General features: G+C 45.2%; 1 protein-coding gene across 1 annotated transcript; it reads left to right on the top strand.

Annotated features, from left to right (window-relative positions):
* The first annotated feature begins 23,615 nt into the window (after positions 1 to 23,615).
* LOC132396282 (uncharacterized) lies at positions 23,616 to 54,639 on the top strand. Its single transcript, XM_059973806.1, has 5 exons — positions 23,616 to 23,667; positions 35,862 to 36,245; positions 44,552 to 44,941; positions 48,767 to 48,869; positions 50,630 to 54,639. The coding sequence occupies exons 2-5, from the start codon at positions 35,885 to 35,887 to the stop codon at positions 50,643 to 50,645; spliced, it is 870 nt and encodes a 289-aa protein (XP_059829789.1). The 5' UTR covers positions 23,616 to 23,667; positions 35,862 to 35,884; the 3' UTR covers positions 50,646 to 54,639.
* Positions 54,640 to 72,089: the final 17,450 nt, after the last annotated feature.

Raw genomic sequence — 72,089 nt, 5'->3', positions numbered from 1 at the left:
ATGGATGGTAAAAAAGTAAAGATGGGAGTGGGACAAACAGTCCATAAGGAATGTGTATATATAACTCACGGAAGATCCCGGCGAGAGTGTCTCTGTGATGACTGGAACCGAGGGAGCTTCGGCCATGTTACCCTGTGTGTTCACACGGCCTCGGCAGAACCTCACTGCACACACGGTGACATGGATGAGGAAGAATCCCTACCGACACATCGTCACCTTCAGGCACTGAGGAAATGGATCGTGGGCAGCGGAAAATGGAATGACTCGGTACAAGCTCATCAGGGACCCAGAGGGAGGAAACATCTTGATCAGGATAAAGCAGCTGAGTGAGGGAGACAGTCACAGCCACCTGCGTCTGGCTGAGTTCGGGAAAGGGAAGCATGATTACTCATCCTACGTCAAACCCCCATTTAACCATGTGATCCAGAGTGAGATCCGACTGCAGGTAAGAGACCATAGACACGTTCTGGAGGGGATGGGGTGGGTTTTGGGGGGAGCGAGTGAAGCCTGTTACCATTATCCTTTCTCTAATCAACCCCCACTCCCAGGTTTATCTGTCTGTCTCCGAGTGAGATCTGACTGTAGATCAGACCCGGAAAAGAACCCGTCGCCACATTCAAGTTCAAGTTTAATTGTCAATCAGCCACACATGCATACAGCAAAACAAAACAGCGTTCCTCCAGGGCCTTGCCTGAGCCTGGGAGGAATGAGTGGAGTTCTAACGGAGGATCAGGAAGCTTCCCAGAGAAGACACACACTCAACGTTTCAGGAAGAGCTTCTTCCTTTCTGCTGTTGGATTTCTGAATGGACAATCAGAAAAGTGAGGACCAGCTCACTTTGTTTCCTTTTTACCCCTCTTATTGTGATATTTATTTAATTTAAAATTATACATGTAGGTATAAATTTCTTATTGAAATATACAGTTTTTAATTAATATGTATTGCAATGTATAACAGGGTTGTCAGGGTGAAGATACGTCTTTACCAAAGGAGGTGTAAGACACTCCTTCCCTCCACTAGTCTTCACTTTACCCTTGGGCGAGGTGTAGCCCCTGCTTCGCCCCTGATCAGGGTCACGTGAACCCATGGGATCAGGTGGTGGATGGTCGAATGAGCAGCTGGTGCAGATCACAAATTCTGGTTATGCGACCACTGACACCAGGCAGACAATCTCTGAAGAGTATTGATAATGGCTGGGCTCACCCGTCCTGTACAGACTCTGCTCAGAAGAAGGTGATGGAAACCACTTTTGTAGAAAAATTGCCAAGAACAATCATGGTCATAAACAGGAGAAAATCTGCCGTTGCTGGAAATCCAGAGCAACACACACAAAATACTGGAGGAACTCAGCAGGTCGGGCAGCGTCTATGGGGAAAGGATCAAAGGTTCATTTTATTGTTAAAGTTTGCATGTAGAATACAACTCTGATATTCATCTTCTCCAAATAACCATGGTAACTAGAAAAACCATGGGATTCAATACTCCCACCAGATGTGGGAGGTCCTGGAGACTCCCAGCCTCTTGGACGGCCACATCTGCACCAGGTGTGTCGAGCTGCAGCTTCTTGGTGACTGTGTTAGGGAACTGGATCTGCAGCTCGATGACCTTCGCGTGGTCAGAGAAAGCAAGGAGGTGATAGAGAGGAGCTATAGGCAGGCAGTTACACCGGGGCCTCGGGAGTTAGGTAAATGGGTAACAGTCAGGAAAGGGAAGATCAAAAGCCCCAAGACCCCAACCCCCTCCCTCTCAAAAAATACAGTGCTGACAGCACCAAACCCAACACCCTCTCCCCAAACAGATTTAATGCAACCCAACCTTTTTGTACAGGTCACACCTGCCCCAAAAGAGGTCCCAATGATCCAGAAATCTGAATCCCTGCCCCCTGCTCCAATCCCTCAGCCACGCATTTATCCTCCACCTCACTCTATTCCTGTGCTCAGTGTCACATGGCACAGGCAGTAATCCGGAGATGTGGTCCTGCTTCTCAACTTCCTTCCTAACTCCCTGTAGTCTGCTTTCAGGACCTCCTCCCTTTTCCTACCAGTGTCATTGGTACCAATCTGTACCACAACCTCTGGCTGTTCTCCTTCCCACTTCAGGATAACGTGGACGCGATCAGAAACATCCTGGACCCTGGCACCATCGAGGCAAGCTACCATCCGCATTTCTTTCCTGCGTCCACAGAATCGCCTATCTGACCCCCTAACTATGGAGTCCCCAATCACTGCTGCCATCCTCTTCCTTTCCCTACCCTTCTGAGCCACAGGGCCAGACTCTGTGCCAGAGACGTAAACCACTGTTGTTTCCCCCAGTAGGCTGTTCCTCCCAACAGTACTCAAACAGGAGTACTTACTGTTAAGGGGGACAGCCACAAGGGTACTGCCTGGCATCTGACTCGTCCTTCCCTCTCCTGACTGTTACCCATTTACCTAACTCCCGAGGCCCCGGTGTAACTACCTGCCTATAGCTCCTCTCTATCACCTCCTTGCTCTCCCTGACCACGTGAAGGTCATCAAGCTGCAGATCCAGTTCCCTAACACAGTCACTAAGAAGCTGCAGCTCGACACACCTGGTGCAGATGTGGCCGTCCAAGAGGTTGGGAGACTCCCATACTCCCCACATCTGACACCGAGCACAGAACACCAGCCTCACACACATTCTTCCTGTCTGTATTCTGCACAGATAACCTACCTGGCCGTGACCCGTTACTGCCGAAGCCCTGTTGAGCCAAAGCCTTCCTCGTCTGTTTCCCTCTACTATAGTGCCTGCTGTGTAAAGCTGTCTCCTTTTAAACTCTTCCCACGGTTCTCACTGGCTGACGTCCACGCGCTTGCGCAGTCGTGCCCCGATCAAACTGCTGAAGGAATTGATTTAATACTGGATTTGTTCTGATGGGAGATTGGAGGGACTGGGTCTGTTCTGAGTGTGGATCGCAGACAGTATTTTTTCTGAGGAAAGATTGGTCGGACTGGGTCTGTTCTGATGGGAGATTAGAGTCTGGGTTTATTCTGAGGTGAGATCAGAGACAATTTCTTTTTTTATGGGAGATTAGAGAGACTGGATTTGTTCTGAGGGGAGATTCAAGAGACTGGCTTTGTTCTGATGAGTGGTTGGACAGACTGGGCTTGTCCTGAGGAAAGTGTGTTGGAAACATAGGAAGGTAGAAAATCCACAGTGCATTACAGGCCATTCGGCCCACAATGTTGTGCTGACCATGTAAACTACTTTAGGCACTGCCTAGAAATTCCCTTCCACATAGCGCTCTCTTTTTCTGAAGAAGAAGTGAAGTGAGATGGGAGAATCAGGGTCTGCTCTGTGGACTATTACACGAAGCACCACTTGTAATGATGAGCAACTTCACAACTGAAAAGAATGTGGGTTCTCCAACGAACTACGTATGTGCACCCTACTGGGATCCCTGACCCTCCATGAATAGTGAATGAAGAGGAAAGCGATTATCTGGGAAATGAGTCCACACTGGCTAGGTGTTCCTCATGGTCTCGATCTCCACATGTCCTCCTTATCCCTGATGGTTGTTCTCTGACTGCGGGAGAGTTATGGCTCCTACGTATTTGGAGCTCCTGAATTTTATACTGTTCCTCATCAATTGAACTGGTGGATCTCCATCCCTTTGACTCAAGGTCACCTGACCTACCTGGGTCACCTTCTTACTGCTCATTATACAGGGCAACAACCCACATTGTTTCCTGGTCCTGCCCACCCCAGTCTTGTGTATTTGAGTCTTTCAACTCTGACTGGTCCAAACCCATTAAACTCGGCGACCCAGACAGAGTCTAACGAGATTACAGATTGATTATTTGGTAGGTCTGGCATTTTACGTAATAAGTAGCTCCTCCTCCGAGAATGGGCTCAGGTTTAGCAGGTCCTTCGGGTCCTGAAGTTTCTCATGTCCACTTTCAGTTACTCTGATTAGATTATCCAAGAGCATGAATATAGTTCAGAATCCACAAAATGGGGGGTGAGGGAACAAAGACAACTGGTCTGTCTCCTTCCCCTGACCTTGATTCATCAAATCCACTAATTGTAGACTGTAGATTCTTCTGGCCAACATCTTCCTCCTCTTCATCCAAAGATATTTATCCTGAGATCATTATCCTCCTCTCATTCAGATGACTGCCCATAGGACTGCCTTGTAGGTGTGTAACACTTACATTCTATAAATAATATTAACATTTACTAACTAACTTCACCCACTTTATACCTACAATCATCTCTGCTTTTTCATGAAAACCTTATCCTCAATTTTTTTTCCATTATTGCGTCTTCTCAGTTGATATACCTCAGGGGGCATAAAATTAGTATTGTAGCGGTATGTGATACTATTCTTACCCATGGATGTATTTGAACATTTGACCTCCAATTCCAAAACTTACTCCAAAAGCCTGGTGACTCAATATTTCATTTGCTTCTCCAGCGTGTGTTTTAATTACTTTAGTGTGTTTAGTCCATCGATGGATTATCTCTGTTTCCTCTGCCATAACATGTGTCCAGTCTGCAGTCAAGTGAGGAATTGGTGGCAATTCAGTAACAACACAGTCCCACAGATATTGATCTGTATCTGTGCGTCGAGTCTTGAAGTTCTCCCCCTGGCTGAGGCAAAGTTCATCCTCCAATGGCCAGGTCTGAAGTCACGTTCCCTCTCATGAAACTGTGACTTTCCAAAGGGCATTGTTTCCATCCCTTGGTATAACTTGTGGCCCTTGTTGCTATGCAATATGTCTGTCCCACCAATGCATACTGTAAGAAAGCCTAGTTATTCACAGGCAAAATGGACAATGAATAATTTTCACAAGTACAGGTTTTAAGCTTCTGCTTTGTCATTCCTTCTGGACAAGACCAGTTGTCTCTCTCTTGATGGCATCTTGATAAATTGCTCCCTTTCCCAGTACCATTCATAACAGTAGCATATATCAGTGGGTTACTTAAGGATATCTATGTATTCTAATGATACTATCCAACATTGTGAACATCTTTTCAAAATGTAGGTTGAATTATTTCCATATGGGGAAAATATGGAATACCACTCTGACATAAAAAAACCTTCCTTTACCATCATCATGGGTATCGAGTTCTCTGTTGGTTACCGTAAGGCTTCTGATATGAAACAATGGCACCCTTTCTCCAACCCATTCTTTTAGATGCTCATCTGAGACCCAGTTTGCTCCTTGATGTGCATCAAGTTGCAACAGATTAGTGCCAGTCATGGTGAGCAACCAACTAGCATACGTAGCACGGATCTTCGGTGGTTTTCAAAACACTTTTGAGATCCCTGATACGTATTAAAAATATATACAAACAAGGAAGCTACAAAATCTTCATATTCAGGTCATTAATTAGTGTTCACCAATCTTTAACAATTATACCACCACTGTCATTTAAGTGGCCTCGAGGCTGTTCAAGGGGCTTCCCCACTGGACAGCCCTCCAATCGAGGTACTGAACATCTCGTTTCTTTGGGTGACCAACAAGTTTTGGGCAGATCAAAGTGTCAGGCTCAGTCACATTGACAACCCCAGCCTGCACATTCAGGCACCTCGCATCTCCACCCAGCCAATAGGATTCACCTGCCGATCGTTCCAGAGTCATCACTGGCAGCCTATTTCAACCCAGCTCTCATCCACACTCCTTGTTCACTCATCGAATGAGAGGACCACAAATACTTGCTCCCAGTCCTCACTCTCCCTGCCTAAAGTTGACCTTGTTGCCTGTTGTGTTCAGTTTCAGACTCTCTCATTTTGTGCCCCCACCCCCGTGGCTTGTCATTTTACAATCTATTACTAAAGTTATTGTTTACAGCTCAATCTTCAAGAATTCCCCACAATCATAAACACCCTCTCCATGTCCAATCTATCTAAGCCTCTCTATCTATTGCAGAGGTTTCAATGAGTTTCCCTGCACCCCCCAACATTCTTCTAAACTTCAGTGAGTACAAGAGCAGAGTTATCAAACACCATAAACAGCACCATGTCTGGGTGCATCTCGGCTCGATGTGGTACATCTCTGTCTGTGACACAAGAAACTCTTTATTTCGATGAATATCTGACAGATAAAGCGAATCTGTAACATAATCCTGCCCAAGTCACTGATAGTTCTGTGTTGTTTTTCCTACCGCAATGAAAGAGGAGATATTTCCAGCTACTTCCTCATTTACCACATCCCCAAAAGGCAAGTTCAGTCTTTACAGCTGTGAAACTAATTAGGCATTATCATTATCTTCCCTAAGACCAAACCCAGTCTGTTCAATCTCCCTCAGACAAAACCCAGTCTGTCCGATCACCCTCAGACCAAACCCAGTCTGTCCGATCTCCCTTAGACCAAACCCAGTCTGTCCGGTCTACCCTCAGACCAAACCCAGTCTGTCCGATGTCCCCTCAGACCAAACCCAGTCTGTCCGATGTCCCCTCAGTCCAAACCCAGTCCGTCCGATCTCCCCTCAGACCAAACCCAGTCTGTCTGATGTCCCTCAGACCAAACCCAGTCTGTCCGATGTCCCTCAGACCAAACCCAGTCTGTCCGATCTCTCCTCAGACCAAACCCAGTCCGTCCGATCTCCCCTCAGACCAAACCCAGTCTGTCCGATCTCCCCTCAGACCAAACCCAGTCTGTCCAATCACCCTCAGACCAAACCCAGTCTTTCCGATCTCTCCTCAGACCAAACCCAGTCTGTCCGATCTCCCCACATACCAAACCCTGTCAGTCCAGTCTCCCCACAGACCAAAGTCTACATGTGTGTGGGGTGTTTCTAATGATTATGTTAACCTATTGATCTTCTTTGCAATTCAGGGTTCAGAAGATGCTGTCAACGTTTCCGGTTAGTATCAGAGAATATATCCAACCTGAAACTCTTACTCTACTCAGATATCCACGAAACAGAAGAAAACCCCCAAAGAATGAATGAAAAATGTTAAAACCTCAAAGCTGCCTCTCCCCAGTCCCACACTCAAACAGATGCAAAGCATCAACCCTCCCCCCTCCCCCTCCCCATTTGTTACAGCAGGAATCATCAGATCCTCCATCACTCACCAGGAAAACAATAGCAAATCCCCAAAGAGACCATGATCTGCAGTCCAACAAAAAACACTGTTCACCCAACAATACCACATGCTACAGTCTCTCTCTCTCTCTCTCTCTCTCACTAACAAGGGGAGATCTAGCACTGCAAGAGGGGAGATCAACAGATCGATGTTTCAACATGATTTGAAACTATGCTTATTCGAGCTCACCCAACTCGAGAACCAGCAGACCACAGAGAGAGAGAGAGAGAGAGAGAGAGGGAGAAAGAGAAAGAGAGAGAGAGAGAGAGAGAGGGAGGAAGGGGGAGAGGGAGAGAGAGAGAGAAGGAGGAAGGGAGAGACAGAGAGTGTAATGCAAAGGCCTTCGCCAGCCACACCCCCGACTCAATGTTTCAATCTTTTGCAACGGTTCAGTTGGTGACACTGCCAAGAAACCCAGTCCACAGGAGCTGTGCAAGACCACAGCCCAAAGATACACGTCTTCCAGGCCACTCCTGGAGATATCAAAAATGGGCAGTCAGCAAGCTCTGGGAGCTGGAACCCACTGCCGTGAAGAACTGCAGTTTGAGTGCAGTCGGAGATCATGGACTCCGACAGGACTCCTTCACCCTTGAAAAGTGAAAAAAGAGACTGGAATTTGAGCTCTTTTGCAGACAAGCTCAAAGAAGTCATTCTCTGGCACCATCTAAGTTCCTCTTTCTGGTTGTCACTATTGTAACCAATCTTGTAACATGAACACGTGACCTCTGGTGTGACTAACTTCTGTAATTCACAGTGGAGAGTATGTGGACTGCTCACATCATGACCTGGTATGGAAACCCCAATGCCCAAGAACAAAAAATCCTACAAAGAGAGGTGGGTACGGCCCAGTCCATCACAGGAGGTGCCCTCCCCACCATTGAACACATCTACAAGGAGCGCTGCCACAAGAAAGCAGCTTCCATCATCAAGGACCCCCAACATCCAGGCCATGCTCACCTCTCACTGCTGCCATCAGGCAGGAGGTACAGAAGCCTCTGGACCCACACCACCAGGTTCAGGGACAGTTATGACTTCTCAATGATCAGGCTCCTGAACCAGAGTGGAATGCTTCACTCAGCTCAACTCTGAACTGATTCGACAACCTACGGACTCACTTTCAAACATTCTGTAACTCATGTTCTCAGTATTACTTAACTCATTTTTTTGCCCAGTTTGTCTTTTTTTGCATATTGGTTGTATGTCTGTCTTTGTTTGTGTGTAGTTTTTCATTGATTCTATTGATTTCTTTGTTCTACTGTGAATGCCTGGAAGAAAATAAATCTCAGGGTAGCGTCTGGCCACATATTCGTACTTCGACAATAAATTCACTTTGAACTTTGATCCTCTAAGGAAGAGATCGTTCAGTTAGGACGTGAAAGGACCTGCAGACAAAGTTAAGGAGCAAATGAGTTGTCTGGCTTGTGACTTGCAAATAACAAAAATACCAATAAAAACCAGGCTGATTACAGATAATCAGAAGGGAACTGAAAATCAGAAGAGAGACAGTAAGAGATTACAGTATTCTTACTCTTCACAGACATCCATGAAAAAAACAGAAGAAGGAAATTTTGTAAAATGTTAGCCCCCAAAGCCCCCCACCCCCTCTACTCCGAAGCAGCCACAAAGCATCAACCCTTCCCCCTGTCACTTGTTCCAAAAGGAAGCAGCAGCCCTCAACAGTGAACAATTAACCCACTAAATGTGCGTCTTTGGACTGTGGGAGGAAACTGGAGGAAACCCCCACGGTCACGAGGCCAACGCAGAGTGGGAAGCGTTGCTCTGTTGTAAAAAGTGGAATAAAATCATTAGAAAGAGGTGACAGAGGGTCGGAAGGTGTTGAATTATTGTGGATAGAACTAAGGAACTGCAAGGGTCAAAAAGCCCTGAAGTGAGTTGTATGCAGACACCCAAACAGTGGCCTACAAATTACACTGGGAGTTAGAAAATGAACGCCAAAAGGGCAAAGATACAATAGTTATGATGGAGTTTAATACGCTAATAGAGTGAGAAAATCAGGTTGGTGCTGGATTCCAGGAGGAGGAATTTCCAGGGTGCCTACCAGATGGCTTTTTACAGCACCTTGTGGCTGAGCCCATCACAGGATCATCTATTCTGCATTAGGTATTGTGCAATGAACTAGAATTGATTGAAAGCTTAAGGTAAAAGAACCCTGTGGTGCAAGTGATCATTATATAATCAAATTCACCCTGAAATTTAAGAAGAAGAGGTGGAAGCCAGATGTATTAGAATTCCAGTGGAGCAAAGGGGATTACAGAGGCATGAGTAAGGAGATGGTCGGATTTGATCGGAAAGAACACTGGCAGGGATGATGGCAGAACAGCAATGGCTGCAATTTCTGCAAGCAACACAGAAGACTCAGGATATATCCATCCAAAGAGGAAGAAGTATTCTCCAGGAAAGATGGCACAACCATGGCCAACAAGGGAACTCAAAGCCAACATGAAAGCCAAAGAAAAGGCATATAATAGAGCAATGTCTTTCTTGATAACTTTCGTTGTGACAAGGAAGTTGTGGTAGGGTACAGGACCCGTGGTGTACAAAGGCTGTAATAAATCTAGTCAAGAAGAAAAGAAAAGCTTACAAAGGGTTCAGAGGGCTAAGTAATGTTAGAGATCTAGAAGATTATAAGGCTACTAGGAAGGAGCTTAAGAAGGAAATTAGGAGAGCCAGAAGGGGCCATCAGAAGACCTTCGTGGGCAGGATTAAGGAAAACCCCAAGGCATTCTACAAGTATGTGAAGAGCAAGAGGATGAGACGTGAAAGAAAAGGACCTATCAAGTGTGACAGTGGGGAATTGCATATAGATCCAGAGGAAATAGCAGAAATAATGAATACTTCAGTGTTCACTATGGAAAAGGATCTTAGTGATTGTAGTGATGACTTGCAGCAGACTGAAAAGCTTGAGCATGTAGATATTAAGAAAGAGGATGTGTTGGAGCTTTTGGAAAGCATCAAGTTGGATAAGTCGCTGGGACAAGGCAAAATGTATCCCAGGCTACAATGGGAGGCAAGGGAGGTGATTGCTGAGCCTCTGGCGATGATCTTTGCATCATAAATGAGGATGAGAGAGGTTCTGGAGGAATGGAGCGTTGCGGATGTAGCTCCTTTATTCAAGAAAGCGAACAGAGATAGCACAGGAAATTATAGACCAGTGAGTCTTGGTTCAGTGGTTGGTAATTTGATGGAGAAGATTGTGAGAGGCAGTATTTATGAACATTTGGAAAGGCATAATATGATTAGGAATAGTCAGAAAGGCTTTATCAAAGGAAGGTCATGCGTTACAAGCCTGATTGAATTTTGTCAGGATGAGACTAAACACATCGATGAAGGAAGTGAAGTAGATGTAATGTATATGGATTTCAGCAAGGCATTTGATAAGATACTCCATGCAAGTCTTATTGAGAAAGTAAGGAGGCATGGGATCCAAGAGGACATTGCTTTGTGGATCCAGAACTGGCTTGCCCACGGAAGGCAAAGAGTGGTTGTAGACGGGTCATATTCTGCATAGAGGTCAGTGACCAGTGGAGTGCCTCAGGGACCTGTTCTGCAACCCTTACTCTTCGTGATTTTTATAAATGACCTGGATGAGGAAGTGGAGGGATGGGTTAGTAAGTTTGCTGATGATACAAATGTTGGAGGTGTGGTGGGTAGTGTGGAGGGCTGTCAAAGGATACAATGGAAAATTTATAGGATGCAAAACTGGGTTGAGAAGTGGCAGATAGAGTTCAACCCAGATAAGTGTGAAGTGGTTCATTTTGGGAGGTCAAATATGATGGCGGAATATAGTATTAATGGTAAGACTCTTGGCAGTGTGGAGGATCAGAGGGATCTTGGGGTGTGAGTCCATAGGATGCTCAAAGCAGTTGTGCAGGTTTACTCTGTAGTTCAGAAGGCATATGGTGTATTGGCCTTCATCAATCATGGAATTGAATTTAGGAGCTGAGAGGTAATGTTGCAGCTATATAGGACCCTGGTCAGACCCCACTTGGAGTACTGTGCTCAGTTCTGGTCGCCTCACTGCAGGAAGGATGTGGGTACCATAGAAACGGTGCAGAGGAGATTTACAAGATTCTTGCCTGGATTGGGGAGCATGCCTTATGAGAACAGATTGAGTGAACTCGGCCTTTTCTCCTCGGAGTGAAGGAGGATGAGGGGTGACCTGTACAAGATGATGAGAGGCACTGATCATGGTGGATAGTCAGAGGCTGTTTCCCAGGGCTGAAATGGTCGCCACAAGAGGACACAGGTTTAAAGTGCTGGGGAGTAGGTACAGGGGAGATGTCAGGGTTCAGTTTTTTACTGAGTGAGTGGTGTGTGTGTGGAATGGGTTGCCGGCAACTGTGGTGGAGGCAGATACGATAGGGTCTTTTAAGAGACTTTTGGATAGGTACATGGAGCTTAGTAAAATAGAGGGCTATAGGTAAGCCTAGTAATTTCTAAGGTAGGGACATGTTCGGCACAAATTTGTGGGCTGAAGGGCCTGTATTGTGCTGAAGGTTTTCTATGTTTCTACAATTAGAAAATAAGACCATAAGACATCAGAACAGAATTAGGCCATTCTGCCCATTGTGTCTGCTCCATCATTCAATCATGGTTGATCCTTTTTGTTCCCTCTTCAGCACTACTACCCAGCCTTCTCCCCGTAATCTTTGCTGTCATGGCCAATGAAGAACCCATCAATCACCGCCTTAAATACATCCAACAACCTGGTCACCACAGCTGTCTGTGGCTATAAATAACACAAATTCATGATCCTCTGGCTGAAGAAATTTCTCTGCACATCTGTTTTAGATGGACACCAGTCTATCCTGAGGCTGTGCCCTCTTGTCCTCGACTCCCCCACCATGGGAAACTTCCCTTCCACATCTACTCTGTCAATGGCTTTCAACATTCGAAAGGTTTCAGTGAGATCCCCCTAATCCTTCTATATCCCAGCGAGTACAAGCCCAGTGTCATCAAATGTTCCTCATATGATAACCACTTCATTCCAAGAATCATCCTTGTGAACCTCCTCTGAAGAGTCCCCAATGCCTGCACATCTTTTCTTAGATAGGGAGCCCAGAACTATTCATAATACTCAAGGAGAGGCCTCACCAGTGCCTTATAAAGCCTCAGCATCACATCCTGCTCTTGTATTTTAGACCTTTTGAAATGAATGCTAACATTGCATTTGCCTTCCTCACCACTGTCTCTACCTGCAAGTTAGTCTTTAGGGTGTTCTGCACAATGACTCCCAAGTCTCTTTGCATCTCAGATTTTTGAATTTTCTCCCTGTTTAGAAAATAGTCCACACATTTATTTCTTTTACCATGCCCATACATTTTCCAACATTGTTTATCATTTGCCAATTTCTTGCCAATTCTCCTAATCAGTCTATGTCCTTCTGCAGCCTATCTGCTTCCTCAACACTATCTGTCCCTCCACCAATCTTCGTATCATCTGCAAATTTGGCAACACAACCACTGTTCCATCATCTTAATCATTTATATACAGCATAAAAGGAAGTGGTCCCAAATCCGACCCCTGTGGAACACCACTAGTCACTGGTAGCCAACAAATAAAGAATCTTTAATTTCCACTCTCTTCCTCCTACCAATCAGCCAATGCTCTAAGCATGTCAATAGCTTCCCTGTAATACCATGGCTCTTAACTTGGTAAGCAGTCTCACGTGTGACACCTTGTCAAAGGCCTTCTGAAAATCCAAATATACAACATCCACTGCATCCACTTTATCTATCCTACATCTAATCTTCTCAAAGAATTACAAAAGGTTTGTCAGGCACGATTTTCCCTGAAGGAAACCATGCTGACTTTGTCCTAACTTGTCCTGTGTCACCAAGTACTCCATAAACTCATCCATAACAATTGACTCCAACATCTTCCCAACCACTGAGGTGATGATAAATCATCTGTTGTTTCCTTTCTGCTGACTCCCTCCTTTCTTAAAGAGTGGAGTGACATTTGCAATTTTACAGTCTTCCGGAACCATGCCAGAAATATCATTACAAATGCCTCTGCAATCTTTACCATTACCTTTCAGAACCCTTGAGTGCAGTTCATCTGGTCCACGTGACTTATGTATCTTTAGGTCTCTCAGCTTTTTGAGCATCTTCTCCCTGATAATAGTAATTGCACTCACTTCTCTTCCCTCACACTGTTCAACCCCTGGCTCAATGCTAGTGTCTTCCAAAATACTCATTTAGTTCACCTGCCATCTCCTTATTATTTCTCTGGCCTCATTTTCTAGTGGTCCTATATCTACTCTTCAGTGTTCAGTGATGTGGTGCACCTCGGTGGAATCAGTCTGTTACTAAAGGTGCTCCTCTCTTTGTCCAGTATGTCATGGAGGGGTGAGAGGGATTGTCCATAATGTGCCATGGTTTCTGCATAATGATCGTCTCAGACAGCCACCAGGGGATCCAGTTCCACCCCCAGAACAGAACCAGCCTTCCTGGCAAGCTTATCAATCTTCTAAGCATCAGCTGCTCTCACCCTGCTGCCCCAGCGACCACAATGCAGAGTAGAATGCTGGCCACCACTGAGTTGTAGAAGATCTGCAGCAGAGTACTGTAGACGTTGAATGACTGGAGCCTCCTCGGGAAGTATAGTCAGCTATGTCCCTTCTTGTACTGAGCTACTGTAGTTTTAGTCCAGTCCAGTTTATTGTCCAGGTGAGTTCCCAGGAATCTGTAGTCTTGGAGGACCTCCACACCTGTTCCCCTGACGGAGATGGGAATGCAGGGTGCTTTCACCTTCCTGAACTCCACCACCAACTCCTTTGTCTTGGTGATGTTGAGCTGCAGGTGATCCAGCCCACACCACTCAACAAAGTTGTCCACCACTCCTCTGTACTCAGCCTCTTGCCCTGCCTTTTGCTTTTACATTAGCTTTCACTTCCCTTGTCAATCACAGTTGTATATTTTGCCATTTGAGATTTGCTTTGTTTTTGGAATGCATCTACCCTGCACCTTCCTCATTTTTCCCAGAAACTCAAGCCATTGCTGCTCTGCTGTCATCCCTGCCAGCATCTCCTTCCAATTTACTTTGGCTAACTTCACTCTCATACCACAATAATTTCCTTTACACCACTGAAATACTGCTACATCAGGCTTTACTTTCTCCCTCACAGATTTCAAGATGAACTCTCAATCACATTGTGATCACTGTTTCCTCAGGGGTCTTTTACCTTAAGCTCCCTAATCACCTCCAGTTCATTACAGAACACCCAATCCAGTAGAGCTGATTCTCCAGTCGGCTCAATGACAAACTGCTCTAAAAAGCCATCACTCAGGTATTCAACAAACTCACTTTTGAGATCCACTACCAAACTGATTTTCCCGATTGACCTGCATGTTAAAATCTCCCATGACTATCATAAATTTCTCTTTTGACATGCTTTTTCTTTCTCCCTTTGTAATCTGTATTCCAAATTCCAACTACTGTTTGGAGGCCTGTATTTAACTGCCATCAGGGTCCTTTTACCTTTGCAGTTTCTTAACTCAACCCACAAGGATTCAATATCTTCTGAACCAATGTCACATCTTACAACCATATAACCATATAACAATTACAGCATGGAAACAGGCCATCGCAGCCTGTCTAGTCCTTGCTGAACGTTACTCTCACCTAGTCCCACCGACCTGCACTCAGCCCATCACCCTCCATTCCTTTCCTGTCCATATACCTGTCCAATTGTACTTTAAATAACAATATCGAACAGCCTCTACCACTTCTACTGGAAGCTCGTTCCACACAGCTACCACTCTCTGAGTAAAGAATTTCCTCCTCGTGTTACCCCTAAACGTTTGCCCACTAACTCTCAACTCATGTCCTCTTGTTTGAGTCTCCCTTACTCTCAATGGAAAAAGCCTATCCACGTCAAATCTATCTATCCCTCTCATAATTTTAAATACCTCTGTCAAGACTCCCCTCAACCTTCTACGCTCCAAAGAATAAAGACCTAACTTGTTCAACCTTTCTCCATATCTTAGGTGCTGAAACCTAGGTACCGTTCTGGTAAATCTTCTCTGTACTTTCTCTATTTTGTTGACATCTTTCCTATAATTCAGTAACCAGAACTGTACACACTACTCCAAATTCGGCCTTACCAATGCCTTGTACAATGTTAACATTACATCCCAACACCTATGCTCAATGCTCTGATTTATAAAGGCCAGCATATCAAAAGCTTTCTTCACCACCCTATCCACATGAGATTCCACCTTCAGGGAACTATGCACTGTTATTCCTAGATCACTCTGTTCTACTGCATTCTTCAATGCCCTACCATTTACCATGTATGTCCTATTTTGATCAGTCCTTCAAAAATGTAGCACCTCACACTTATCAGCATTAAACTCTATCTGCCATCTTTCAGCCCTCTCTTATAATTAGCCTAAATCTATCTGCAAGCTTTGAAAACCTACTTCATTATCCACAGCACCACCTATCTTAGTATCATCTGCATACTTACTAATCCAATTTACCACCCCATCATCCAGATCATTAATGTAGATGACAAACAACATTGGACCCAGTACAGATCCCTGAGGCACACCGCTAGTCACCAACCTCCAACCTGACAAACAGTTATCCACCACTACTCTCTGGCTTCTCCCATCCAGCCACTGTTGAATCCATTTTACTACTTCAATATTAATAACTACTGATTGAACCTTCCTAACTAACTTTCCGTGTTGAATCTTGTCAAAGGCCTTACTGAAGTCCATGTAGACAACATCCACTGCTTTACCCTCGTCAACTTTCTTAGTAACCTCTTCAAAAAATTCAATAAGATTTGTCAAACATGACCTTCCACGCACAAATCCATGTTGACTGTTCCTAATCAGACCCTGTCTATCCAGAAAATTATATATACCATCTCTAAGAATACTTTTCATTAATTTACCCTCCACTGACATCAAACTTATAGGCCTATAATTGCTAGGTTTACTCTTAGAATCATTTTTAAACAATGGAACAACATGAGCAATACACCAATCCCATTTCTAAAGACATTTGAAATATTTCTGTCAGAACCCCTGCTATTTCTACAAGAACCTCCCTGAAGGTCCTAGGGAAACATCCTGTCAGGATCTGGAGATTTATCCACTTTTATATTCCTTAAAAGCACCAGTACTTCCTCCTCGTTAATCATCATAGTTTCCATAACTCCCCTACTTGTTTCCCTGACCTTACACAATTCAATATCCTTCTCCTTAGTGAATACCGAAGAAAAGAAATTATTCAAAATCTCACACTAGCTGTCCATTCTGATTCTCTAAGGGACCAATTTTATCCCTCACTATCCTTTTGCTATTAATATAAGTGTATAGACCCTTTGGATTTATTTTCACCTTATTGTCAAAGCAACCTCGTATTTTCTTTTTTTTCTAATTTGTTTCTTCAGATTCTTTTTATATTCTTTATATTCCTCGAGGACCTCATTTACTCCATGCTGCCTATATTTATTGTAGATATCTCTCTTTTTCCAAAGTTTTCAATATCCCTTGAAAACCATGGATCTCTCAAACTTGTAACCTTTCCTTTCAACCTAACAGGAACATAAAGATTCTGTACCCTCAGAATTTCACCTTTAAATGACCTCCATTTCTCTATTACATCCTTCCCATAAAACAAATTGTTCCAATCCACTCCTTCTAAATCCTTTTGCATCTCCTCAAAGTTACCCTTTCTCCAATAAAAAATCTCAACCCTGGGTCCAGTCCTATCCTTCTCTATAATTATATTGAAACTAATGGCATTGTGATCACTGAACCCCAAGTGCTCCCCAACACATACCTCCGTCACCTGACCTATCTCATTCCCTAACAGGGGATCCAACACTGACCCTTCTCTAGTTGGTACCTCTATGTATTGCTGCAAAAAAGCTATCCTCTTAATTGCTCTGTTCGGTTTTTGGGGCGAGACAGATTTATGTCTGGGTCCGACCAAATGCCGAATATTATCCTTTGCCTCTCTCCTGGCTAGACGCTTGATCCTCCTCAGATGGAGAGATGTTGCCCCGCCCACTCATGCTCAATGGCTTAACGACATCATGGCCTGTTTGGACCTCGAAAAAATTCATTATTCAGTTCTCAATTCAGATCTAAAGTTCCATAAGGTCTGGGGACCTTTTATCGAGTACTTTCATAACCTTCCTCTTGACTAGGGTTTTTTTTTTCTTTTCGGTCCCTTGCTTTCAGCTCCTTTTTTTTCTGGTAGAAGGCATTATTACCCTCTGTTGCTGAGTGTATTCACAGTCTGGGAGTCTGGCTGTCCTGACTTATACTCTCTATATTGTGTTGTGGTTGGTCTGGAGTTGTTGTTTTTTCTTGTGTTGTGGGGCTTGGGGAGGACACAAAGCTTACTTGTCTTTAATTCAGGTGCTTTTTTTTTGCTAAATTCTCTTCCTTTGTAGCATATTGTTATTGTATGCTTAATTTTGCGCTGTTTTAATGTTCCTCATTGGGATTTGGGGTTTTTAATTTGTAAAATGTTTTGAAAAACTAATTAAAAAAATTTTTAAAAAAACTTTCCTGCACACATTTTACAAACTCCAAACCATCCAGTCCTTTTATAGAATGGGCTTCCCAATCTATGTGTGGAAAATTAAAAGCTCCCACAATCACAACCTTGTGCTTATTACAAGTATCTGCTATCTCCTTACAAATTTGCTCCTCCAATTCTTGCTCCCCATTAGGTTTATAATACACCCCTATGAGTGTTACTGCACCTTTCCCATTACTCAATTCCACCCAAATAGCCTCTCTAGACGAGCCCTCTAATTTATCTTGCCAGAGCGCCCCGTATAATAATCTCTCTGACAAGCAATGCGACACCTCCCCCTCTTGTCCCTCCGATTCTATCACACCTGAAGCAATGAAATCCTGGAATATTTAGTTGCCAATCACACTCCTCCTACTGCAACCATGTTTCACTAACAGCTACAACATCATATTTCTAGGTATCAATCCATGCTCTAAGCTCATCCATCTTTCTTACAATGCTCCTAGTATTAAAATAAATGCATTTAAGAAATTCTCCACCTCCTCCTCTCTGTTTATCTCTTACAGTACAAAGAAGTTTACTGTCTTCTTTTTCTTCCTTCTCCCAAACATCTGTTCCTACACTCTGGTTCCCCTCCCACCTCATATTTAGTTTAAATCCACTGGAGCCTCTCTAACGAACCTACCTGCAAGAATATTTGTTACCCTCCAGTTCAGATGTAAACCATCCTGCTGGAACAGGTTCCACCTTCTCTGGAAGACTTCCCAATATCTATAAATCTGAAGCCCTCCCTCTTGCACCATGTCTTCAGCCACGTGTTGATCTGCGCTATCTTACTATTTCTAAACCCGCCTGCACGTGGCACTGGTAGGAATCCTGAGATTGCTATCCTGGAGGTCCTGTCCTTTAACTTGGTGCCTAACTCCCTTGTCACGTAGCCCGTGATGGGTTAAAGAACCAGCAGAAATAGGAAACACCGTGGAGTCTGGTACTGCTACAAACCAAAGCTATTTATTAGTAACTACACCATACAGAGATATAAATGCAGATATATCAAACTGGTTAACAATGATTATATATTTTATATTATATTTATATTATATTATATATTTTATCACAGCTTTTCTGCACTGCGAGAGCCACTGATCGATTTCCCCGAATCGATCCTCCAAAAACCCATCTTCCTGTGGGCACAACAAGCTCATCCAGTGTCCAAAACCGTGTGTGTCCGAGTCCAGCAGCTGACCTGGTATTTATTTCAGCATGCTGAACACCAGCTGTCCATCAAACTGCTCTGCCCTTCTCTCTCTGTCAGAACGTACAAGCAGCCACTGTCCTTGTGGAAATGAAAACAAACTGCCGAGAAACCATAACATCAATCTTCCAAGCACTCTTCACTTCTCTCTCTCTTAATAAAAAGGTCTCTGCATTGGACACCTCCCTCTATCTCTTTTTAAGAGCATAGTTCATAGGGTCAATTCAGGACCCCGTCACACCGTAAAGTCACCTTTCAGGACTTCCTCACTCTTCCTATCCACATCATTGGTCCCTACATGGACCACGACATCCAGATGCTCACCCTCCCTTTTGAGAATACTGAGAACTCGTTCTGAGATATCGCGGACCCTGGTACCAGGGAGGCAACAGACCATCCAGGTTTCTCAATCTCTCCCAAAGAACCTCTTATCTGTCCCCCTAACTATCAAATCCCCTATCACTACAGCTCTCCTCTTTTCTCTCCTTCCTTCTGAGCTGAGGGTCCAGTCTCGGTGCCAGAGACGCAACCACTGCAACTTGTCCCTGGTAGGTCGTCCCTACCAACAGTATCCAAAATGGTATACTTATTATTGAGGAGAACAGGCTCAGGGGTGCTCTGCTCATTCTGTCTAACCTTCCCTCTCCTGACAGTCACCCAGCTACCTGTCTCCTGACTCGGAGGAGTGACGATCTCCCTGTAACTCCTGTTTATTTCTGCCTCTGCCTCCCAAATGATCTGAAGTTCATTCAGCTCCAGCTCCAGTTCCCTAATCTTTCTACTGATTTGATGCCATTCTTTACCAGTCGTTTCACACCACCCCCTCTGCCTACCTTCATATCCCTCTGATACAACGTGTAACCTTGGACATTCAGCTCCCAACTACAATCATCATTCAGCCATGATTCAGTGATGGACACAACATCATACCTGACAATCTGTAATTGTGCTACAAGATCATCCACCTTATTTCTTATTCTCAGTACATTGTGATATAACACTTTGAGTACTGTATTTGCTTTTCAGACAGGTGGGGCTCATCAGCCTTGGACAGCAGCCTGCCGAGGAAAAGGAGAACTCTGATTTTAGGCCTTCATTACTTGTGGCCGTACCCACTCACAGGAAAGGCTTCGGGAGTAAACCCTGAGGAAGAAATCCGTAGCCGGGGTCCTTAAAGCAGTTTGATGTTGTTTACAACTTCACTCTGGCAACCCCAGCGATGACACTGGTGCCAGGCTGTATCGGTGTTTGCCCTTCCCTTGGACTCCATCAGTGACATGGAGATGGGGAACCTGCTGCATGGGAAACATCCCACTTCAACTTCAATGGGAAACTTCAAATCTTCCCACCCAGGCTTACACCCTGGAGAAGACACAGTCCACCAGAGGCACAAACCCATGATCCCCTGAGATTGACGGCTGCCTACTGTATTTGCTACCCTTTTTGATTCTGCACCCCTAATGCACTGACACTCACCCTGATGGCTGCCTGCCCTTCCTGACAGTCTGACTGCAAGCAATCTTTGCTTTTTTACCATTGTGGTAAACTATGAGTATACCTGTCTGGACACACCCCTCTGCTGACTGCTCCTGTGGCTCCTCCCACAGACCCCTGTATAAAGGTGATTGGAGGCACTGCTCCTCCCTCAGTCTCCAAGATGTCGTGGTCACATTTTCAGCTAATAAAAGCCTATCTTTTGCCTCCCGTCTCCGAGAGTTATTGATGTTGCATCAACCATCCATCCTATCCCGAGTCCCTGAACTCTAGTTCCTATCCCCCTGCCAAATTAGTTTAAACTCTCCCCAACAGCTCTAACAAACCTACCCAAGAGAATATTGGTTTCCCTTGAGTTCCTCTGGGTTTAGAAGCTGAGCCCCATGTGACGGCCAATCTTTGCTTTTTTACCATCCATCCTATCCTGAGTCCCTGAACTCAAGATCCTGTCCCCCTGCCAAATTAGTTTAAACTCTCCCCCACAGCTCTAACAAACCTGCCCGTGAGAATATTGGTTTCCCTTGAGTTCAGGTGAAACCCGTCACTTTTGAACAGTGTCATACCTCCCACAGAAGGGATCCCAATAATCCAAAACCAAAGCCCTGCCCCCTGCCCCAGCTTCTCAGCCACACATTGATCTACCAAATCATCCTGTTTCTACCATCACTGCCGCGTGGCACAGGCAGCAATCCAGAGATTACTACCCTGGAGGTCCCGCTTCTCAGCTTTCTACCGAGCTGTCTAAATTCTCTCTTTGCTTTTCCTTCCGATGTCACTGGTACCAATATGTATCAAAATGTCTGGCTGCTCTCCCTCCCTCTGCATAAAGCTGTGGACGCAATCCGTGATGCCCCTGACTCTGGCACCTGGGAGGCAACATAGCATCTGGGTGTCCTGTTCACATCCACAGAATCTTCTGTTTGTTCCTCTGAATATCGGAAGCAGTTTTGGGCCCCTTATCTTAGAAAGGATGTGCTGAAACTGGAGAGGGTTCAAAGGAGGTTCATGAAAACGATTGACTTGTCACATTCAGAGTGTTTAATGTCTCTGGGCCTTTACTCACCAGAATTCATTAGAATGAGGAGTGACCTCATTGAATCCTATCGAATGGTGAAAGGCCTCGATAGAGTAGATGTGGAGAGGATGTTTCCTATGGTGGAGAGTCTAAGACCAGAGGACACAGCCTCAGAATAGAGGGGCATCCTTTTAGAATAGAGATGAGGAGGAAATTCTTTAGCCAGAGAGTGGTGAATCTGTAGAGTTTGTTGCCGTAGGCAGCTATGGAGGCCGAGTCATTATGTATATTTAAGAGGGGGGTGGTTCCCCCTCTCCAAGCATCTGATGAACCCAAAGGAATGGCAGAGACTGGTACAGTTTGGCACCAGTTGCATCGAGGAGTTGCCAGTCAGTGTTGAACTTAACGTAGGGCTGCCTGATGGACTCCAGCTCCAGAATTTCACCTTGGGGGTTTACTCCCGAGGCCTTCCTCATGAGTGAATACAGTCACAAGGGGTGGGGATTTGAGATCAGAGTTTTCCCTCTCCTAGATGAGCTGCCATCTGCCCTAAGCGACTGGTTTTAAAGTGTCTGTAACCCACATTTGCCCCTTCTCCTGTCATTAGAAATGGTTCCTCTGGGTTTAGTAGCTGAGCCACACGTGAAGGGCGGGAGCTGGACTTGGCTGTCAGGGGCTCTTTGAGGCAGACGCCATTGGGAGCATTTAATAGGTAGTGGGAGCTTGTCCGTATTACCACCCTCAGCTATAACAACATTAACCCTTTACAACGAGTAGTCAAAACTGCCTAATGCATTGCTGGCAGCAGCCTACCCAGCATCAAACTCATATATACACAGAAATGTGCCAATAAAGAGCCAGGTAACACCATGAATGATCTCACACCCACCCACCCCTCGCTCATGGTCTGTTTGTCCCACTCCCATCAGCACCACACCAGGACCACCAGACTCAAAAACAGTTACTTTGCCCAAGCAGCAAGTCTGATCAATCCCTCCCCTCTCCACACCCCCACCACCACAACTTCATCATTTCCTGACAGTCACCTTATGTGCACACACTCCTGTGCCTCATGTCACTTTAAGGACACACAATTGATCTGTGCATAGAAACTATCTTATGTGTTTATACTTATTTTGTGTACTTTTTGTATTATTGTGTTCTTTATCTCAGTGTTTTTTTGAGTTGCTTCGAACCCCGAGTAACAATTATTTCATTCTCCTTTACACTTGTCTGCTGGAAATGATCTGAAACAATTTGAATGTTGAATGTTGAATCCGGGGTTCCTGCAGTGTGTTTTGTTTCCAGCATCTGCAGTCTCTGTGCCCCCGTGATGATGGTCACACTGCCTTCGGTGAAACCCCGGACACTAACTCCGCCTGTGTCCAGTTACCTGCAGGACCTCTTCCTCCTGGTCAGTTCTCTCCCCCTCCAATCCAGTACTTTATGGTCTCTTTCCCTTTGACCCCACCCACTAATTGCAATTGCCAGATCCATGTATCTTATCCCTGTTCACTCTTGGAATTGGACCATAAGGTCACAAGATATAGGAGCAGAATTAGGCCATTCGGTCCATCGAGTCTGTTCCACCATTCCATTATGGCTGATTTAGTTTCCCCTTCAACCCCATGTCCCTGCCCTCTCTCTGTAACCTTTGATACACTTCCTAATGAAGAAACTATCAGACTCCATTTCAAATATACGCAGTGACTTGGCTTCCCACAGTCATCTGTGGCGATGAATTTCACAGAATCACGACTGTCTGGCTGAAGAATGTCTGATACCAGAGGGTGTGTGATTCAGCTGGGAGGGGGTAATTTCAAAGGGGGTGTGGGGACAAATTTATCTTTACAGAGAGAGCGGTGGGTGTGCAGAACGCACTGCCGGGGTTGGGGGGGCGGGGGGAGACAGATTCCGTAGAGGCGTTTAAGAGACTCTTGGACTGATGCATGAATTGTGGTTTGGGATATAGACTTGGTGTAGCAGAAACAGTTAGTTGGTTTAGTTAAACATTTAATTACGAATTTAAGTAGTTTGTGGACTGAAATGTTTTTTCCTGTGCTGTACTGTTCTATGACTTTCTATCCAGCCTCCTGCAGAATTCTCTGGAAATTCTACAGTTCCGTGCAAAAGTCTTAGACACCTATATATAGCTGGGGTGCCAAAGACTTCTAACTAAGTTCGACAGTTCCTGAAAATGTTTTTTTGAGGAAGTGAAGCAGCAAATCGAGCAGCTTCTGTATTTCAGCGAGAGAATGAAGAAAGAACTGAAGTGTGAGAGGACTCCACACTGAAGCGCTGGAAATGCTCTCTCTCCGGGTTTGTCTCTGCACCGTCCTGTTGTCCGTCTCAGTCCGGGGATACAGTAGGTGTTTTCCATTGTCCCCTGTCTCCCCGTTGTCTCTCTCCTAAAGGCTCGTTTTACTTTGTGGTGCAGCGCGATCTATTTGGACGTTGGTTCTGCCAGTGGAGGGTTGGCGTTGGGACCCTGTCCTTCCCTGAGTGCTGGGGTGGACTGCCTTCTGGTGACAATGAACCCCAGTACTATTGGGAAGAGACGTCCAAGTTTGATCCCAGTTAAAGGCCGGGCACAATTCCAAGCCTGGGTGGTGATGAATTTGGAGCGAAGCTGTAGTGTGGTGGTTAGCGTGATGCTTTACGTTCCCTGTGACCCAGGTTCAATTCTCGCCGCTCTCTGTACGTTCTTCAGTTCTCAATGCTATTTGCTTATTTTTATTGTTTTCACGATCTTTCCCCTTTGCACATTGGCTGTTCGACGGCCTTCAGAATCAGAATCAAGCTTACTATCACCGACATATGTTGTGAAACTTGTTGACTTTGTGGCGGCAGAACGATGCAATACCTAATAACAGAGAAAAACTGAATCACAGTAAGTGTATATATGTGTATAAAGTAGTTAAATAATAGCACCAAAACAGAAGTAAAAAAGTAATGAGGTAGTTTTCAGGGTTCATTGTTCATTCAGAAATCGGATGGCAGAGGGAAGAAGCTGTTCCGGAATCGCTGAGTGTGTGTCTTCAGGCTCCTGTTCCTCCTGCCTGGTGGTAGCAATGAGAACAGGGCATGTCCTGGGTGATGGGGGTCCTTAATGATGGATGCTGCCTTTCTGAGGCACCACTCCTCGAAGATGTGTTGGAAACTACGGAGGCTCGAGCCCACGATGGCGCCGAGTAATTTTACAGCTCTCTGCAGATTCCTTCCATCTTATGCTGTAGCCCCCCACCCCCCCATTCCAGGCGGTGATGCAGCCAGTCAGAATGCTCCCCACCGTACGTCTGTAGAGATGGGCGAGCCTTTTACGTGACATACCAAATCTCCTCAAACTCCTGGTGAAATATAACCGCTGTCGTACCTTCTTTGTAATCACATCGACATGTTGGGACCAGGTTCGGTCCTCCGATGTTTTGAAACACCCTGGAATTTGAAACTGCTCACTCTCTCCACTTCTGATCCCTTGATGAGGATTGGTTTGTGTTCCCTCGTCTTACCCTTCTGAAGTCCACGGTCAGCTCTTTGGTCTTACTGACGTTGAGTGCAAGGTTGTTGGTGCGACACCACTCCACTAATCGGCATATCTCACTCCTGTACGCCCTCTCATCACTACCTGAGAATCTACCAACAATGATTGTATTGTCGGCAAATTTATAGATGGTGTTTGAGCTATGCCTAGACATACAGTCATGGGTGTAGAGAGACTAGAACAGTGGCTAAAAACACATCCTTGAGGTGCACCAGTGTTGATTGTCAGTGAGATGGAGATGTTATTAGCAATCTGCACAGATTGTGACATTCCGGTTAGGAATTCGAGGATCCAGTTGAAGAGAGAAGTACTGAGGCCCAGCTTCGGTAACTAATCAATCAGGACTGTAGTAATGATGGGTTCTTTTGGGTTTCTTTGTTCTGTGGCTGCCTGTAAGGAGAGAAATCACAAGGTTGTATAATCTATATATACATTGAACTCTGAACTCTGAACTCACTGTGACCTCATGGGTTTCCTCCAGGTGCTCTGGTTTTCTCCCACAATCTACTGGTTGGTGGGTTAACTGATCATTGTGAATTGTCCCGTGATTAGGCTCGGGTTGTTGGGCATCACGGCTCAAAAGGCCGGAGGGGGCCTATTCTGTATTGTGTCTCAGTAAATGAATATACTTGGGAGGGGAGCCTGCGGGTGGTGGTGTTCACATCCACCCGATACCCTGATGTGGAGAGGTGGTGGCTGCTGGAATAGCAGGGCGAGTAACTGCGTTGCGTGTTGTAGACGGCGCACACCGCGGCCACTGTGCGCTGGCGGTGGAAGGAGGGAGTACTGACTGGGTGCTCAAGTGGTCACTGTTGTCCTGGGTTGTGTGATGTTGTAGTTGTACAAGATGTTGGTGAAGACATATTGAGTACAGAGTTGGGATATTATATTGAAGTTGAATAAGAATAACATAATAATTTATAATACTAAAGAACACAATAAGTATTAGTACATTAGACAGCTTATTTATGTGGATTGATTGTATATACATAAAGTTCCATATGAACAACAACTTTATCATTTCCTGTCAGTCACCTGAAGTACAGACACTCCTGAGCCTGGAGTCACTTTATGGACATAAAGTCTATCTGTCAATCTATATATCAATCTATGTATAGAAACTATCATATGTACAGTATTTATATTTATTGTGTTATTATTATTGGCTCTTTATTTTATTGTATTTTTGTGCCTCATTGGATCCAGAGTAACAATGGTTTTTTTTCTGCTTCACACTTGTGGCCATCTATTGAATACCAAAAGGACGCAGAGAACACTGGACGGTCCAGCACAGTACAGTCCCTTCAGCTCTCAATGTTGCTCCAATCTTTTACCCTGCCCCAAGATCAATCTAACCCTTCCCTCCCACATAACCCTCCATTTCTCTTCCATCAGTGTGTCTATCTAAGTGTCCCTAATGTCTCAGCCTCTACGACCACCAGGATGTTCCACACACCCACCACTCTCTGTCGAAAACTTACTCATTATACTTTCACCAGTCACCTTAAAATTAGACCCTCTCATATTAGCCAGTTCTGCTCTGGGTATGTAAGTAACTCTGTCTTGTTGGACATGGTCATAGTTTGACCCCCATCTCAACCTCCCAATGAAGCCGTGTTGTTGATAGAGTCATTCCAGTCTCACCACCTTCTGAGTTCCTCTTAAAATTTTCACCTTACACCCTCTACCCGTGACCTCTGTTTGTAGTCCCACCCATCCTCAGTGGAAAAAGTCTGCTTGCATTTACCCTATCTGTAAAGGATGCAAGAACTGCATTAGGATCTCAGCTTGAAATGTTGACAGTTTATTCCTCTCCATAGGTGCTGCCTGATTTGCCGAGTTCCTCCAGAATTTTGTGTTTGTTGCTCGAGATTTCCAGCTTTTGTTTATTGCTTGCCAGAAGCTTTACAAGTTCAATAATCTACCTGACAATAATGGACATTTTGATCGAGTGCTCTATTGGATTGCTGTTTGCAAAACTGTCACAGGTTCCACTGAAGTGCATTGAAGCAAGAGGTTTTACTGCTTGATGGCATTGAGCACTGGTTGTAGCCCTTTTAAAAGGCCATTCTGCCCATTGACCTCAGGCTGGCTCCATGCAAAAGCACAAACAGAAAAGATTTGGCAGATGCTGGAAATTCAGAGCCACATAAAATGCTGGAGAAACAGCAGGTCAGGCAGAATCTATGGAGGGGAATAAATTGTTGAGGTTTTGAGACAAGACCTTTCATCAAATTCCATACAGGCAACTGTGGGAATTGAACCCAGGTTGCTGGTTCTGTAACAGCATAACTGTAACCACTGTACACTGTAACCACTGTAGCAACTCGCAATTTTAGGATTTATTATCCTTCTTCACCCCATTTTCCTGCCTTCTCCATATAACCTTTGATCCCTTTAGAAGTCAAAAACCTATCAACCTCTGCATTAAGTACACCCAATGACAGCCTCCACAAACTTCTGTGGCAATAAATTCCACAGATTCAATGCCTTCTGGCTAAAGACATCCCTCCTCATCTCCATTCTAAAGGTACGTCCCTCTAAGCTGAAGCTGTGCCCTGTGGAGTAACACACAGGAAATGCTGGAGGAATTCAGCAGATCAGGCATCAACTACTGAGAGGAATGTACTGTCATCGATTTGGGCTGGAAAGGACGGGGGCAGTCCACAATATCCTGAAATGGGAGGGTGAGCAGCCAGAGGTCGTGGTACATATTGGTACCAACGACAAAGGCAGAAAAAGGGTGGAGGTCCTAAAGACAGAATAGAGGGAGATCGGAAGGCAGCTGGGAAGCAGGACCTCGAAGATAGTAATCTCGGGATTGCTGCCTGTGCCACATGACAGTGAGTATAGGAATAGAATGAGATGGAGGATCAATGTGTGGTTGAAGGATTTTTGGATCCTTGGGACCTGTTCTGGGGCAGGTATGACCTGTACAAAGAGGACAGGTTGCACTTGAATCTGAGGGGGACCAATATCCTTGCGGGGAAGTTTGCTAAGGCTTTTGGGGAGGGTTTAAACGAGATTTGCAGTGGTGTGGGAACCGAAGTGAAAAGGCAGAAGATGGGGAGGTTGGAGCACAAGTAGAGACAGTAGTGAGTTTGTGAGGAGGGATGGGTAGATGTTAGAGCGAAGTTGCACTCAGCCTTTTGGTTTGAGATGTGTCTATTTTCATGCAAGGAGTATCATAAACAAGACCGATTAACTTAGAGCGTGGATCAATACATTGACGTTGTGGTCATTACAGAGACTTGGATGCCTCAGGAATAGGAATGGCTGCTGATTATACCCGGCTTCAGAGGTTTCTAAAAGAACAGAGAGGGAGGCAAAAGAGCTGGGGGCATGACATTGCTAATTAGGGATAGTGTCATGGCTGCAGAAAAGGAGGAAGTCATGGAGGGATGGTCTACGGAGTTAGTGTGGGTGGAGGTCACAAACAGAAAGGGGTAATAACTCTACTGGGTGTTTTTATAGACCCTGCAATAGTAACATGGATACCGAGGAGCAGATAGGGAGACAGATTATTCTAATAATAAGGTTGTTGTGATTGGTGATTTTAACTGTCCTACTATTGACTGGAATCTCCCTAGAGAGAGGGGTTTAATGGGGTGGAGTTTGTTAGGTGTGTTCAGGAAGGCTTTCTGACACAATATGTAGATAAGCCAACGAGAGGAGAGGCTGTACTCGATCTGGTATTGGGAAATGAACCTGGTCATGTGTCAGATCTCTCTGTGGGAGAACATTTTGGAGGTAATGAGCACAACTCTGTCTTCTTCACCATAGCTCTGGAGAGGGATAGGAGCGGACAATTTGGGAAAACACGTAATTGGGGTCGGGGGAAATATGATGCTGTTAGGGAGTGTGATGAACCCCTAGGTCTATCTTGCCGTGAACTGTCATTTTAAGAGAGAATGCCTGAGTGACGTCAGCCACCAGCTTTCTCAGCTCCTGTTTGATTCTCACTAAGAGAGAGAGAGGGGCGGAACTATTCAACTCTGCAGCTTGTTTTGATTTAAGCAAGGACACTCACTCACACACAGTCAGTCGCAGTTGGAGTCGGACAAGGGAAGGAAGCCAGTGACTAAGGGGTCACTGGTTGGAACTTCCGAGTGCCCACAAGGGTGGGTTGTGCATTGACCCAGCACGTTGATAAGTGGCTGTCACGTTGTGTGAATGGGGGCAATCTTGTGGAATCTACCTATGTGTTAACCCTTGCCTGGGTGGTAGTTCCCTTTGTAGTTCCCTTATCCTTGTGATAAGCTACTATTGGTGATAATCTGTAAAAGGATTTGGAATAACAATGGATAAATCCTATGGCAATTGTTATCTTGTTTTACCACCATGGAACTTGTGGAATACGACATAAATGCCCTCTCTCGACATTCACCTTGGATTACAAATCTCTCTCTCTCACATCATTTAATCTGAGGATGAACTGAACTTTCATACCTCACCATCTCACGATTTTAAGCCTGGAGCCCCCCCGCCCCCCGAGCTCAGTAGTTTGGGAGTTATATTTACACATATGGATACTCATAACACTGTTAACTTTTGATTATTCTTGTTTACGCTGCTATGTTAAGTAGATACTAATAAAGATAGTGGTTTCAACATCAAAACCAGACTACAGGCGTGGTCTATTGCTGCTGGTTCATTTAAACCATTATGGGTATGTAACAAACAGGAACTTAGGAGAATAAATTGGGAGGAGATGTTCTCAATGAAATGCACGGCCAAAATGTGTCAAATATTCAGGGAAGATTTGCATGGAGTTCTGCATAGGTATGTTCCATTGAGGCAGGGAAAGGTTGGTAGGGTTGAAGAACCATGGTGTACAAAGGATGTGGAAAATCTAGTTAAGCAGAAAAGAAAAGCGTACGAAAGGTTCAAGAAACTAGGTACTGTTAGAGCTCTAGAAAATTCCAAGGTTGCTAGGAAGGAGCTTAAGAATGGAATTAGGAGAGCCAGAAGGGGCCATGAGAAGGTCTTGGTGAGCAGGATTAAGGAAAACCCTAAACATTCTACAAGTATGTGAAGAGCACGAGGATGACCCGTTTGAGAATAGGACCCATTAGGTGCGATGGTGGAAACGTGTGCAAGGAGAGAGAATGTGCCAGACCTTTCGAAAAGCATAAAGTTAGATAGTTTACTGGGACTGGATGAGATATACCCCAGGCTACTGTGGGAAGTGAGGGAGGAGATTGCTGAGCCTCTTGCAATGATCGTTGCATCATCGATAGGAATGGGAGAAGTACCAGAGTATTGGAAGTTTACAAATGTTGTTCCCATGATCAAGAAAGGGAGTAGAGATAACCCAGGAAAGTATGGACCAGAGAGTCTGACTTCAGTGGTGGGCAATTTCCTGGACAATATCCTGAAAGGCAGGATTTATGAGTATTTGGAGAGACATCATCTGATTAGGGATAATCAGCATGGCTTTGTCAAGGGCAGGTCGTGCCTTACGAGCCTGGTTGAAGTCCCTGAGGATGTAACAAAACACATGGATGAAGGTAAATCAGCTGATGTAGTGAATATGGATTTCATTTGGGCATTCCATAAGGTTCCTCATGCAAGGCTCCTTCGGAAAGTAAGGAGGCATGGGATCCAAGGAGACCTTGATTTGTGGATCCAGAATTGGCTTGACCACAGAAGGCAAAGGGTGACGTAGATGGTCCATGTTCTGCATGGAGGTCGGTGGACTGTGGAGTTTCGCCAGGATCTGTACTGGTTTCCGTCCTCCTTGTAATTTTTAAGTGACCTGGATGAAGAAGTAGAAGGATGGGTTAGAAAGTTTGCTGATGACACAAAGATTGGAGGTGTTTTGGATAGTGTGGAGGGCTGTCAGAGGCTACAGTGGGAAATTGATAGGATGCAGAACTGGGCTGAGAAGTGGCATATGGACTTCAACCTGGATAAGTGTGAAGTGGTTCATTTTGCTAGGTCAAATATGATGGCAGAATATAGTATTAATGGTAAGTCTTGGCAGTGTGGAGGATCAAAGAGATCATTGGGTCTGTGTTCATAGGACACTCAAAGCTGCTGCACAGGTTGACAGTGTTGTTAAGAAGGTATATGGTGTGTTGGCATTTATCAGTTGTCGGATTGAGTTCAAGAGCCATGAGGTAATGTTACAACGATATAAGACCCTGGTCAGACCCTACTTGGAGTACTGTGCTTAGTTCTGGTCACTTCACTACAGGAAGAATGTGGATACTATAGAGAGTGTGAAGAGGAGATTTACGAGGATGTTGCCTGGATTGGGGAGCATACCTTATGAGAATAGGTTGAGTGATCTTGGCCTTTTCTCCTTGGAGTGACGGAGGATGAGAGGTGACCTGATAGGGGTGTATAAGATGACGAGGGGCATTGATCATGTTGATACCCAGAGGCTTTTTCCCAGGGCTGAAATGGCTAAAATGAGGGGGAATAGTTTGAAGGTGCTTGGAAATAGGTACCGAGGTGATGTCAGGAGTAAGTTTTTCATACAGAGAGTGGTGAGTGCGTGGAATGCACTGTCAGTGGCGGTGATGAAAGTGTACAATAGGGTCTTTTAAGAGCCCCTTAGGTAGGTACGTGGAGCTTAGAAAAATAGAGGACTATGCGCTGGGGAAACTCTAGGCCGTTTTTAGAGCAGGTTTCCATGGTTGGTACAACATTATGCTACGAAGCACCTGCAATGTTCTGTAAATTTCAATGTTCTGTGTTCTAAGACAATATTCAAAGGTGGGGGGGAGGGGATGGAGTACAAGATGGTGGTGAGAGAAGAGACCAGGTGAGAGAGAGGGTGTCTGGGTAGGGCAGTGGAATGAAGTAAGAAGCTAGGAGGTGATAGGTGGAAAAGGTAAAGTGCTGAAGAAGAAGGGATCTGATAGGATAGGAGAGTAGACCATGGGAGGAAAGGATGGAGAAGGGGAATCAGAGGGAGGTGATAGGCAGGTAAGGAGAAAAGGAGGGCGTATCAGAGAGAAGGGAGAAGGGAGGAGAAATTACCACAACTTGGAGAAATCGATGCTGATGCTGTCAGGATGGAGGCCCCCCCCCCCCCCCCTCCGATGGAATCTGAGATGTTCTTCCACCAAATGACTATAGGAAAGATGTTCTCCAAATCCATTCTACCTAGGCCTATCAATATTCGAACCGACTATAGGAACAATCCTCTCCACATCCACTCTATCTCGGCCTATAAATATTCAAACTGATTATAGGAAAGATCCTCTCCACATCCACTCTATCTAGGCCTATAAATATTCAGGTTACCTATCAGGTTGCAAAGAGATCCCCCCTCAATGACTATAACCTCTTGATTCTTATTCTCAGTGTCCTTTCCCCTCCTCCACCCAGGCTAAGGTCATGAAGTTTTGTTACAGCCTTATAAAACTCTAGCTAGGCCACATCTGGAGTATTGTGTACAGTTCTGGTCACCCCACTGTAGGAGGTATGTTGAGGCTTTGGAGAGGGTACAGACGAGGTTCACCAGGATGATGCCTGGATTAGAGGGCATGTGCTATATGTTTTCTCTGGAGCGACGGAGTCTGAGGGGAGATTTGATAGAGTTTGTAAGATTATGAGAGGCACAGAGAGAGCAGACAGAGAGTATCTTCCTCCCAGGGTTGAAATGTCTAACACCAAAGGCCTGCGTTGAAGGTGAAAGGGGTTTAGAGGGGATGTGAGGGGTAAATGTTTTACACAGACAGTGCCGGGTGACTGGAATGCTCTGCCTGGGGAGGTGTTACAGGCAGATACATTAGTGGCTTTTAAGAGACATCTTGATCAGCACATGAACAGACATTGGACATTGAAATGGACATTGTGTAGGCAGAGGGGTTAGTTTAGTAGGTCACTAATTTAATTGGTTTAGCACAACATTGTGGGCCGAAGGGCCTGTGCCTGTGCTCTACTGCTCTGTGTTCTATGTTCTCGTGTTAAATACAGTAAATCTATGGTCATCTGCTACTGAGAAATCCCGGTTGTTGCCTCCCTGGCTCACCAGGTGCCTGAGGTTCACGGAGCCATTCTGTTTCCCATTATCAGGTAATAAAAATGAACTTCTGACATCACGATCGACCACAACGTGAGTAACACACAAAATGCTGGAGGATCTCAGCAGCTCAGGCAGCTTCTATGGAGGGGAATAAACAGTCAATATTTTGGCCTGGGATCCTTCACCAGGACTGGAAAGGAAGGTGAAAGATGCCAGAATCTGGTGGTGAGGGGAGAGGGACTGGCTGGGTTGTTCTTACACAGGGCCAGTATGAACTCAATGGGCTGAATGTCCTCCTGAATGCTGCAACTGTTCCGTCACTCCGAGCTAATTCCAAGAGCTCTCCTCTCCGTAACCGGTGCCCCCGATTCTCCAATCACTTCCCCATCTGAAAATGAAGTGGCAGGATTGTAAAAGCCATCGGCCCCAGGGAACAGACGACAATGACAAACCCCCGAAACCCTGACTCGACCCCAGCCTGTAACGCTCTATATTTCAATAAGAGTCTGAGGTGAACTGGTTTGTCACCAGAGACACTGGCAAATTTCTACAGAGATACCTGGGGAGCGTTCTAACTGGCTGCATCACCGTCTGGTCTGGTGGGGCCACTGCTCAGGGTCAGAAAGACCAGCAGAAAGTTACAAACTCAGTCAGCTCCATCGTGAGCACTGGTGTCCCCAGCACCCAGGACACCTTCAAAATGCAACGCCTCAAAAAGGCGGCATCCATCATTACGGACCCAGCACCCAGGACATGCCCTCTTCTCATTGCCACCATCAGGGAGGAGGAACAGGAGTCTGAAGACACACAGTCACCGACTCAGGAACAGCTTCTTCCCCTCCGCCATCAGATTTCTGAATTGTCAATGAATCCATGAGCTCTTCCTCAGTATTTTTCCACTCTTTTTGCCCAACTTGTTTATTTCCTTTCCTTATTTTATATGCAATTTATAGATTTTATTATTATACATTGCCTTGAACTGCTGCCGCAAAACAACAAATTTCATGACATACGACAGTGATGCAATCTCGTTGTCTATTCTACTGTTTCTATATTAAATCTGATTCTGATTCTGACGTAACCCCCACTCCGGTCTCTACAGCACCAACCGCAGCGTGTAGCCCACTCCTGAGTATCCATTATTGCACATATAAACCCCCCAGCCTGGACCCTCCTATGGATCACAGCCTGTTCTCAGTCCTGACTATCCATTACTGATCATGTAGTTGTCAGGCCCTGCTGGTGTATCTGGAAGATCGCTGAAAGCCTGTGTCAATCAACTGTTGGGAAAGATGAAGGATATCTTCAATCCTTCACTGCTGCAGTCAGAGGCCCCACCTGCTTCAAAAGGGTAACATCAGACCGGTCGGTGCCCAGGCAGAGCAGGGTGAGCTGCCTTAACGACCATCACCCAGTGGCACTCACATCTACTGCCATGAAATGCCTTGAGAGGTTGGTCTTGGCTGGAATCCACTCCTGCCTCAGGAAGAGCCTGGGCCCATGACAATTTGCCCGTCACCACAACAGGTCTACAGTGGATGCAATCTCACTGGCTTCTCACGTGGCCTTGGCTCACCCGGACAACAGCAAAACCTTTGCACTGCTTATCAAATTGAACTTTTATGTATATTTATTGTAAAGTTGGAGGTGAAGTTAATGAAGTCGACGAGCTCAGCATGTGTGCAGGAAGCAGCGCCGATGCAGTCGTCGATATAACGTAAGAAAAGAGGAGGACAGATACCGGTGTAGGCTTGGAACATAGATTGCTCCACATGGCCGACAAAAAGGCAGGCATAGCTAGGACCCATGCGGGTGCCCATGGCTACACCTTTAGTTTGGAGGAAGTGGGAGGAGCCAAGGAGAAATTGTTAAGCGTGACGACTAATTCCGCAAGGCGGAGAAGAGTGATGGTAGAGGGTGACTGACTGGGTCTGGAATCCAGGAAGAAACGGAGAGCTCGGAGACCTTCCTGGTGGGGGATAGAGGTATATAGGGACTGGACGTCCATGTTGAAAATGAGGTGGTGGGGGCCAGGAAACTTGAAATCTTTGAAGAGATGTAAAGCATGGGAAGAATCACGGACATAGGTGGGAAGGGTTTGAACAAGGGGAGATAAAACAGAGTCGAGATAGGCAGAAATGAGTTCAGTGGGGCAGGAGCAAGCAGAGACAATGGGTCTGCCTGGACAGGCAGGTTTGTGAATCTCCATGTCTGTTTCCCAGATTTTTCACCCACTTTCCCCACCTTCCCCACGCTTGACCCGGTTCCACCTGCCAGACGCATCTCCCCCAGTGGGTCCCATTCTCATCTCAGAGTATCAGGCTGGAGAGTGAGTCCTTGGTGGTCCTCCCTCAAACAACTGATTACAATCACCTCTCTCCATCTGAATCTCCTTTCCTTCCCTCTTCTCCATCTGTCACCACTTACCACATCTCCCATCCCCCTTCCCCTCCCTACCCAGCACAACCTGCCCTTAACCTCACACCCCACCTCAATCACCTCAGACCCGTCTCACCCCACCTCAATCCTCAATCACCTGATACTCCTGTCCACCCTCCTCAATCTATCAATCACCTCAGTATCCTGTCCCACCCCTCCTCTATCACCTCTGACTCCTCTCTCACCCCTCCTCTGTCCATCAATCACCTCAGATTCCAGTTTCACTTCCCCTTTCCCTCTGGCCATTCGACATTCCTCTAACAGTCCCGATGCAAACCAAGACTTCAACGTCTTTTCACACCCACAGATGCAGCTCGACCGGCTGAATTCCTTCAGCAGATTGTTGTTCAAATATTGTCCTCTATTTCTCTCTCTCACTCAATTTCTCACTCACTCTCTCTATCACTGCCTCTCTCTCTCCCTCCTCTCTCTTTCACTGTTTCTCTCTATCTCACTCTCTCTCATTCACTCTCTCACACTCATTCACTATCTCTCTCTCTGACTCTCTCATTCACTCACTCACATACACTCTCACTATCTCTCTGTCCCCAGACTATTCGATCTCTGGTTGGACAATGTCCGGTGCTGATGTGGTCTCTGCGGTGGAAGGAGCCTCTGGTGTGTTACCGTGTACTTTCACCCACCCACCTCCTGATGTCGCCCTGAACGGCTCCGTGATCTGGTACAGGGTGGAACCAGGTGCTAAAAAACTGGTGTTTAACTGCACATATCCCGGTTCCGGCCCCTCCGGGTGCGATACAACGACACAGGAGGCTGGAGGAGGGCGGTTCGGATTCGTGGGGAACCTCAGTCGGAGAGATGCCTCGATAATGGTGGAGCGACTGAACCGGAGTGACGGTGGTCGGTATTGGTGCCGGGTGGAGCTCAATGTTGGCAAGTTTCGAACGGTGCTTCTAACAAATCTGTCTGTGGGAGGTGAGGATCGATGTTTAAGCATTGAGTTGTAAAACTACACTAATCATTTCACATTTCATCTCACTGAAAGCTCATTTTATTCATAATGTACAAGTATATTTTGCAGGACGATCATGTCAAATAGATGTGATTGTCATGTGCACTAGCACATAGAACAACAGCACTGTACAGGCCCTTCAGCCCACAATGTTGTGCTGACCCTTAAACCTGCTCCAAGATCAATTTCTCCCCCTTGCCTCCCACATGCCCTCCATTTTTACATCATCCAAGTCTCTAAGAGTCTCTCTCCCTCTCCCCTCCCTCTCCCCCCCCTCCCACTCTCCGCCCTCCCCCTCTTCCACTCCCCCTCCCCTCCCCCTCCCTCTCTCCCTCCCCTCTCCCCTCCCTCTCCCCTCCCTCTCCCTCCCTCTCCCTCCCTCTCCCCTCCCTCGCTCTCTCTCTCCCTCCCCCCGGTCCGTGACGCTGCTGCCATTTCAGTCAGCAATGAAGGGCCTCCATCTCTGGCAGCATTCAGGGCTTCCTTCATCGTGTCAGTAGCTTCCTCTCGGTTTTCACTGCTGTCAGTCATACAATTCCCGAGTGGGACTCAGGAATACCGTCACACTCAGATGTCGAAGGATTCTCCATTGCAGTTTCCATAACAACATTGTTTTACCCGTCAGGGTTGTTACCCTGAGCTGAACCCCCGAACCTGGAGGATCAGTGATCCTCTCTTACAGAGAATATAGAAACAGAAATCTACAGCACATTACAGGCCATTCGGCCCACAATGCTGTACTGACCATGTAACCTACTCTAGAGAGATTACCTTTCTTTTTCAATCTTTTTATTAGTTTTTATAAAAAAAACATAATATTATATTAAATAGGTTATGAATACAATAGATTTGAAATTAAATTAGTAACAAGATAAAAATATCTTATTAAACTACCAGCGAAAAAAGATCGTACAATAATCAATCTAATCTACATTGATTATACATGAAAAAGATTAAAAATAATCATCAAAAGAAAAAAAAGTATAAAATACAAGAAAAAATGTATATTTAAGAAAATAATGAAAAAAAACTAAACTAACATGGGCAGTAATAATAGTTTATATGTATATGATAGTGTCAAAAAACTCCGGAACTCCATACCAGAACAAGAATAATAAGAATAAAGGTCCGGAAGAAGCCAAATTAATTCATATGAAAGTGTCGAATGAATGGTCCCCAAGTTTCTTCAAATTTAATTGATGAATCAAAAATAGTACTTCTAATTTTCTCTAAACTTAAACAAGAAATAGTTTGAGAGAACCACTGAAATGTGGTAGGAGGATTTATTTCTTTCCAATTTTGTAATATAGATCTCCTGGCCATTAATGTTACAAAGGCAATCATTCGTCTAATTGAAGGGGAGAATCGACTATCATCTTCATTTGGTATACCAAAAATTGCAGTGATAAAATGAGGTTGTAAATCAATATTCCAAATTGAGGAAATGGTAGCAAATATGTCCTTCCAATAATTATGTAAAGTAGGACATGACCAAAACATGTGGGTCAATGAAGCCACATCTAAATGACATCTGTCACATTGAGGGTTAACATGAGAATAAAACCGAGCAAGCTTATCTTTAGACATATGAGCTCTATGTACAATTTTAAATTGTATTAAAGCATGTTTAGCACATATAGAAGAAGAATTAACCATTTGTAAAATTTTTTCCCATTTTTCCGTTGAAATATTGTATTGAAGTTCTTTTTCCCATTCCTGTTTAATTCTACCCGATACCTCTGGTTGTATTTTCATAATCATATTATAAATAAGAGCCACTAATCTCTTCTGACAGGGATTTAAAGTAAAAATCATATCTGAAAAATCTATCAAAGTTGAATTAGGAAAGGATGGTAAAACTTTATGCAAAAAGTTTCTAATTTGTAAATATCTAAAAAAATTAGATTTAGGTAATTTAAATTTGTTAGAAAGTTGATCAAAAGACATCAAACTACCTTCAGAAAAAAGATCACGAAAACATATTATACCTTTCCTTTTCCATATGCTAAAAGCTTGATCTATTAAAGAAGGTTTAAAGAAAAAATTAAGATAGGGCTATCAAGAACGAAGTTTTTTAGAGTAAAAAATTTACGAAATTGAAACCAAATTCGTATGTATGTTTGACAATAGGGTTAGATATCTGTTTATTAAGTTTAACTAAATCAACAGGGAGAGAAGAACCAAGAACAGAAAATAGAGAATATCCTTGTGTATCATTACATTCTAAATTTACCCACTGTGGGCACAATGGTAAATCTAAATCTAATTTCCAGTATAATAAATTCCGAATATTATTCGCCCAATAGTAAAATCTAAAATTGGGTAAAGCTAAACCACCATCTTTTTTAGATTTCTGTAACTGTCTTTTACTTAATCTGGGGTTTTTATTTTGCCACACAAATGAGGAAATTTTTGAATCAATGCTATCAAAAAAAGACTTAGGAATAAAAATTGGTAAGGCTTGAAATAAATATAAAAATTTCGGTAAAATCATCATTTTAACAGCATTGATCCGACCAAACAATGATAAGGATAAAGGAGACCATCTAGTAGTAAGTTGTTGAATTTGATGAAGCATAGGTAAAAAATTCAATCTGAATAAATCTTTATATTTCTTGGTAATTTTTATACCTAAATAAATAAAATTGTCAGTAACAATTTTAAATGGTATCCTGTCATTCAGTAAAGTTTGTGCATTTAAAGGGAAGAGTTCACTCTTATCCAAATTTAATTTGTAACCAGAAAAACTACCAAATTGAACCAACAAGGATAGAATAGCGGGAATAGAATTATCAGGATCAGAAATATATAACAACAAGTCATCAGCATAGAGCGATAACTTGTATAATTTCTCATTACGGGTAATACCAAAAATATTAGGGGATTCACGAATAGCAATGGCTAAAAGTTCTAATGCAATATTAAATAATAAAGGACTTAAGGGACAACCTTGTCTCGTACCACGAGATAATTGAAAAAAAGAGGATCTATAATTATTCGTAAGGACAGAAGCAACAGGTTTATAATATATTAATTTAATCCATGATATAAAATTAGAACTAAAGTTAAAATGTTTCAAGGCATTAAATAAGTATATCCATTCAACTCTATCAAAAGCTTTTTCAGCATCTAATGAAATAACACATTCTGGGGTTGTGGGTGAGGAAGTGTAAATTATATTGATCAATTTTCTAACATTAAAAAAGGAGTATCGGTTCCTAATGAAACCAGTTTGATCTCCTGAAATAATCTGTGATAGTACCTTTTCTAACCTAACAGCTAAAATTTTTGTAAGAATCTTAGAGTCTACATTTAGTAACGATATAGGGCGATAAGATGCACATAAAGTAGGATCTTTATCTTTTTTAAGAATTAAAGAAATAGTAGCTTCATAAAAAGACTGGGGTAGTCTCTTCTTAATAAATGCATCATTAAAGATTTCACATAACCAAGGGGAAAGCAAAGAAGAAAAAGTTTTAAAAAATTCTATAATATAACCATCGGGGCCAGGAGCTTTCCCTGAATTCATCGATGAAATAGCTTCTCCTACCTCCGCCATAGAAATAGGAGCATCAAATAAACTTCGATCTTCATCTGTCAGTTTGGGAATATTCAAATTGTTAAAAAAATTATCCATCATAGACATATCACCATCAAATTCTGATTGATATAAAGATTTATAAAAATCTTGGAAAGTATTATTAATTTCTTTATGATCAGTAGTCAGATTACCGTCTTGTTTACAAATTTTAATAATTTGTCGCTTAGTCGAAATAGCTTTTAATTGATTAGCTAACAATTTACCAGTACGATCACTATGAATATAAAATTGAGCCCTGGTCTTAATTAATTGATTCTCAATTGAAGAAGATAACAGTAAGCTATGTTCCATTTGCAGTTCAACTCTCTTCTTATAAAGTTCCTTGGTAGGAGTAACGGAATAAATCTTATCAATTTCTTTAATTTTATCCACCAATAAAGCTATATCTAAATATCTTTGTTTTCTTTTCCCAGCAGAATATGAGATAATTTGTCCATGAATAAAAGCCTTAAAAGAGTCCCAAAGTATTCCTCTGTCAATCTCTTCGGTATAGTTTGTTGAAAAAGAGAGATTACCTCAGGGCTCTTGAACTCAATCCCACAGCTGATGAATGCCAGTACACCAGACACCTTCTTAACACCACTGTCAACCTGTGCAGCAGCTTTGAGTGTCCTATGGACAGACTCCCCAAGATCCAGCTCATCCTCCACACTGCCACCAGTCTTACCATTCATATATTCTGTATTCAAATTTGACCTACCAGAATGAATCACTTCACACTTATCTGGGTTGAACTCCATCTGTTCTACACACCCTCCACTCTGTGTGTAATGAACCTGCCTCTGACCTCTGACATCCCCCCAATACTTTCCAGGAAAAGTCTCTGGCTGTCTGCTCGATTATGCCTCTTATCATCTTGTTCACCTCTATCAAGTCACCTCTCATCTTTCTTCACTCCCAAGAGAAAGTCTCCAGCTCGCTCAACCTTTCCTCATTAAACATCCTCTCTGGTCCAGGCAGCATCCTGGTAGATCTCCTCTACATCCTCTCGAAAGCTTCCTCATCCTTCCTGTAATGAGGTGAGTGGAACTGAACTTACTTGCTGCTGCAGGGACGATTTTCATTGCACGTCTGCCTACGTGTCTGCACAGGTGCAGTGAAAATCCAGTTGCCGCAGCAACACAGGCACAGAGCGTTGCATCAGAAAAGCAGCAATCAAGGTCAAGTTTATTGCCATCTGACTGTACACAGATACAGAACGTCAAGGTGTCTTGTACATCAGTCAATGAAAGTAAGCATGCAGGTACAGCAGGCAGTGAAGAAAGCTAATGACATGCTGGCTTTTATAACAAGAGGAATTGAGTATAGGAGTAAAGAGGTCCTTCTGCAGTTGTACAGGGCCCTGGTGAGACCCCACCTGGAGTACTGTGTGCAGTTTTGGTCTCCAAATTTGAAGAAGGACATTCTTGCTATTGAGGGAGTGCAGCGTAGGTTCACAAGGTTAATTCCCGGAATGACGGGACTGTTATATGTTGAAAGATTGGAGTGACTGGGCTTGTATACACTGGAATTTAGAAGGATGAGAGGGGATCTGATTGAGACATATAAGATTATTAAGGGATTGGACATGCTGGAGGCAGGAAGCATGTTCTGGCTGATGGGTGAGTCCAGAACTAGAGGCCACAGTTTAAGAATAATAGTTAGAGGGGTTGAAATGTGTCTATTTCAATGCTAGGAGTATTAGGAATAAAGGGGATGAACTTCGAGCATGGATCAGTACATGGAACTACGATGTTGTGGCCATTACTGAAACTTGGCTGGAGGAAGGACAGGATTGGCTAATGCAGGTACCAGGGTTTAGCTGTTTTAAAAGGAACAGAATGGGAGGTAGAAAGGGGGAGATGAGTAGCATTACTGGTCAGGGATAGTATCACGGCTATAGAAAGGGAGGACGCTGCAGAGGGAATGTCCACTGAGTTGGTCTGGGTGGAAGTCAGAAATAGGAAGGGATCAATCGCTGTGCTGGGAGTAGTCTATAGGCCCCCAAATAGCCCTCGGGACACCGAGGAGCAGATAAGCAGGCAGATTTTAGAATGGTGCAGGAAATACAGGGTTGTAGTTATGGGTGATTTCAACTTCCCACACATTGACTGGCATCACCCAACTGCAAGGGGGATAGATGGGGCTGAATTTGTCAGGTGTGTTCAAGAAGGATTCCTGACACAATATGTGGACTGGCCGACGAGAGGAGAGGCCATACTGGAGCTAGTTCTGGGTAATGAACCTGGTCTGGTGACAGACCTCTTGGTGGGGGAGCATTTGGTGAGATTGACCACAACTCCCTCAGCTTCAGCATAGCTATGGAAAAGGATAAAAACTGACAAAATGGGAAAGTGCTTAACTGGGGAAGGGCTAACAATGAAGGGATGAGGCAGGAACTAGCGAGAGTAAATTGGAAACAGATGTTCAAGGGTGAAAACACAGAAGTAATGTGGGAGAAGTTTAGGGACCACTTGTGCTGTGTTCAGGATAGGTTTGTCCCACTGAGACAAGTTTAAAATGATAGGAAAAGGGAACCATGGCTGACAAAACACGTGAGGCAACTCGTCCAGAGGAAGAAGGAAGCATATGTTAGATATAAGAAGCAGGAAACAGGAGGGGCTCATGAGAAATATACGGTAGCCAGGAAGGTGCTTAAGAAAGGACTGAGGAGAGCTCTAAGTCTTGGCATGTCGGATTAAGGAGAACCCCAAGGCGTTCTACACGTATGTGAAGAACAGAAGGATGAATAGAACAAAGGTGGGGCCACTAAAGGATAAGGAGGGCAATATGTGCTTGGAGGCGCAGGAGGTTGGGGAGGTCCTAAATGAATACTTTGCTTCAGTATTGACAAGTGAAAAGGACCTTGATCAGGGTGAGATCGAAATAGAGCAGGTCTGTGCACTGGACAATGTGGAGATTAAGGAAGAAATATTGGATCTTCTTAAAAACATCAAAATTGATAAGTCCCCAGGACTGGATGTGATATACCCCAGGTTGCTGTGGGAGGTGAGAGAAGAAATCACTGGAACAGTAGATATGATCTTTGAATCCTCTTTGGCTGCAGGGGAGGTGCCGGAGGATTGGAGAATGGCAAATGTAGTTCCCCTTGTTTAAAAATGTTAATAGGGAGAATCCTGTGAACTAGAGACTGGTGAGTCTTACGTCGGTGCTCTGAAAACTATTGGAAAGGATTCTTAAGGATAGGATCTGTGAGCATTTGGAGAAGTGCAGTCTGCTCAAGGATAGTCAACATGGCTTTGTGAAGGGAAGGTTGTGCCTCACCAGCCTGACTGAGTTTTTTGAAGAGGTAACAAAAGAAATTGATGAGGGTAGGGCAGTAGATGTGGTCTACATGGATTTTATCAAAGCATTTGTCAAGGTCCCCCATGAGAGACTCATCCAGAAAGTCATGAGGCATGGAATCAATGGAACCTTAGCTGTTTGGATAAAAAATTGGTTTACAGGAAGAAAGCAGAGGATCGTAGTGGAAGGAAAGTATTCTGCCTGGAGGTCGGTGAGTAGTGGAGTGCCACAAGGATCTGTCCTGGGACCCCTACTTTTTAAGAATGCATGTAGTTTGCAGCACAGGTAAACAGTAAACAGCTCAGTGCACTATCTTTGTAGAAAGCAGGGTTCACTGTAGAATTCCTTCTCAAACACACCAGCTCAGGTTGTAGAACACTTTCAGTACAGTAAGTATTACACTGGAGAGGGCTCAGTGTAGAATTCCTTCTCGAACACACCAGCTCAGGCTGTTGAACAGTTTCAGTACAGTAAGTATTACACTGGAGTGGGTTCACTGTAGGATTCCCTGTCAAACACACCAGCTCAGGGTGTTGAACACTTTCAGTACGGTAAGTATCACACTGGAGTGGGTTCAGTGTAGATGAAGATACAGATGAAGATGAAGTACAGATGAAGATCATGTCCATTGTCGTCTGAGTGTACATCTCCACAACAAAATGTAACAGTGTTCCTCTGGATCACGGTGCACCCAGAAAACATCTACAGTCTCACATCACACACAGCTCATAATGCAAAATATTCCCTCAGCTACGTTAATAGGTTAGTGACTAATGCCATTACACAGGACTGACTGGTGTTGTTATACTGTATTGATCAGTATTATTACTCTGTATTGATTAGTGTTGTTTCAGTACAGTGACTAGTGTTGTTAAACAATACTGACTGGTGTTGTTTCATTGTGGTGATTGTGTTGTCACACTGTACTGATTAGTGATATCACACTGTACAGATCAGTGTTGTTACACTGTACTGATTGGTGTTGCTGCAGTGTATTGATTTGTGCTGTTTCCCTGTAATGGCCAGTGTTACACTGTACTGGTCGTTGTTGTTAGACTGTACTGATTGGTGTTGTTACACTCCACTGATTAGTGATGGTGTCAATTGCTTCAACAACTGAATGTCTGAAGGGAATTAGCTGTTCCTGAACGTGGTGGTGTGAGATTTAGGCTTCTTTATCTCCTGCCCGATGGGACTGATTTATGTTCTAAAGAGTTTCCCTAGTTTGAATGGTTTTTAATGAGTGAGACACATGTGGGGCCGTTTTCATTCAGGAGGGTGCTGTGGGGAGTTTTTATTATTTTGTTGGCTGGAAATTTTGTCAGTGTTAAACGTTTTTGCTGAGGGTTAACCGATTTATTCTGGCACCTGTCCTTCCCTCAGCTCCCAATGAGAGTGTCTCTGTGATGACTGGAACTGAGGGAGCTTCGGCCACGTTACCCTGTGTGTTCACACGGCCTCGGCAGAGCCTCACCGCACACACGGTGACGTGGATGAGGAAGGATCCCTACCGAATCATCGTCACATTCAGGCACCATGGAAATGGATCGTGGGCAGCGGAAAACGGAGTGACTCGGTACGAGCTCGTCGAGGACCCAGAGCTGGGAAGCGCCTGGATCAGGATAAAGCAGCTGAGAGTGGAGGACAGTCACAGCTACCTGTGTCTGGCTGAGTTCAGGAACATGAAGCATGATTATTCATCCTACAGAGAGCACGTCACACCTCCATTTATACATGTGTTCCAGAGTGAGATCCGGTTGCAGGTCAGACCAGGTAAGATATCATTGACACATTCTGCAGGGCATGGGGAGGGTTTTGGGGGGGGTGGGGTGGGGGGTAGCCTGCTACCATTATCCTTCCTCTAATCAACCCCACCCCCGGGTTTATCTGTCTGTCCCCGAGTGAGATCTGACTGTAGATCAGACCCGGAAAAGAACCCGTCACCACATTCAAGTTCAAGTTTAATTGTCAATCAGCCACACGTGCGTACAGCAAAACAAAACAGTGTTCCTCCAGGGACAAGCTGTAAAGCAGAGTAGCAACAGCACACAGTACACATTGTTACGATGGCAGAAAAGCATACAGTCACAAAAAGACATAATATTGCCCAAGTTCCTGAGTGGTCTGGATTGGAGCTGGATGGTAGATTGGATATTGTCCTGGTCCAGCTTGTCTCTCACTAAGTGAACACTGGGGGGCAGCACTGAGCAAAAGAGGAAGGCAGCACCGATGGGAGTGGCCTGTCCCCAACCCACGACGGACTCCAGCACGTCCACAGAGGCCTCTGCTCTCTCCCACACCATCTCGGCATCTTCTGCAGTGTTCAGGGATGGGTCAGAACCTCCAGCACCCATTGTATTCTGTGTCCAGACTCCGGGGATGAATGTTATATCGGCCACTCCCAGCCTCTGCTGGTGATGAGTTTCATTTCCCCACCACAACTCCATCTCAGACGGTCCCTCACACAGGGCGGCCCCCAGACCTTCAACGGGCCCCCTGGTGGGGCCTTGCCTGAGCTTGGGAGGAATGAGTGGAGTTCTAACGGAGGATCAGGAATCTTCCCAGAGAAGATGCACACTCAACGTTTCAGGAAGAGCTTCTTCCTTTCTGCCGTCGGATTTCTGAATGGACAATCAGTTCACTTTTTTCCCTATTTTTCCCTCTTTTTGTGCTACTTATTTAATTTAAAATTATACATGTAGGTATATATTTCTTATTGAAATTTACAGTTTTTTAATTAATATGTATTGCAATGTATAACAGGGTGTCAGGGTGAAGATACGTCTTTACCAAAGGAGGTGTAAGACACTCCTTCCCTCCACTAGCCTTCACTTTACCCTTGGGCGAGGTGTAGCCCCTGCTTCGCCCCCTGATCAGGGTCATGTGAATCCATGGGATCAGGTGGTGGATGGTTGTATGAGCAGCTGGTGCAGATCACAAATTCTGGTTATGTGACCACTGACACCAGGCAGACAATCTCTGAAGAGTATTGATAATGGCTGGGGTCACCCATCCTGTACAGACACTGCTCAGAAGAAGGTGATGGAAACCACTTTTGTAGAAAAATTGCCAAGAACAATCATGGTCATAAACAGGAAAATATCTGCCGTTGCTGGAAATCCAGAGCAACACACACAAGATACTGGAGGAGCTCAGCAGGTCAGGCAGCGTCTATGGGGAAAGGATCAAAGGTTCATTTTATTGTCAAAAGTTTGCATGTAGAATACAACTCTGATATTCATCTTCTCCAGATAACCATGATATCCAGATAAACCATGGGATTCATTACGTCAATACCCCCACATGAAAAGGAAAAAGAAAAATCTCGCAACCTCAACCCCCCACCTCCCTCCCTCGCACAAAAGCCAACAGATCACCCACATGGAAGATGATCGTCAGAAGATCGAAAGCCTCAAGCCCCCAACCCCCTCCCTCTCAAAAAATACAGTGCCGACAACACCAAACCCAACACCCTCTCCCCACACAGATCACCCACACAGAACAGTCAACAGGAACATCAGACACCAATTCCCAACCCCTCCCTCACACAAAAACAATACATCGTCCCTCTAGAACCCCAACCCACCAATCAGCAACAGGAAAGAAAACAGAAACTGAAGGAGAGCAAAATAAACTACAGCCCAACAGCCACATCAATCTCAGAATTTCAAACATTCCTCCCACCAGAACTGAGTAAACAGTCGATGCTTTGTGCTGAGACTCTGCATCAGAACTCATGAAAGGGCCTGTTCTGCAAACGTGAGTCCTGATGAAGGGGTCAGCCTGAAACATCAGCTGTTTACTCTTCTCCAGAGATGCTGCCTGGCCTGCTGAGTTCCTCCAGCATTTTGTGTGTGTTCATCATGGTTACGAGACTGTGATTGCCCACATCACACAACACAGCACATACCAATGATGATGATTGCAATGTACTGCTGCACAAAGCACAAGCCGGTGAAATTATCCTAATCCCGATTGCGGTTCTGCAGAATGTCAGGGGGAGGAGGCAGACAGGACACGATTACAGGGCTCAACCTGTCACATGGATCAATTAGAACATAAGAAGATAAGAAATAAGAGCAGGATTTGGCCACCCGGCCCATCGAGCCTGTCCCGCCATTCGATAAGATCATGGCTGATCTGTCCGTAAACTCAGCTCCATCTACCTACCTCTTCCCCAAAACCCTTAATTCCCTTACTATGTAAAAACCTATCTAACTGTTTCTTAAATATATTTAGTGAAGAAACCTCAACTGCTTCCCTGGGCAGAGAATTCCACAGATTCACCACTCTCTGGGAAAAACAGTTTCTCCTCATCCCCATCCTAAATCTTCTCCCCGAATGTTGAGGCAATGCCCCCTAGTTCCAGTCTCACCTACCAAGGGAAACAACTTTCCTGCTTCTATCTTATCTTTCCCTTTCAAAATTTTGTATCTTTCTATAAGATCCCCCCTTATTCTTCTGAACTCTACAGAGTATAGTCCCAGGCGACTGAACCTCCCCTCACAGGTTAACCCCTTCATCAAGACAGAAGCCAGCCCCCCACCATGGATTCTGTCTGCACTTCTCACCGTCTCTGTGAAGCAGACTGCAAAATCAGAGACCCTCCCATCCACCCTGGACATTCTCTCTTCGGCCCTCTCCCACTGGGCAGAAGGTACAACAGCCTGGATGCACGGACCACCAGGCTGAAGGACAGCTTTTATCCTACAGTTATAACTACGGAGTGGTCCCCCAGTATGATAAGATGGACTCTCCACCTCATTATTTATTTGTTTATTCATTTAGAGATACAGCACGGAACAGGCCCTTCCGACCCAACGAGCCACACCACCCAGAAACCCACCTATTGAACCCACGACGATTTACAATGATCAATTAACCGACGAGCCGGTCCATCCTTAGACTGTGGGAGGAAACCGGAGCACCCGGAGGACACAGCCTCAGGATAGAACAATGTCCCTTTAGAACAGAGTTGGGGGGAAGTTATTCAGCCAGACGGTGGTGAATCTGAGGAATTTGTTGCCACAGATGACAGTGAAGGTCAAATCTTGGTCTTTAAGTGGAGGTTGAGAACTTCTTGATTAGAAAGGACATCAAATTTTATGGGAGATGGCAGTAGAATGGAGTTGAGCAGAAAAACAGACAGACAGACGTACTTTATTGATCCCGAGGGCAATTTTGTTTTGTTATAGCCGCACCAACCAAGAGCAGTGTAGAAATATAGCAATATAAAACCATAAATAATTAAATAATAAGTTAATCATGCCAAGTGGAAATATGTCCAGGACCAGCCTATTGGCTCAGGGTGTCTGACACTCCGAGGGAGGAGTTGTAAAGTTTGATGGCCACCGGTAGGAATGACTTCCTATGACGCTCAGTGTTACATCTCGGTGGAATGAGTCTCTGGCTGAATGTACTCCTGTGCCTAACCAGTACATTATGGAGTGGATGGGAGTCACACACAAGTTATCATCTTCAGTAAAAATCTGCTGAATGATAAATTCATCTACACAGCGACTGATTTTAATCAGTCCACATTATTGGTCTCTCCCCCTTTGCCCGAGTCTGGATTGACCTCTCTCACTTTCTCTTCAGGGACAGGCGCTTCTGAAACCGTGCTGATGTTGTGTATCCCACTCGGACTGAAAACTCTCGCCCTTTTAGTGATGGGTGCCGTTCTCTACTGTGACAAACTCAGGTACTGTATGTACTAATGCTGAAGGCTCTTGCCGTGACGTGACTGAAATCCGATTCACTCAGACAGTCGGTGGACGTTGGGAACTGGCTCAAATACTTGCGGTGGCCCAGTCAGTACTTGTTGTTTGCTGTTTGTGGGAGCACTGTAGAAAATACTCGTTGCATCATAAGAGTGACTCCTGCAGAAGTGTTTGTAGACTGTTTAGCATTTTGAGATACATTTCGGATTAAACGTACCCGGAAACAAGAGAAAACGTGCAGATGGTGTAACTTAAAGCGACACACACAAAATGCTGGAGGAACTCAGCAGGCCAGGCAGCATCTATGGAAAAAGTACAGTCGACGTTTCGGGCAGAGACCCTTCGGCAGGACTAGAGGAAAGGGTTAGACATCTGGCGCCCTTTGTTCGAAAGAATGTGCGCTCTTCCCATGTGCACGTCGGTTTCCCCGGGTGCTCTGGCTTCCTCCCACGGTCCAGTGATGTTCCAGTTATCAGATTAGTTGTTCATTGAGAACCGTCCTGTGATTAGGCTGGGATTACATCCCTGAGTTTCTGGGTGTCGCAACCTGGTGGGCCGTTGTATCTGTAAATAACAAAATGATAAATAATAGATTGAGCTTAGAGAAGGCTGACAGGTTGGCATAACGTCGAGGGCTGAAGGGCTTGTACTGTGCTGGAATGTTCTACATTCTAATTACAAATCTAATGTTGATGTGCACAAAAGGACACTCTGGAACCCAGAAGAAACAATACGGGAAAGTTTCGACTCTTAGCCATCCCACATGCACTGGGATCAGGTAGTGCAGTCAACCCAGGGTGAATCTGGTCTCTTGGTCTACACAAGACTAGTCCATGAGGCAAAATCCCTCAGAGATTTAGCTCTTGACTGAATCTCTGCAGCCATCTCCCTCAACAATAATCCAGTTTAAACTGTTAGTGTATCAACTTCAAACATATTGACACTGAGAAGTATTCAAATGATTTCCATGTCTCTAATATCATTGATAATCAGGTTCCTCCTTAAATTACAGCCTCGATCTGTTACTGTCCCCAACACGTTTCATTTACTTAGCTCCTATGATTTTTGTATCCACTTCCCTCTCTTCCAGATTCATCCTAAGAAATCTGATATTCAAATACCTGTATCCTAGAAATTGAATCACAGACAGGATTAAATTCACTCTGCCATTCACAGAGGATTTTCCTTCAGAATGGATATTCCGAGGGATTTCCTGAGCCAGAGGATGCTGAATCTGTGGAATTTACAGCAATAAATGCCTGTGGGAATACTTAAAACAGAGATTGATGGGTTCCTGAATAGTAAGGGTGTCAAAGATGACGGGATGAGGACAGGAGAATGGGGTTGTTAGGGATAATAAATCAACCACGATGGGATAGCAGAGCAGAATAGATGGGCTGAATGCCAAAACTCTGATGCTATTTCATATGCTCTTACGGTCTGAATCTAAGCTCCATACAAGTTTATCAATATTATCCTATAGCCTAAGACCATCTTCCTGTCAACAACATGACCTATGTTGTTATGTCACCGTAAAGTTTCCAACTGAATCAATGTTTGGGCTCATCTCCAGTTTTGTTGTCAAACACTGATGCCAACGACAAAATTTATTCTGTGGGAATTCCCAGTCATCTCTCGATCCAAATCCCTTCAAAGGTTATAAATGAATTGGGGGGAGGGAGTCGGATGTGGTGTCATTGCATGATCTAGATTCGTGTTAACCGTTTCGTTCTGTCCACAGAAAGCGACAAGACTGATCCACCGCAGGAGACTGAGAAGACCGGTTTTCCAACCACAAGGTGCAGACGCAACAAGATCCAACGAGAACACCATGTTCCACATGAAGAAATGTTATCTGTTTTTAATTGACCTCTTCCTACATTGACTCTACAACCTGTTGCAGAATTCTGGGCTGAACATGCCAAATATGTAGAACTGGAGAACGATCGTAGATAGAGGCCTAATTAAGGCGGTGGTAAACGCTGCACAGACAGCAATCACTATTGGGCTGAGGACAGTGAGTGGGGCGTGTGGCCAATTGGTGAAGGCTTTGGGCTAGTGATCTGAAGGTCATTAGTTCGAGCCCCAGCTGAGGCAGTGTGCAACGCACTTAACCCCACACTGCTCCTGCACGTTTATAGCCCAGTGGCAGCAGTTGGTGTAGTATGGACAGGAGAAGACAGTGAGTAGGTGTGATGTCGACCTGAACTGGTCATCTTTTCTGAGTCTCAGTCTGGAAATTATCTTTGAGGGATTCTTAAACAAGGTCTCCCAAGTCATTTTGCTCAGCTGCTTTTTTTGTATTTTCTCTGTATTTTCTCCCCATTTAAAAAAAATAGTTAACCTTTCATTTATTCTGCCAATGTGTATGACCATACACTTACCGACAATGCATTCCATCTCCACTTGTTTCCCCATTCTCCTAATCTGTCTAGGTCCTTCTGTAGTCATTCCACTTCCTCAAACCCACCTTGCCTTCCACATATCTTCGTATCATCTGCAAAGTCTGCATCAAAGCCAACAATTCTATCATCCAAATCATTAACGTATAATGTACAATGAATTGGTCCCAACACAGGCCCCTGTGCAACATCACGAGTTACCGGCAGGCACCCAGAAAAGGCTCCCTTCATGCGAGGGGATCTCAGTGGGCTAGGCAGCATCTATGGAAAAGAGTAAGCAGTCGATGTTTCTGGCTGGGACCCTTCATACCCTGATCTCTTTTATCCATGTTAGGATATTCGATGTAATACCTTGGGCAATGAATTCCACAGATTCACTATACCCTGACTAGCGAAGTCCTCCTCATCTCTGTTTTAATAGGACACCCCTCTATTCGGAGACTGTCCCTTCTGGTCCTAGACTCGCCACTATAGGAAGCATCCTCTCACCATCTCCTCGATCTCGGCTTTTCGACAGAATGCAATGAGCTCACCCCCTCCTACTCTGCTAAACACCATCGAGAACAGACCCAGAATCATCACACTTTCCTCTTATGTTAACCCTCTCACTCCCTGAATCATTCTCGTGAACCTCTTCTGGAACATCTGCAATGCCAGCCCATATTTTCTTAGAGAAGGGGCCCAAAACTGGTCACAATGCTCCATGGCCCCAAATATAGCAAGATGTAGTTTAAAGTTTGATGTGTGTGTGTGTGGGGACGAATGTATTGTGGAGTGGGCAGAGGTGCAGCTTATAAGAGTTGGCAAGTTTGATTTCCACAGAATATGGTGAGTGCATTAAGACACACTGTGCTGTTTTTTCTTTAAGTTCGAAGAAACGTTTTGGGCCTATATCTCCAAAAAGATGTGCTTTCTTTGGAGAGAGTCCAGAGGAGGTTCACGAGGAGGATTCCAGGAATGAAGGGGTTAACATACGAGTTCTGTTTGGCAGTTTTCTGCCTGTATTCGCTGGAATTTAGAAGGATGTGAGCAGATCTCATTGAAACCTAACGAATGTTGAAAGGACTATATAGTGTGGATGTAGAGAGGATGTTTCCTCTGTAGCAGGTAACCAGAGCTAAGAGGCACAGTCCCTAAACTGAAGGGTGACCTTGTAGAACAGAGGGAAGCAGGAATTTTTTAGCCAGAGTATAAACCTGTGGGATTCTCTGCCACAGACTGTGGTGGAGGCAGAGACTGTGGGCATATTTAAAGCAAAAGATGATCGTTTCCTGCTCGGTCAGGGCATCAAATGATTTGGTGAGAAGGCAAGTGTATCTGGATCAGCATTGATGGAATGACGGAGCAGACTCAATGGGCTAAATGGTCTAATTCTGCTCCTGTGTCTTAATGTTTTATTATCTAATGATGAAGTGAAGTTGATGAAGTCATTCCGTTTGGTTCATGAGCCTGATGCTTGAGGGGTAATAAGTATTCCTGACCCTCGTTCTGTCAGTCCTGAGACCCCTGTACCTTCTTCTCAATGGCAGCAGTGAGAGGGAGCATGTCCTGGGTGGTCGGGGTCCCTGATGACAGATGCTACTTTCCTGCATCAGCCTCCTGTGTACATGTGTTCAATAGTGGGGAAGGCTGTACCCGTGAAGGACTCTGTCGTATCCATTACATTTGTATGATTTTCCGTTCAAAGGCATTGGTGTTTCCCTGTCAGGCTGTGACGCACCCGGTCAATGTACTCGCCACCACACATCTGTAGAAGTTTGCCAACGTTTTAGATGTCGTGCCGATACTTCGCAAACTCATAAAGAACAATACAGCACAGTACAGGCCATTCGGCCCACAATGATGTGCCAACCCTTAAACCCTGCCTCCCATATAACCCTCCACCTTAAATTCCTACATATACCTGTCTAGTAGTCTCTTAAATTTCACTAGTGTATATGCCTCCACCACTGACTCAGGCAGTGCATTCCATGCACCAACCACTCTGAGTGAAAAACCTTCCTCTAATATCCCCCTTGAACTTCCCTCCCCTTTACCTTAAAGCCATGTCCTCTTGTACTGAGCAGTGGTGCCCTGGGGAAGAGGCACTGGCTGTCCACTCTGTCTATTCCTCCAAATATCTTGTATAGAAGTAGAGGTGCCTTGCAATTTCACATAGGTGGCGGGTCCAGGGCCGATTCTCGGAGATAAAAACACGGAGGAATTTAGAGTTGCTGACCTTCTCCACCTCTGATCCTCCCATGAGTACTCGCTTATGGATCTCTTTGTTCCTCCTTCAGAAGTCAATACTCAGCTCCTTGGTCTTGGTGACATTGAGTAAGAGGTTTGTGTTACAGCAGCCTCCCTCGACATTCCACCCTCGCCATTTCAAACATACTTTGCTCCTGCCAGATTCACAAACTCACTTTCTGCTTCATGCTGTCAAATACATTGCTGTGCTAAAGTCTTCGGCATCCCAGGTATAAGACTTTTGCACGCTACAGTATCTCAATGTTATAAGACTGTTGATAATTGTAAGTTTAGATGGTTTCTTGATCTCACAATTCATCCTGTCATGGCGTCGCACTTCCTGGTTTGCCTTATAATAGAAACATAGAAAACCTACAGCACAATACAGGCCCTTCGGCCCACAAAGTTGTGCCGAACATGTCCCTACCTTAGAAGTTACTAGATTACTAGGCTTACTCTGTTTTCCTAAACTCCATGTACCTATCCAAAAGTCTCTTAAAAGACCCTATCGCATCCATCTCCACCACCGTTGCCGGCAGCCTGTTCTGTTGGTTAGGAAGTCCATTTAATCTATTTGCACACTGCAATGAACTGAACCTTTATTGTTAATCTGCTTGAAGCCTTTCCATCACAAGATGAAAAGAAAACCCCAGTTCAGTGAGCTGTACTTAGCAGGACATAGTGACACAGTAATTAGGGATCATTGCTTTATCAGAGGCGTCTTTTGTTGGAAAAACACTAACATTCATTTGAATATCCTACCTCTAAACATACGTATCTTTACCTCCCCCCCCCCCCCCCGCTTTCTATAGGGATCGCTCCCTCCCCACTAATCTCGCTCCTGGCGCTTATCCCTGTAAGCAGCCTAAGTGTTGTACCTGCCCATATACCACCTCCCTTCAGGGCCCAAGGCAGTGCTTCCAGGTGGGACAACACTTCACCTGAATATCTGCTGGGGTTGTCTATTGTGTCCAGTGTGGCCCCAATGTGGCCTCTTCAACTTTGGTGAGACTCGTCGTAAATTGGGGGACCGCTTCAAAGAGTACCTCCGCTCCATTCGCCAGAAGAGGAACTTTACGATGGCTGAACATTTTAATTGTATTCCCATTCCTGTTCTGATGTGTCGTTCCATGGTTTCCTCTTGTGCCGTGATAAGATCCCCCTCAGGGCAGAGCAGCGACACCTTATATTCCGCCTGGGTAAGCTCCAACCCGAATACATGAATATCGATTTCTCCTTCCGGTAAATCAATTCTACCCTAACCTCCATCTTCCTCTATTCCCCACTCTGACCATTTTACCTCCTCTCAACTATTACTCCACCCGCCCCCCCACCGAGTCTCCTCCTTCCCTTTTTTCTATGGTCCACTCTCCTGTCCCATCAGATTCCTTTGTCGGCTCTTGACCTTCCCCAGCCATTTGGCTTCACCGCTCAGCTTCCTGCTGGCCCTCCCCTACCCCCACCTTTACACTCTGGCACCTTCCCCCCTTCCTTCCCAGTCCTGAAGAATGCTCATGACATTTTGCCATACTAGTTGGTTTCCTTTCTGATTGGATTTGTACTTGTGGTTTCATTGGAATTGTTCTTCAGGGGTATAAATTTGCCTCGAATCACTATTGCTTCATCTCTGATAATAAATTTTGTCCTGTAAAATGTTTTCCAGTATTTTCCCTTCCACTCTTGAACGATTCACAAACACAGCGGCTGAGCTTAGAATGTGGATCAGTGCTGTGATGTTGCGCCCATTAAAGATACTTCGATGGCTCGGGGCAGGAATGGCTACTTCGAATGCCAGGCTTTAGATGTTTCCGAAAGGACAGGGGAGGAGGAAAGAGAGATGAAGGCGTGACACTGCTGATCGGAGATAGTGACACGGCTGCAGAGAAGGAGGAAGTCATGGAGGGTGTCATAATGTGGGGGCAAGGGTGCTGGGGAAGGACCCAAATGCAGGACACAAACACATTTTGTCGGGTTAACTAAATAGAGTTTATTACTACTTAAAAGGAGAGCCGGGACGAAAGGATAGAACAGAGAGAAATCAAGGAGAGCAAAGTGGAACCGGGAATAGGTGTAATGGACAAGGACTCAGGCCCTGGACTAGGCTGGGACTCAGGGTCTGGGCTAGGACTTGGAACTCGGACATCGCAACCAGGACTCGGATCGTGGACCTTGGAGCCAGGACGCGATACTTAAACACAGGACATAGAGCACTGAGCCAGGACTCCTTAGACGCAGTATATGGAGCCGGAACTCTTATTCCCCGGACAGACTCAGACACAGGATAAAAAGCATTGAGCCGGGAATCCTCCTTAGACACAGGACGGAGTCGGGACTCTTCTTGACACAGTGTCAGGACGCCTTTGAAACACAGGGCATGGATACGGAGACCACACAACGATAGTCGGTACTATAACTGGGCACAAGTTTGCCCCAAGCAGCGGTGAGCTCTTGACTCACCCTGGCGGGTTAACCTTGCCGGACCTGCTCGGGCTTGCTGGTACTTCCTTCAGGAGGAGACGTGGCTTGCTCCGGCTAGATGACTTTGACTCACACCAGCTTCGTTAACACTCACTCGCAGAACGGCTGAAGCCGGAAACTTATAAACTGCCGGTTCGGTCGCGAGTAAATTGCCTTTAATCACCAAGCCCAAGGGACACGGGAAAACCAGGAATTAAAGGGAAATAAGGATCCAACGGTCGGATCGTAACACAAACAAGGTAAATTTAAAGTGAACACAATCCGGACCCTGACAGTATCCACCCCCCAATGGGAGCCTCCAGGCGACCAACAGGTTTGCCCGGATTATCAATGACCCGGGTGGTGAAGGGGGTTTTGGTCGGTGGGCAAGACAGAACAACACCTTGCCCTTATATAACTGACGTATTTACCCCGTGGCTAAAGTGATAACTGGGACTTTGAGTCACTGTCTTGAATTGCACTCTGTGCGGGATTCTGGCTGACGAGAGTTTGAAAAAACAGTGTTTGTATTTGCTGGGTCCATGTTCGGCGAGAGCGCTCTGTCACAATGTAGGGGCAAGGCTGCTGGGGAAGGACCCTGATGCACCATCAATAACTCTCGGAGACTGGAAGTGAACGATAGGCTTCCATTAGCAGCAAGAGGGAGCACGACATCTCGGAGACTGAGGGAGGAGCAGTGCCCCAATCGCCTCTATACAGGGGTCTGTGGGAGAAGCCACAGGAGCAGTCAGCAGAGGGGCGTGTCCAGACAGGTATACATAGTTTACCACAGACCCTGATGCAGGGCACAAACAAAGAATGTTTACGTTCTCGCGATGTAGATTAGAAGTTTTTATCGATGCACAATAGAAAGCATTGCTTATATAATGCTTTGCTGTGGGAATTATTCTGCATGAAACCACAGGAATCCGTAGACACAGCTCAGCACATCTCAGGAACCAGCTTCCCCTCTGCGGACTTTGTCTCGGTAAAGGGCCAGCAGAACCAGACAGCCCGAATACCCCGGAGGTCCTCTCATCTGTCCTCTCCAGATGCCAGAGCCTGAAATCACCGACCACCAGGCTCAAGGTCAGCTTCGATGGGACATCTCAATGGACCAATTGTGAAATAAGCCTCTTGCCCTGACAACAGTTGAACAGTACAGCACATGAGCAGGCCAATCGGTCCATCTAGTCTATGCTGAACAATTGTGCTGCCTAGTCCCATGGAAATTCAGTGGTACCAGAGCCCTTCACACCCCTCACATCCGCATAAGGGGGTGAAATTGACCCCGCATCCGCTACTTACGCTGGCAGTCCATCCACGTTCTCACCACATACTGAGTAAAAAACACTCCCTCATATCCACTCTGAACATTTCACCCCTCGCCCGGTATCCTGACGTCTAGTTCTGATCGCGCTCGTCCTCCGGGGGAAAGGCCTCCTTGCATTTACCCTGTCCATAACACTTGGAATTTCACAGATCCTGCAAATCGAAAGCAGCATGCACAAAATGCAGGAGGAACACAGCAGGACAGGCATCGTCCGTGACAATGAACAAACCGTCGGCATTTCGGGATGGGAATGGAAGGCGGAAGGCTCCAGAATGAACATGTGGATTGAGGGGAAGAAGGATAGCTGGAAAGTAATAGGTGAAGCGAGGTGGGACAAAGGGCAGGAGATGAAGGTATCTGACAGGAGAGGAGAGTGAACCATAGAGACAGGGAAGGAGAAAGGGCACCAGGGGTAGGTGATAGATAAGTTGAGAAGAGGTAAGGGTTCCGATTGGGGAATAGAAGAACAGGGGTGGGGGGAATGAATTTTTGTACCAGAAGCAGAAATCAATATTCATGCCTTTAGGTTGGAGGCTTCGCAGATGGAATATAATGTGTTGCTCCTCATCTTGAGGGTGGCTTCATTGTGACAGAAAATGAGGCCATAGACTGAGATGTCAGAACGGGTTGGAAATCAGATTTCAAATGTTGTGTCACTTGGAGGTTCTGCTTTTGGCGGATGGATGGACCTGTTCTATTCCTCTCATAGCTTTGTATCGCTCCATCAAATGTCCTCTTATTCTCCTGCGCTTCAGACAATAAGGTCCTAACATATGTAACTTTTCCCTGTAGCCCAGGCCCCCAAGACCAACACATCTTGTCATATTTTTGGGCACTCTTTCAAACTTATTGATATCTTGGCTGCACTTATAACCTATTCAATATTATGTTATGTTCTTTTAATATATGAAATTTAATAAAAAGATTGAAAAAGAAAAAAAGAAAAAAAAGATATCTTGGCTGCGGAAGGGTGACCAGAAATGCACAAATACTCACTTACATCTGATACAACTCGAACATAAGATGCCAATTATTGTACTCAATACTTTGATTTATGAGGACCAATGTGTCAAAATCTCTTTAGTCCTCAGGGTATATCAATGTGATGTATTTTTGGATTTGTGAAATTCTACTGTGTCTGCCTCCAGAATGCCCACATGTTGTTATGAAAAAAGATTTTTATACCATCACCTTCATTTTATATCACCCTACAGTATTTAATTTACGCATTTTACTTCATTTATCTATGCATAATTCATTTGCACCCCTTATATTTTGTTCATCATGGGAATTAGTTTGGAGATATATGAGGGAGATGATGTAGCCAGGTTGAGATCACACAATGACAGATTTGGAGAATCGTGACAACCCCAGCCAGACGTGACACTAATTACCACCATCCATAAACCCCTCAGCCCTGGGGACGAGCAAAGCATTCCGTCAGAGCTGCCTTCACTTAACAACGTTTGTTGGAATTCAGGATTTTGAGTGGCAACACGCGACAGTATTTTTTGCATCATTGACCAGCGACCGATCGTGAGATCAGCAGCTTGAAAAGAGGGAATTTCACTCAGGCTTGCTAACGATGTAGAAAAGACCACAACCGCGGTAGTTTATTTGCAGCTCTGACCAAATAATTGATTAGCAGAAGCAAATTAAAGGAAGGCAGGGGCAAGCACAGCAGCGATCGTCGGAGTGGACAGAGTCAGAGTGGTGATCCTGAGGCTTTACCTCTTCGAGGCCTCAGTCAGAAAAAGTGAAAAAGAAATGTTTCCCTCACCCCTTCTTTACATTAGCTCAGCTAGGGCAGTAGAGATTCCAGACAGGGCAGTTGAATGGTACTCTTGTGGCTGCCCGGTTCTGGGGCATCTTGGATTGAGTTCTCTGCAATCTCAATTGGGAGAGTGAACACCCAGAGGTTGTGATCCATGCAGGTACCAAGGACGAGTGACGAGTTCTGCACAGGGGGTTCAGAAAGTTAATTGCTAAGTTAAAGGGCAGGACCTCCAAGGTTGTGATCCTAGGATTGGTATTCGTGTCACGGGCTAGTGACACCAGAACTAGATAATTATACAGTTTAACACGTAGGTAAGGAGTTGATGTAGGAGTGAAGGCATAATATTTTTGGATCACTGGGATCTCCTCAAAGGAAAGTGGACTGGTATAGAAGGGAGGGTTGGCACCTAAACTGGTGTGGAACTAACATCCTAGCGGGAAGGATTGTTAATGGTACACAGTGGTATTTAAACTAGAATTGCAGTGGAATGGAAAATAGAGTGCCAGAACAATTAGTGGAGAGGTTGTGGAAACAGATGTTGAAAAACCTCAAAGTCCAGAATCAAAAAGTTCAGCATGGTGCGACTGTGTCCTGAGCGGCGTATATTTCAATGCAAGAAGCATCATAATGTAGGTGGATGAGCTCAGGGTATGATCAGATCCTGGAATTATGACATTGTAGCCATGAGAGAAACTTGGGTGCAGGAGGGGCAGAACTGGCACACTAATATTCAGGGGTTTTGTTGTTTTAGATGTAACAGAGCAGGAAGGGTTAATGTCTAGAGAGGCGTTATGGGTGGAACTGAGAGATAAGAAGGTTATGACCATGTTAATGGGGCGATATTACAGACCATCTGACAGTCTGCGGGATTTAGATGTAAAGAGATCGCAGACTGTTGCAATAAACATAAGGTTGGTATAGGAGGTGATTTTGCCTTTCCACTTATTGACTGGGGATCCCATGCTATAAAAGGACTAGATAGGATAAAGTTTTTATTCAAGAAAGTTACCTTCATCAGTACATCAAAGTCCCAATGAGAGCGTGTGATAGGATCTGCTGTTAGGGAATGAGATAGGACAGGTGACAGAAGTTTCTGTAGGGAAACACTGCATTTAGCCACCTTAAAGCCATTAGCTTGTTTCAAAGTATATATGCATAAAGATGGGTCTAGTTCGCGGATTGAGATTCGCGATATGATAATTTTGATCATATCAGAAATTATCTGGCAAGTTCGGATTGGGACAGGGTATTTTATAGGAAATGTGCACTTGGTAAGTGAGAGGTGGGGGGGGGGGCTCAAAAGCGAACTTTTGAGAGCACAAAGCCTGAATGTATCAGTCAGAATAAAAGGTAAAGAGAACACATGTATAGAATCTTGGTTTTGAAGGGATAATGAGACCCAGGTTAAGAGAAAGAAAGAAGGTGCATAGCAGGTAAAGGCAGGAATGTCACGGTCCGGTCCGAAGTCCACATTCCGGTTCGCAGTCCGGTCCATGGACTCCAGACTCCGGGTCCTCCGGCTGTGCCTTGTTTTGGTTGGACTTAACCATAAGCACCTGATGCTCATCTTGGGGCTGGGTATATTAGTGACCCTGGGATTGAGTGTGGTTGGAGGGGTTGTCTTATCAAGATTTCCTGGGAGCAAATGGTTGTGGAAGGCTGGAACAGCCACTTGCCAGCTTTAGGCCGCGTGGGAGAGCCATGGCTTCTCGGAGTCTTGCTGTCAGTAGTCGGAGCTGTCATTGCGTTTTGGATTCAGCTGCTTCCTGGGCCAGCTGAGTGGCTGTCAGCCTCTCTGAGCTGGGGGGGGGGGGGGGGGGATCTGGTTGTTTCTGTAGGCAGCCGAGGTTGATGGCCGTAACTGTGACGTGGAGCAACCCTGATGCAGAGATGGAACTGTCTGTTGTTCTTTGATGTTTGTCTCTTTCTGTCTTCACCCCATGGGATCAGTCAGGCTGTTCTGCCATTACCCTGTGGGATGATCTGTCTTGTTCTCTCTTCTGTGGGGTAAGTCAGGCTGTTCTGCCGTTGCCCTGCGGGATGATCTGTCCTGTTCTCTCCTCTGTGGGGTAAGTCAGTCTGTTCTGCTGTTGCCCTCTGGGATGATCTGTCCTGTCTTGACCTCTCCTCTGTGGGTTAAGTCAGGCCATTCTGCCATTATCTGATGGGTGGACCTTTCCCACCATGGTGTGGAGTGAAAGTTGAGTCCTGGCTTGTCAAAGGATAGGTCCTGGCTCTCTGTCTATGTACTTTCCAATCTCATGGTAGTGTCTTGTTAAAGAGGAGTCCCGGCTTGTCGATGGGTAAGCCCTGGCTGTATGTTGATGTACGGTTCCTAGTCTGCCTTCAAAACCCCAGCCTCAAGCCTTGAGCCTCATGCTCCAAGAACCCAGGCCTCATCACGTCTTCACCTGGTTTGGGGTCCAAGCCCAAGTCAAGACCCAGGTTCTGGGTCCTTGTCCAGTCTCGGGCTCGGAGTCCATGCCCAGGCTCCTTGTTCCTAGTCCCTCATCCTGGTCCTGCTTCCCTAGCCTAGTCTGCGACCTGTCCTGTCCTTTAGTTTTGTCCAGTCCCGTTCCTAGTACTTCAGTGTCTGTGTCCTGCCTTTGGGTCCATTCCCAACACCCCCCATATGACAAGGAAGGAAGAAATAAGAAGTTTATGAAGTAGCAGTAATGCAAGAGACACATAAGTAAGTAATCAGGGAGGCTAAAAGAAGGCACGACGTTACTCTAGCAGGAACAGAGAAGCAAAATCCTAGGGGTTTTAGCGATATGTTAAAAGCAAAAGGATTACAATGTACAAAATAGTTCCTCTGGAGGGCCAGATTGCTAATCAATCTGTGGAGCAAAAACAAATGGGGGAGATTTTAATTATTTTTTGCATCTGCATTTACTTGAGATGTGGACACAGTCTATAGGGGTGAAACAAAACACATTAACTTCATGGGTCCTGTACAGATTGCAGAGTCGGTGTTTGCTATCCTGAGGCAAATCAGGGTGGATAAATCCCCAGAGCCTTACAAGGACCCTAAGGAATGCAAACGCAGAAATTGCCGGAGACCTAGCGGAGATATTTACATCATCATTAGTGTCGGGAAAGGTACCGGACGATTGGAGGATAGTCTATGTTGTTTCACTGTCTTTAAAAAAAGGCTCCAAATATTAACCAGCAAATAGTCCAGTGAGTCTGACATCAGTTGTGGGAAAGCTAAAGGAGGGTATTCTAAGAGGACCGGACATGTAAGTATTTCGATGGACATGGACTGATTAAGGTTAGTCAGCAGGGGTTTGTGCATGGTCGGTTATATCTAATCAATTTGGTCGAGTTTTTTGAGGAAGTTACCGAAAAATTTGAAGAAGGCAAGGCAGTGTATGTTGTCTACATGGACTTCAGTAAAGCCTTTGACAAAGTCCCACATGAGAGGTACATCCAAGATGATGTAGTAAATCGGATTTGAGGCAGATGCCAGAGAGCTGTAGTAGATGGTTCGCTCTCTGACTGGAGGTCTGTAGCTAGTGGAGTGCCGCAGAGTTCAGTGCCGGGCCCTTTGTTGTGTCAGTGATCTGGATGGTATTGTGGTTAACTGGATCAGCAAATTTGTGGATGACACCAAGAATGGAGTTGTAGTGGACAGTGGGGAAAGTTATCAGGGCTTGCAAAAAAATCTTTGAAAAAAGATTCTGGGAATATTGGTTCATAATTCATTGAAAGTGTCACAAGTATAAAGGCTGTAAATAAGACTTCTGCTACATTGGCCTTTGTACATAAATGTATTGAGTACAGGAGATGAAATGTTATGCCGAGGTTGTAAAGCCTAATTAGGCATACTGCGTGCAGTTTTGTTCAACTACTTAGAAGAGAGATGTAAATAAGGTTGAAAGAATACGGAGAAAATTTACAAAGGTATCGTCGGGTCTGGAGGACCTGGTTTATAAGGCAACATCAAACAGGTTACTTTATTACTTAGAACGTAGAAGATTGAGAGGAGACTTGATAGAGGTATACAACATTTTGAGGGTATAGACAGGGTTAATGTAAGCAGGCTTTTCCCACTGAGGTTCGGTGGGGCTACAACCACAGATCATGTGTTAAGGGTGAAAGGTGAATAGTTTAAGGGGTACATGAGGGGAAACTTCTTCACTCAGAGGGCCGTGAGTGTGTGGAATGAGCTGCCAGTACAAGTGGTGCATGCAACCGCGATTTCAATGTTTCAGAGAGAAGTTTAGATGGGTACATGGATGCTGATGGCCCCGGTGCAACTCGAAAGGAATAAGCAGTTAAAATGGTTTCAGTATAGACTAGATGGGCCAAAGGGCCTGTTTCTGTGCTGTACTTCTCTATGACTCCGTAACTCTAATGGAGTAAAGATCCCTTACTATAGTTATGTGAGGGACTGTCAAGTGTTCATCTGAGGTAAAATGTTCCCCCTCGTGTGCATGTGTCCACGCACACACATCTTCTGCTACTGACACACAGAGGAATTTAAACTGCGCTCAGAAGGTAGTCACCCTCTCCCTTGCTGGCATGTTAAGTATATTCCTCGATCATACACGGTCACATTTCCTTTTCCAGTTTCTGAGGCGGACGGAGTTGACAACATGGGGTTTGCAATTATTTATCTCCAGATTTTAGAACGGGCTTAGTTATACTATTTTTTACTGACGAAATTATTCACTGCGCACAGGTTGGCGTCACCGGCCAAAGAAAAAATTTCCACACACTGGTCATTACAAATTAAAGGGAACTTTACCCAGTGGGGTAATATGCAGAAGATCGGAAAGTCAGTCGGAATATGATAGAGCAGAAAGACAATAATTTGTCATGGTTTAACTTAAGGGAGTGTTTGAAAACTGGAGTACAGTATATACTATATATATCTCCAGGGGCGTTTCAGGAGAATGATTCCTGGAATGAAAGGGTTAATGTATGAGGAGCATCTGACGTCTCGGGGTTGCCGCTGGAGTTTAGAAAAATGGGGGTGGGGGGGGGGGAATCCCATTGAAACTTATCGAATGTGGAAAGGCCTGCATAGAATGGATGTGGAGAGTGTTCATATAGCGGGGGAGTCAAGAACCAGCGGGAACAGCCTCAGAAACCAAGACGTCCCTTAGAACGGAGATGAGGAGGAATTTATTTAGCCAGATGGTGGTGGATATGTGGAATACATTGACGTAGATGACTGTGGAGGTTAACGGCGAGATGACGGGAGAATGAGTTTGAGAGGGATAACTAACCAGCCATAATGGAATGGGGAGCAGACCTGTTGGGCCGAATGGACAGGTTTGCTCCTATATCTTATAATCTATGATCTGACTCCAGGCTAAACTTCCTGTTCTAATGTTTAATTCATGTCACTGTGATCTCCACATTCTTAGTAATATCCTTTTCTTATTCCTTCACAGACACGTTATCTTCCGTAGCTCCGTCAGGGTAAATCTGCTACATTATATGTATGTCTCGACACCTACAGATTTCAGTCAGTCTCTCCCCCTTTCCCTGAGTCTGGATTGACTTGTCTCACTTTCTCTTCAGGGACAGACACTTGTGCCGTGCTGATGTTGTGTATCCCACTCGGACTGAAAACTCCCGGCTTTTGATTGATGGGCGCCGTTCTCTACTGTGATCTACTCGGATACTGTATGTAATAATGCTGAAGGCTCAGGCCGTGACGTGACTCTAATCCGATTCACTGGGACAGTCGGTGGGTGCTGGGACGTGATTCAAACACTTGAGGCGTCCCAGTCTTTAGTTGTCAACAAAAACTCGCTGCCCGATCGCTGTTTGTGGGAGCTCCGCAGAAATACTCATCAGAGTGACTACTACATCATAAGAGTGACTGCTTCAGAAGTGTTTGTAAGCTGTTTAGCGTTTTGAGATACCTTTTGGATTGAATGTACCCGCTAAATACCTACTGAATGAGAGACAAATGTGAGGATCTGCAGGAGGGATGGGTTAGGACGCCACAGTAGCGCAGCGGTTAGCACGATGCGATTACACATTGGGCGTTCATTTCTGGCGTCCTTTGTTAGGAACTGTGTACGTTCTGCCCGTGTGCGGGTGGGTTTCCTCCAGCTGCTACGGTTCCATCCCACAATCTAAAGACGTCAGCAGGTTAATTGTTAATTTTAAATCGTCCGGTGATTAGGCTGGGATTACATCGGTGAGGTGCTAGGTGTCACGGCTCGGTGGGCTGGTAGGGACTGTTCAGCCCTGTGTCTGTAAACCATCACATAATAAATAAAAGCTTGAGCTTAGAGAAGGCTGACAGCTCGGCACAACGTCGTGGGCCGAAGGGCCTGAACTCTGCTGTAATGTTCTATGTTCTAACTACAAATCTAATCTCTGATGTGCACAAAATGTCACCCCGGACCTCCGCGGAAAAAGCAATACAGGAAAGTCTCGACTCCCGCCATCCCACGTGCACTGGGACCAGGGCAATCAGTCAACCCGGGGTGATTCTGCTCTTCTCATTCTCCACAAAGCTCGCCCACGAGGCAAATCTCTCAGAGATCTGGCTCCTGACTGAATCTCTGCCATATCTCCCTTCACCGTAATCCAGTTGAAACTGTCGTCATAACCGCTTCAAACATATTAACAATCGAAAAGTGATTCAACTCACGTAACTTTTTCTTATATTACTGATGATCAGGTTCCTCCTTAATTTACAGCCTTGATCCATTACAGAATACGTTGCATTTACGTAGCACCCAGGATTTTTGTACCCACTTCCGTCTGTTGTCGAATAATCCTCGGAAACCCAAAACTCAATGTCTATGTCCTAGAAATTGCATCACAGCCAGGATTACTTCACTCTGCCATTCATACAAAGATGTCCCCCTAGATCAGAGATTACCAGAAATTTCCTTACACCACAGGTGGCTGAGTCTGTGGAATTTACTGTAATGAAACCCAATTTCCCTCGGGATCAATAAAGTATGTCTGTCTGTCTGGGTGTATGTAAGGCGTAGAATCATACGGGATGAGGGCAGGAGAGTGTGGTTGATAGGTACAGTAAACTAACCACAGTTGAATGTCAGAGCAGAATAGAACGGCTGAATCTTTTATTTCTGCTCCTTTGTTTTATGGTCTTAATCTAAGAACCATACTATTCGATCAATACTATCCTATAGCCTAAGGCCATTCGGCTTCCTATCAACACCACTGCCTCTATTGCTGCGTTACTGTAAAGCTTCCAATTTGATGTGTACATGGGCTGAAAACCATATCTGTGTCGAACGCTGACAGCGACGATAAAATCTACCCTTTGGGAATTCTGTTCATGTCTCGATCCTATTCCCTTCCAAAATTATAAGTGAAGAGGGATGCCGGATTTGGTCTCATTGTACAACTGCCGTGGATCACGCTAATTGATCTTGTTCTGTCCACAGAGGTGGACGAGACCGATCCACCAAGGGAGGCTGAGAAGACCAGTTTTCCAAACCGGTTCAGCAGACCCGGCCTCCTCGCTCCATATGTTTACCACCAGCCGGGTGTAGACATTTCTGTTCCGACTTCCAAATAGCTTTCTGATTTCCCAGTGTCTGTGTTTTCCGGTTCCATGCTCTCCGATATTTATCCTGTCCTGTTAAACTTACAAGGTTCTATGAGTTCTTAGACATTCCTCTCAACTCCAGTGTCTATGGGGCCAACTAATTCACTCTCTCATCAGGCATTATTCCTGCTCCCTCTGGTTTCTTCATACACCTTCACTACATTCGCTCTCTGATAAATCATCCCAACAAAGACAAACTCCAAACTGCACAAACGTCAGAGGCCCTGTACAGCTGCAGCAACATTCTGTCTTCTGTTCTCAAATCACCTTGCAATGAAGTTCAAAGTAACATTTGCTTCCAAACTGTCACTGCTGAACTCCTGCTTTTAGCGTACAGAGACGTCCTGGCCTTCTCTCCGTTTCACCCTTCTGAAACAATCTGCATTCCCATAAGAATGTAAACATAGGATCAGAATTACGCCATTCCGCTCATCGAGTCGGCTCCGCCATTCCATCATGGCTAATCCCACTCTGCCCCATACACCTGCCTTCTCACCATATCCTTTGATGCCCTGACCAATCAGGATACTATCAACTTCACCTTGTCTTGTCCAACCGCCACCACTGGTGGTTTGGAACATGCAGGAGCAGTGTGTGGTTAAGTCCCTTGCTCAAGGACACACGCTTACATTCCTTCTTGATCTTTCCTGCCTATTGCCTCGGCTGAGGCTCGAACTAATGACCTTCAGATCGCTAGCCCAAAGCCTTAACCACTTCGCCACACACCTACACAAATATATGCACGGACTTGGCCTCTACAGCAGTCAGTTACAGAGAATTCCACAAATCCACTGATCTCTGATTAAAAAAATTCCTCCTTACCTCAGTCCTAAAATGTCACTCCTCAGTTTTGAGGCTGTGCCCTCAAGTTCTGCGAGAATGAGGAATTTTGTAGGAATGTGGCAAGTGTGCATTTAGTGGATTGATGCAACACGTACCACACGTGGGAGGAACTCAGCAGGTTGGACAGAATCCGTGGAAACAAGCATCAACGTTTCGGGCCAAGACCCTTCATCAGGACTGAAGAGGGAGGGGGCAGGGGCCCTATAGAGAAGGTGAGGGGAGGGTGGGAAGGAGAAGGCTGTAGGTGCCGGTGAAAATCCAGTAAGAGGAAAGGACGAAGGGCGGGGGAGGGGAAGCAGAGGCAATAGGCAGGAAAGGTGAAGAAGGAACGTAATGGGAAAGCTCTATGGGTAGTAGAAGGAGGCGGAACCATGAGGGAGGTGATAGGCAGCTGGAAGAGGAGGCAGAGTGAAAGTGGGATGGGGGAAGGGAGAGGGAGGGATTTACCGGAAGTTCGAGAATTCAATGTTCATGCCAAGGGGCTGGAAACTACCCAGACGGTATATGAGGTGTTGCTCCTCCAACCTGAGTTTGGCCTCATCATGGTAGTAGACGTGGTCATGTATGGACATATCCGAGTGGGAATGTGAAGCAGAGTTGAAGTGGGTGGCAACCGGGAGATCCTGTTTCTTGTGGCAGATGGAACGAGGGTGCGCAATGAAACAGTCCCCCAATCTGCGTCGGGTCTCTCCGATGTAGAGGAGGCCGTACCGGGAGCACCGAATGCAATAGATGACCCCAACAGACACAGCAGTGAAGAGTTGCCTCACCTGGAAGGACTGTTTGGGGCCTTGAATGGTAGTAAGAGAGGAGATGTAAGGACAGGTGTAGCACTTACGCTTGCAGGGATAAGTGCCAGGTGGGAGATCTGTGGAGAGGGATGAGTGGACCAGGGAGTCGTGGAGGGAACGATCCCTGCAGAAAGCAGAGAGGGGTAGAGAGGGAAAGATGTGCTTAATGGTGGGGTCCTGTTGAAATTGGCAGAAGTGGCGGAGGATAATGTGCTGGATCTGTAGACTGGTGGGGTGGTAGGTGAGGACAAGGGGAACTCGGTCCCTGTTGTGGTGACAGGTGGATGGGGTAAGGGCTGAAGTGCGGGAAATGAAGGAGATGTGGGTGAGGGCACCATTGATGACGGCAGAAGGGAAACCACGATCCTTAAAGAAAGAGGACATCTGAGATGTCCTGGAACAGAAAGCCTCAACCTGGGACCAGATGCGGAGGAGACGAAGGAACTGGAAATAAGGAATAGCATTTTTGCATTTGGCAGGATGGGAAGAGGGATAGTCGAGGTAGTTATGAGAGTCCTTCAGTTTATAGAAGATGTCAGTGGACAGTCTGTCTCCAGAGATTGAGAAAGGGGAGAGAAGTGTCAGAGCTGGACCAAGTGAATTTGAGGGCTGGGTGGAAGTGAGAGGCAAAGTCGATGAAATTGATGAGCTCAGCATGGGTGCAGGAAGCAACACCAATGTAGTTGTCAATGTATTGAAAGAAAAGTTGGGGAGCAGCACCCGTATAGATTTGGAGCATAGACTCTTCCACATAACCAACAAAGAGGCAGGCATAGCTGGGGCCCATGCGAGTGCCCATAGCTACACCCTTGGTCTGAAGAAAGTGTGAAGAGCCAAAAGAGAAGTTATTAAGTGTGAGTACCAGTTCTGCCAACCGGAGGAGTGTGGTGGTGTTGGGGAACTGGTGAGGTCTGTTGTCCAGAAAGTAGTGGAGGGGGTTGAGGCCTTCTAGATGAGGAATTGAAGTGTATAAGGATTGGACATCCATTGTGAAAATAAAGTGGTCGGGACCGGGGAACTGGAAGTTATTGAAGTGGTGGAGGGCATGGGATTTATTCTGGATGTAGGTGGGGAGGGACTGAACTATGAGTGACAAAATGACAAAATGTGATGCTGAAGCTTTATAAGGCACTGGAAGGGTGGAGCAAAATGAAGATGGCGCCAAATGGTGATTCTTTTGCTTGCATCTTCCAAAACAGCTCTATTTCTATCTTTGATATGTCTTTTTTCGCTTTTGAAGGATCTTTTTAAGACCCTGACCCAGAGTTACACTCTGACTTTGGTTCTTTGTGGGAATGGTACCCGCTCTCAGGGCCTCACGACCGGCGCTTTTTGATTCCCCAAGGACGAGGCCTGCAAGCTCGCCTTCAGGGTGCCGGATTTTCGAGGTTCTGGAGACGGGAAATTCAAGGCCGGTGCCCCTGACTGAGGCATTGCGGGAGAACATGGAACATCAGGAGCAGTGGGTTAGCTGCCTGTTGTGTTCCAGAACCAGAGGCCACAGTTTAAGAATAAGGGGTAGGCCATTTAGAACAGAGTTGAGGAAAAACCTTTTCACCCAGAGAGTTGTGGATCTATGGAATGCTCTGCCTCAGAAGGCAGTGGAGGCCAATTCTCTGGATGCTTTCAAGAAAAAGTTAGGTAAAGTTCTTAAAGATAGCTGAGTCAAGGGATATGGAAAGAAGGCAGGAACGGGGTATTGATTCTGGATGATCAACCATGATCACATTGAATGGTGGTGCTGACTCGAAGGGCCAAACGGCCTACTCCTGCACCTATTGTCTATTGTGTGTCCAGGACTTGAGCCTCGGGGCCGATTCTCTGGGCGCAGAGCTCGGAAAATGCAACGCAGCAAACTTTTAAGATCATAAATCAGTTTTTCATTATGCATCCCCTCTCGCTGAGATATGGGAACATCTCTTTTTCCCTTATAAGTGGGAGAGGGAACCTGTGGTATGTCGAATTGCCAGGGGAACGGATAGTCTTTGGGGTACTGCAAGTCTGTCTTTATTGATGCTTTGCTGGGGGAGGGGGGCTTTGCCATGCTGCTGCTTGTGCGAGGGAGCGGGGTGCTGGGGAGGGCTTTGGGTTCTAATGTTTAACTGTCATTCATGCTTTGGGGCACTCGTCTGTTTTCATGGATGTTAGTGAAGAAAAGGAATTTCAGGGTGTATATTGTATGGATTTCTCTGGCATTAAATGTACCTATTGAACCTATTGGTGAGGCCTCATCATGAGTATTGTGACCAGTCTTGGACTCCTCATCTGAGAAAAGATGTGCTGGCATTGGGGAGGGTTCAGGGCAGGTTCACAAGGATAATTCTGGAAACAAAAGGGTAATCATATGATGAATGTTTGATGGCTCTGGGACTGTACTCACTGGAATTTAGATGGATGGGGGGGGGGGTGACCTCATTGAAACCTTCCAAATGCTGAAAGGTCTGCACAGAGTAGATGCGGAAAGAAAGTTTTCCATGATAGGGGAGAGGGCACAATCTTATGATAGAGGGGTGTCCATTTAAAACAGAGATGTGGAGACATTTCTTTTGTCAGAGGGTGATGAATTTGTGGAATTTGTCACCACAGACAGCTGTACTGAGCAAGTCACTGGGGTTTTTAAGGCAGTGATTGATAACTTCTTGACTGGACAGGGCATCAAAGATTACGAGGAATGGGCTGGGGAGCGGGGCTGAGGAGGGAGAGAAAGGATTGACCAGGATTGAGTGGCAGAGCAGACTTGATGGGCCAAATGGCCAAACTCTGTGCCTATGATTTATAGTCTTGTGGACATAATCTGCTTGCATCCTGAGACAACTCCTGATTTTCTTGGAGATGTTATTGAAATTCTGAGATTTATGGATTGGACTGTAGTTCATATTGGCCTCTTACAGTTCTATGTTTTTTTCTCATGGTCTCGCCCATTATTTCTTGCTGCAGATTGGCGGGCTGGGGTTTGGGTGATCTGTAGTTTTTGTGTAAGGGAGGGTTTGGGGTGTTCGTGGTTTGTGGGTTTTTGTTTATTTCTTTTCATGCAGGAGGGCATTGATGTCTTCCAACAGATGATTTTCTGTGCTCTATGGCTACCTGGAGAAGACAAATTTCAGAGTTCTATTATGCATATATACCTTGATGATAAAATGAACCTTTGAACATTCTGCAGATGATGGAATCCCAGTGTAACACACAAAAACAAGCTGGAGGAATTCAGCAAATCAGTAAGTATCAATGGAAAGGAATAAACAGCTGGTATTTTGGAGTGAAACCCTTTGTCAGTCTAGTCCTGATGAAGGATCTTGGCCAGAAATGTCAATGGTTTATTTCTATTCATAGATGTTGCCTGACTTTCTGAGGTCCTGCATAGTCTCCTAATGGCAAAGAGATTAAAGATGAAGGATCCTGAGGTGAACGGTCCATCATGATTGTGTTGTCTGGGGGAGCAGGGTCGGTCAGACAAATGGCCGACACCTGTTAACGGGTCTCACAGTGGTGGGTGGGTTTAAAGGGATGAATTGTCCCTGAGAGGGAAAAAGCGAGTAAAGTTAGAACTGACAAGTAACCATTGTGCAAAAGAAGACCAGCTGTCAAAAAATAACAAGTAATAGATAGATAGATAGATAGATAGATAACAATATGAAGAATGTAAGTCGACATTTAAGGATGATATAAGGGAGAAAAGTAAAATTTTAGAAATAATAACTGAGAATAGTATGTTTTTTTAATATATATACTTTTTATGTTGCGGGGGGGTTGGGGAGCTTTGAATCGGTTACTACGGGATTCACGTGTGTAATCATGGCGATTGCCATGACCCGTA

Source organism: Hypanus sabinus, chromosome 7 (genome assembly GCF_030144855.1).
Source record: "Hypanus sabinus isolate sHypSab1 chromosome 7, sHypSab1.hap1, whole genome shotgun sequence".
Taxonomy (NCBI): domain Eukaryota; kingdom Metazoa; phylum Chordata; class Chondrichthyes; order Myliobatiformes; family Dasyatidae; genus Hypanus; species Hypanus sabinus.
This window is presented reverse-complemented; position numbering and strand designations above follow the sequence as displayed.

Excerpts from the sequence above, each read along its gene's own strand:
- LOC132396282 (XM_059973806.1), top strand. The coding sequence starts at position 35,885 with ATGTCCGGTGCTGATGTGGTCTCTGCGGTGGAAGGAGCCTCTGGTGTG. Across the intron at positions 36,246-44,551 it reads AACAAATCTGTCTGTGGGAG|CTCCCAATGAGAGTGTCTCT; the intron begins GTGAGGATCGAT and ends TCCTTCCCTCAG. Across the intron at positions 44,942-48,766 it reads CCGGTTGCAGGTCAGACCAG|GGACAGGCGCTTCTGAAACC; the intron begins GTAAGATATCAT and ends CTTTCTCTTCAG.